The sequence below is a fragment of the Bufo gargarizans genome, chromosome 2 (assembly GCF_014858855.1).
Source record: "Bufo gargarizans isolate SCDJY-AF-19 chromosome 2, ASM1485885v1, whole genome shotgun sequence".
NCBI classification, from domain to species: domain Eukaryota; kingdom Metazoa; phylum Chordata; class Amphibia; order Anura; family Bufonidae; genus Bufo; species Bufo gargarizans.
The window spans coordinates 91,939,247-92,011,335 of record NC_058081.1 but is presented as its reverse complement, the minus strand read 5'-3'; the positions used below and the strand labels follow the sequence as shown (position 1 = coordinate 92,011,335).

The following is a 72,089-nucleotide window of genomic DNA, read 5'->3' as shown; positions in this document are numbered from 1 at the left end:
GCCGTCTCGTCTATCTCGTTTAGTAGAAGATTTTCTGTGGACTCTGGTATATTAGGTGGTTTATAATAAACTCCTATTAGTAATTTATAGTTGTTTTTAGCTCCATGTATCTCTACCCACAGTGACTCCACATGTTCATGTCCCTCACTTATATCTTCACGGACTGTGGGCTTTAGACAGGACTTTACATAAAGGCAGACCCCTCCCCCTCTCCGGCACTGACAATCCATTCTAAACAGACTGTAACCTTGTACATTAACTGCCCAGTCACAGCTATCATCCAGCCATGTCTCAGTTATTCCCACTATGTCATAGTTCTCCTCACACATCACTAAGTCCAGCTCCCCAGTTTTATTAGTCAGGCTTCTGGCATTAGTATACATACAATTAAGAGATTTATGTATATTTTTTACCCTACACCTTTCCTTCTGAACTGTTCTAGTCCCGCCTTCCATTCCTCCCCCAGTCTCACTACCTTGCCCCCGGTCTCTATCTGCACTATCTTCCCCTCTTATAATGTAATTTCCCTTCCCCCCAGTCCCTAGTTTAAACACTCCTCCAACCTTCTAGCCAACCTTCTTACGTCATAAAAAGTGCAATAGCAAGCGATCAAAAAGTCATATGCACCCCAAAATAGTGCCAATCAAACCGTCATCTCATCCCACAAAAAATGAGACCCTACCTAAGATAATAAAACTGAAAAAACTATGGCTCTCAGACTATGGAGACACTAAAAGATGATTTTTTTTTGTTTCAAAAATGAAATCATTGTGTAAAACTTACATAAATAAAAAAAATTGTATACATATTAGGTATCGCTGCGTCCGTGACAACCTGCTCTATAAAAATACCACATGATCTAACCTGTCAGATGAATGTTGTAAATAACAACAAAAAAAACGGTGCCAAAAAAGCTATTTCTTGTTACCTTGCCTCACAAAAAGTGTAATATAGAGCAACCAAAAATCATATATACCCTAAACTAGTACCAACAAAACTGCCACCTTATCCTGCAGTTTCTAAAATGGGGTCACTTTTTTGGAGCTTCTACTCTAGGGGTGCATCAGGGGGGCTTCAAATGGGACATCGTGTCCAAAAAAACTGTCTAGCAAAACCTGCCTTCCAAAAACCGTATGGCATTAATTTCCTTCTGTGCCCTGCCGTGTGCCCGTACAGCAGTTTACGACCACATATGGGGTGTTTCTGTAAACTACAGAATCGGGGCCATAAATAATGAGTTTTGTTTGGCTGTTAACCCTTGCTTTGTAACTGGTAAAAAAAATATTAAAATGGAAAATCTGCCAAAAAAGAGAAATTTTGAAATTGTATATCTATTTTCCATTAAATCTTGTGCAACACCTAAAGGGTTAACACAATTTGTAAAATCAGTTTTGAATACCTTGAGGGGTGTAGTTTCTTAGATGGGGTCACTTTTATGGAGTTTGTACTCTAGGGGTGCATCAGGGGGGCTTCAAATGGGACATGGTGTCAAAAAAACCAGTCCAGCAAAATCTGCCTTCCAAAAACCATACGGCGCACCTTTCTCTCTACGCCCTACTGTGTGCCCGTACAGTAGTTTATGGCCATATATGGGGTGTTTTTGCAAACTACAGAATCGGGGCAATAAATATAGCATTTTGTTTGGCTGTTAACCCTTGCTTTGTTACTGGAAAAAATGGATTAAAATGGAAAATTAGCCATTAACTCTTGTGGAACACCTAAAGGGTTAACGACGTTTGTAAAATCAGTTTTGAATACCTTGAGGGGTGTAGTTTCTAAAATGGGGTCATTTTTGGGTGGTTTCTATTATGTTAGCCTCAAAAAGTGATCTCAGACCTGAACTGGTCCCTAAAAAGTGGGTTTTTGAAAATTTCAGAAAAATTTCAAGATTTTCTTCTAAACTTCTAAGCCTTGTAACATCCCCCAAAATAAAATATCATTCCCAAATTGATCCAAACATGAGGTAGACTTATGGGGAATGTAAAGTAATAACTATTTTTGTAGGTATTACTATGTATTATAGAAGTAGAGAAATTGAAACTTGGAAATTGCAATTTTTTACAAATTTTGGGTAAATTTGGTATTTTTTTATAAATAAAAATGATTTTTTTTTACTTCATTATGTGAAGTACAATATGTGACGAAAAAACTATCTCAGAATGGCCTGGATAAGTCAAAGCGTTTTAAAGTTATCAGCACTTAAAGTGACACTGGTCAGATTTGCAAAAAATCCTTGAGGTGAAATAGGGCTGAGTCCTTAAGGGGTTAAAGGGCATCTATCAGCAGATTTGTCCCTATGACACTGGCTGACCTGTTACATGTGCACTCGGCAGCTGAAGACATCTGTGTTGGTCCCATCAGTGGCATAGCTATAGGGGTCGCAGCGGTCGCAATTGCGACCGGGCCCCTAAGTCAGGAGGCCCCTAAGTCAGCCTCAAGCCAGGAGAACGCGGCCCGCAGGCGCAGCTGATAACTGTCTGAAATCAGATTCACAGGACAGGGGGCGGAGCAGAGGCTGAGAGCCGAGCCCTGCGTGACGCGCACTGTGCAGGGCAGGGCCAGGCGAAGTAAGGAGGGGGAGCGGCTTCAGCCTTCAGTTGCGGTCGGAAGAGGAAGCTGCTGTGTGCAGCGTGCGGTGCTGCGAACTTGCGAGACAAGTGAGTGACTCACTGACTGTAAAGTCAGTGAGTGACTGTCCCTGAGTGAGTCCGGGCCCCCCTGACCCGCCTGGTGGGAGCGCCAGTGGTGAATTGTGATAACTTAAGCAAGCCCAGACCAGTCAATACCCCCTTTAGGAAATCTCAGTCACTCTCGTCATCAGATGTGACTGCAGCAGGCCAGCAGCGATCGATCAGCCAGGTCTGCCAGGATTAATGTGCACAGCCTGCGAGGCCCCCCTTAGGCAAGTGACAAACTCAGCTCTGCTAGATCTACAATGAGCAACTACAGCAAATGTAATGCCAAACTGCAGTTCCTTGTGATGCCTTGGATAGCTTCCACTGGACCCACACAGCCTGTGGGTCCAGTGGAAGCTATCCAAGGCATCACATAGAGGAACTGCAGTTTGGCATTACATTTGTTGTACTTGCTCATTGTAGATGTAGCAGAGCTGATTTTGTCACTTGCCTAAGAATGAGGGGGGGGGGCAGTTTGTCAATTGCCTAAGGGGGGGCCTCCCACTGTGCACATTAATCCTGGCTGATCGATCGCTGCTGCTCTCACATCTGATGAGAGATTTCCTAAGGGGGTATTGACTGGCATTAGGGACGGGCTGGTGGATGAGGGCAGCCACCCGGTCCTGCCTATGGATCACCCAGTTTGCACTTAGCTATGCCCAGGCCCCATGCCAGGGGGTCCCTGATGTATTAACTGACCAATAACATGGAGATCCCAGTGCCAGCTGCCTTGCTGGTGGACGATAGGCATGGGGCTCTTATCTGAGGTCTGATTGGGGGTCATTCATATTGGGGTCTGAGCTGAGGTGTGATCTGAGGTCTGATTAACATTGGGGGTCTGATTGGTGGTCTGACCTGAGGTGTAATGAAAAATATTTTTTTTCCGGAGCAGCTTGTAGAAAAAAGGCCTCACAGTCTCCCACACTCCTTCTGCCCGGCCAAGCCACCCAGCACCCCTGAGGCCATGCCAGCCAGCACCCCTGAGACCAAGCCTGTCAGCACCCCTGAGTCTTCAGAACTGTAAGTAAATTATATATAAGGGAAGCATATAATATGAAAGAGACGAATTATGTCTGAACAGACATATAGCGCAAATTCCAGTTTTTGTTTATGTTGCACTGAATTTTCAGCAAAATATATAAAAAAATTTTTTTTAGCGGGGGTCAGGGTGGCAGTGGATCTTGGGTGAGTTCCCACACTATTTTTCCCAGGACTTGACCCCTGGAGTGGTCCCGCAGTCTGGGCGGCAGTTCTGACTAGTCCTACTTTAATACACAGACATTTCGATTCATACATTTCCTACACTGGCACAAATGCGTTGCCAGTGACCAACTGTCTATGCTCAGTCCTACGCGTAACCGCCGCAAGTGCATGAGGAGCTACGGATGTGGCGGCGAGGTCCGAGAGGTAATGTGGGGGTGGGAGATCCGGAAGGGGGGGCCCATAATTTTTTTTTGCTATGGGGCCCAGTCATTTCTAGCTACGCCCCTGGGTCCCATGTTCATATGTGCCCGCATCGCTGAGAAGAATGAACTTTTGATATATGCAAATGAGCCTGTAGGAGCAACGGGGGCGTTTCCCTTACACCTAGAGGCTCTGCTCTCTCTGCAGCTGCCACTCCCTCTGCACTTTTATTGACAGGGCTAGGCAAGTGTACATGTGATCACAAGAGGATGTGGCAGTTGTAGAGAGAGCTTATCCTCTAGGAGTAAGGCCTCTTTCACACGAGCGTGGCGGATTGGCTCCAGATGCGTTCAGGGTGCGTTCAGTGAAACTTGCACCATTTTGCAAGCAAGTTTAGTCAGTTTTGTCTCCAATTGTGTTCAGTTGATCAGTTTTTTCCGCACGGGTGCAATGCATTTTGATGTGCTTTTCAAGCATGTGATAAAAAACTGAATGTTTACAAACAACATCTCTTAGCAACCATCAGTGAAAAACGCATCGCACCCGCACTTGCTTGCCGATGCAATGCGTTTTTCACTGAAGCCCCATTCACTTCTATGGAGCCAGGGCTGCATTAAAAAAGCTGAATATAGAACATGCTGCTTTTTTCACGCAACGCAGAACTGATGCGTGAAAAAAAATGCTCATGTACACGGACCCATTGAAATGAATGGGTCAGGATTCAGTGCGGGTGCTATGCGTTCACATCATGCATTGCACCCGTGCGGAAAACTCGCTCGTGTAAAAGGGGCCTGAAGGCAATGCCCTCGTTGCTCCTAGAGACTCAAAACGCCATACATGTATGGCACGGGGTGGTCTTTAAATATGGTGCCCGCTCACTCATGCAGCAGGCGCCATAGCCGGTGGGTCTCTGCTGTTTCAAACAGCAGAGGCCTGCAGCTAATCTGCACGACTTTAGATGCAAGATAGGACAACATATGAGATCAGCAATCCATGCATTACTAGTAGTGGACAATGTAGCCTCCTAGAGGGGCTACAATAAAAAAAAAAAAAAAATTATATATATATATATATATATATATATATAAAAAATTAAAAAATTTACATCACCCCTTTTCTTAGAATAAAAAATAAATATATAAATAATAAGGCATCATGGGCATCACCGTATCCGAAAATGCTCGTACTATTAAAATATTTTTCCAATATGGCGAATGGCATAACGGAAAAAAGTATCAAAATGGCCAATATGCAAATTTTTCAACGCTTCTCTAACCCCAATTTTTTTTTATAGAATGTGATCAAAAAGTCACACACACTCCAAAATGGTGACAATAAAAACTAGATTGTCCCGCCAAAAAAATGAGCCCCCACACAGCTCAGTAGACATAACTATAAAAAAGTTATGAGGGTCAGAATATGGTAATGAAAAAAAAAAAATTTCTACCAAAGTTTTCATTATTTTTTTTTCCAGTATTTAAACATATAAACCTATACATATGTGGTATCGTTGTAATCATACAGACCCAGAGAATGAAGAGCACAGGTCAATTTTGCCACAAAGGGAATGCCGTAGGGACAAAACCCATACAACTGTGGAGTAAATGCATTTTTGTTTCCAATTCCACCCCATATGTAATTTGTTCCTGTTTCCCACTACATTGTATGCCATATTAAATGGTGGCATTAGAAAGTAGAACTTGTCCCGCAAAAAACAAGCCCTCATAAGGATATGTGAACGGAAAAATAAAAAAGTTATGACTCCAGGAAGACAGGAAAGAAAAATTAAATTGCAAAAACGTAAAAACCTGTGGTATCCTAAGGGTTAAAACTTTATTTTTCTCAGCAATGCGGGCACATATGAACACGGGACCAACACAGATGCCTTCAGCTGCCAAGTGCACATGCAACTGGTCAGCCACTTGTTTCCTAACTACAAATGCGACAGATGCCCTTTAAAGGGGTTTTCTAGTACTTAGATATTGATAGCTTATCCTGAAGATAGGTCATCAATATCAGACTATGGGGGTCCAACACCCGGCACCCCTCCAATCAGCTGTTTAGGCTCACAGACATTCTTGTGAAGTTCTGCTTGGTACCATATTATTAACTATATGTTCCTGCATGGTTTTCCATATCCATTAGGTATGATATTAACTTTGTAGTATTTTTCTTCTTCAAATCAGTCCTTTATGTCCGTAATTTAGAGAAGAAAATCTGTACAGTATGGAGGTTTCTACACGGCTCTCTGAACACAGATGTGACTTTTTAGTATCCATTGAATTCTATGGAGGAAACCTGCTCCTATAAGGCAACCAATACACAGATTGAGCAGTTTCTAACTTGACTGTGATATCACGTCATACTCATACAAACTTAGAGACACATAGAGATAACCATACAGAATAGATAACATGTATGGAGCCATATTACAGGGCTGTGTATAAAGCCCAAAGAAGTGAAATAAAATAGAGAAACTGCCAAACTACACAGTCTAAATTTTTAGAACCACTTCCTACTTTCAATGTTTGTGAGCTCTTCGTCCGCTGCTGTGGTGAAAGTGTATCGTGAGTGGACAAATGGCACCATTGTGAATAAGTGATGTGGAAACTGAGGAGCACCACGTGCCATCAATGTGAGAGGTGAACGTCGGCTACGAAGGTGCACGAGAGCAGACTGACACCTAGAGTGAAGCAGCTCACCACCAATATGAACCAGGGGGCGGACAGATGTGTGTCTAAAAGAACAGTTCAGCAAAACCTCCTGCGTATGGGACTCCGAAGTAGAAGGGTGGTCATTGCACCTCTTCTCTTCAATTTTCATGGCAGTATCGGAATTGGACCTCCACTGATTGGCAAAGGGTTACCTTCTCCGATGAGTGTTGTTTTCTGCTTCATCAAACAGGTGGATGTTGACGTGCCAGGCGAGAAACATCAGAGAATAAACACCCTGCAACCATTGCTGGAAGAACACAAGCTGGTGGTGGCAGTGTTAGGTCTGAGGAACGTTTTTCATGGCTTTCTCTGGGCCCAGTCATCCAGATGGAAGTTATGGTGCCATAATTAAACGACTCCAGACACAATATAGTGAATTATCTAATTTCTTTCATATTTGGCATAGTATAGGCCGCGGTGTTCGTTATTTACTAAAATAACCAATAACCAATTAATCATAACTTACTGTATAATCAATCCAACATGTCCACTCAAACATTTGAGTGACTTACCCCATAATGAACATTTCGACAGAATGAATGTTGGGCGGGGGGGGGGGGGAGATGATTATCTGGGCTGTCAAATTACTTTTACCTTGTACATATTTGGCTTTGAGCCAAATGTTGTTAACTAGGCAAAATAAAACTAACTCTCAAAGTAATGTAATAACCGGTTCGGATTTTGTAGCCAAACAATTTAATGCGAATACAACCCCTTTATTGTCAGATGAGAGAAGTATTCTTTTGTTTTTGAAATTATTTTTCCAAATATTTAAAGAAACCAGAACAGGGAATAAATATGAGAACATGGGGATGTTTTTCCTTGAGTAGCTCTGTATAAGCGCTTTGAAAACACTACCCATTGGTATCATGAAATTTAGTGAGCCCAGTAATGATTGAAGATCTTTTAGAGTTGTCTTTCTTTTCTTTAAAAGATTGGAAATAGCAATTACTGACTTGTTGATCTTTTCGGGGGAATACAAAATTGCATATTCTTAGTGTCTTAATCAATGCCTAAAAAAGTTAGACAAGTTGTAGGAAAAACTGTATTTTCCTCTGTGAGTGGAATGTTAAATTCTCTAGATAAAGTTATAAATTTATTTAATAAGACAAGACAATCTTCAGTTTTGCTCCTTCCAATGAATAGAAAGTCATCCAGTTAATGAATGGCTCTGCCTGTACACGGAGGTTGTTCTAAAACCAACTGTAAAAATGTAGAAAACACTTTGAAATAGAAGCAAGACAGAGTGAAGCCCATGGGTAATGCTTTGTCAAATAATTGGAATTGGAATCCTAAAGAGTTAAAGCCCTTTGGATGAATAGGTAATAATCTGAAAGCAGACTTTATGTCTGTTTTTGCAAGGAGGGCATTAGGACCAATTTCGTTAAAAATTTTCAGAGCAGAGTCAAATGATGCATAAGACGCCGAAGCAGCATTTTTGTCAATCTCATCGTTTAATGACTTTTTTTTCGGATAGGTAAGAGTGTGGATTAATGGGAAAGAGTAATTTTCTTTCTTTGGTGCTATACCAATTGGGGATAGACGGAAGTTAATAAAAGGAGGGGCCGAAAAAGGGCCAGCTAATCTGCCTAGTAATTTTTTTTATAGATTTTTTTCTTTTACAATGTTTGGATTTAACTTGACAGATTTCAAATTTTCAACCCATTGACAACAAATTCCTTTGTATTCTGGCACAAATTTTTTTTTTCAGAATCCAGAATAGAGGAGTTCAGCTATCCGTCTGTCTGGATAGCAGCTTAGCCATGGGATTAATTTTGTTAAACTTACTGGAGTCATGATTTTTTCCATGAGAATCTTATGTATTGGCATTTCCCATAATACCCATCTTCTTGTAACATTTAAAAACTGGGTTGGAACCATTGCAGAATGTGCATTCGTGTCGATATTTGCAATTGTTTGCCCATCTGCATTGGTTCTCATTAAAGGCGAAACAGATGCTTCTTTTTGAAAATTGTGTGTTACCGAATTGACGAAATTTAGGGGTTCTTTGTGGAAGCATTAAGTTTAGCCAAAGTCCCACCTCTTTAGTACCCCACTGAATGTGCAGGTAAGGCCTCATGCACACGACCGTTTTTGTGGTCCGCATCCGAGACCCATTCCCTTTAATGGGGCCGCAAGAGATGCGGACAGCACTCCGTCTGCTATCCGCATCAGTTGCACCATTCCGTGGTCTTCCGTTTTACGGACAAGTATAGGCAGTTATATCATTATATCAATGGCTGTCCGTGCCGTTACGCAAATTGCAGACCGCAAAACACACAACGGTCATGTGCATGAGGCCTAAACAGCCAATTTTTGTCTGAACATCTCATCATAAGTGGACCATGCGTTGCTGCCAAAATTGTGATAAGCCTCTAGAATAGAATCCATATGATAGAAAAGGTTGCTACAAAGTTCAAGGTGTTTTTCCCCCAGAACCGCTGAATATATAGCAAAAGCCTGAATCCAGTTAAAAATGTATCTATATTTTGAGTTTTTTGGCTCATCATTGGCTTTTGACTCTTTTTTATGTTTTTTTTAACTATCTTTAGCAGAAGGAAGCAAATAATACACTGCATATGTCAATAAATTCTCTTTTCTATATTTTTTCTTTTATGGATATAGGAAGAGGAGAAATATGACAGATCATAACTTCTTTCAAGCAACAATCGGATATACCGACAGCATTTTGGGGTACTTGCTTTATGGTTGAGCCATCTGACCCAACTGCAACCGGGGCATGAAGTTTAGAAATTGACAGATTTTTTGATTTATCCGATTCATTAGATTTGATATTTAAATCCCATATGTTGGACAAAGGGACATCTAGTTTATCTTTTGCAGCTATAAAATTAATGAATTCATTAAATAAATTCATTTTTTCTGTGGAAAATTTGGGAGTGGTATGAGGCAAAGGAGAGGTGCACAATTTAGTACTGTCACCATATTTGTTTAAAATTATCTCACCCTCATGTTGAAGTCCTTTGGAAGTGGTAGGATGAGGGGTAAATTTGGATGGTTTAAAAAGGAGATCCTTCTGGAAAGAGGGTCTGTGTAGATCTGCATATTTGCGGATTTTAGGTTTTTTGGAAGGTGGAGGAGGAGTATAAACGATCCTGTCCCGGCGATTCCGTCTCCTTCTGTCTGAAACGCTTGAATCGTCACCGGGCTCGCGCTTTGTACTGCGCAGCAGGCAAAATGAGAAGGTCCAGGAGCGTCTTCAGAAGGGTAAGTGGCCTGAGATAAACATTTTATCAGCCATTCTTCGCCTCCTTTTAGTAAGTCCTCCATGTGGATGAATGACGTAGGAGTGCTCAGATGATTATCTGCGCCGTGAATGCGCAGTAACCATTTGTTTGCTTCTTTTATAGGTCTCCCCCGCCTTGTCCGTTAGGCTGCCATCCAATGCTAGTGAAGATGAGGATGACAGCTTCAATTCTGCTGTTGGACTTCGTGGATGACACCTATCACCAGGTAAGATAACTTTATTGAATACATATCCAATACAATGAACGGAACCATGACACCATGCGTTCCCTTCATTGTATTACTCAATGAGTTAGGGCCCTTTCACTCTCAACCTTTTTTGGGGTATGATTCCATCCTTGCAGATCACATACAGTACATGTTGATTGTCACCCATACAGTACATGTTGATTGTCTTCCCTGCGGTGGATGGGATCTTGCAGCAAGACAATGCAACATGTCACACCTTTAGAAATGTCCGACATTGGTTAAAAGTGCATGACCAAGATTTCCAGTTACTACCTTGGCCCCCTAATTCCTCAGACTGGAACCCAATTGAACATCTGTTGGATCACTTCGCTCTATGGATACCCCCCATGCCCCCTCCAGCAGCTGTGGGATGTCCTGCAGTCAGCATGGCTCCAGATACCTGTGACAACCTAACAGGACCTTACTGAGTCACTCTCAGCCCGTCTAGCTGCTGTCCGTGCTGCATACAGCGGCTACTCTGGATATTAGCTGGTGGTCATAATAATCTGACTTGAATGTGTTTCTTTCACTGTTTTTTTTATCAAGGAATAGCGCGTTTTGCTATTGCTTTAGCAGTGATGGCTAACCTCCGGCACTCCAGCTGTGGTGAAACTATAACTCCCAGCTTGCTCCATTCATTTCTATGGAGTTCTTAGAACAGCCAGGCAAGTGTAACTCTTGGGAGCCGTAGTTTTACCACTGCTGGAGTGCCGGAGGTTAGCCATCACAGATAGTGAAAATCAATAGAAGAACACTGCCAGACATGCGGAGTGGGTGCATGTTGCCAAAAAAATAGCTAGCCCACTTTATGCCTACCATTCTTATAACGTGTTATCGTCAGATTTGGCTCTACCTATTCACTCAGGAGATACATGCATTGTTTTAGTTAAGGCACTGAAGTAGTCTGGAGAGGATATGTGGGCAGCGCTCCCCTCTAATGAAACATTTACAGATTAATAATCATTATCCTCTGCAGCCGGCCGCCAGTAATTATCTAGTAAAAATCCACTGCATACTACATGCCTCATAGAGATCAAATTATTATATTTAATGAGCACTTCATTAGCGGCTGAAAATAGAAAGGCGATATTTGCATCTTATGGAAAGTTTTTATTTTGTACTGTAGGGTCATTAAAGGGGCTGTCCCAACATCAAATGTTATTTTAAATGATTTAGCATGAAAGACAAATTACTTTTGTCATTTTATTTGTTACAAAAATGTTCCAGTTGCAAGATGTTCTTTTTACATCATTGGAATGGCGCCCCCTGGTGACCAAACTGTACAGAAATGTACACAATCCCCTACTGAATGAGCAGGTTAGAACTACATGCCTCCTAATTTCTGAAAAGCCTAAGGAGGGACAATACATGCACCCGTCCGTTGGCTGTTCTGCGGTCTGCAAATTGTGGATCCGCAAAACACGGATACCGGCAGTGTCCATTTTTCCGAACGGAACAGCTGGCCCCTAATAGAACAGTCCTATCCTTGTCCATAATGCAGACAATAATAGCACAAGTTCTATTCTTTTGCTGCACGGCCATGTGGACATATGGACACTGAATGCACACAGAGTATTTCCCTTTTTTGTAGTGAATGGTTCAGCATGCAAAACAGAATGGACATGGAAAAAAAACAAGTTTATGTGCATGAGTCCTGGACCACACTTCTAACTCTGCCCACTGCCTATCTACACACGCCCTATCCTTCCCTGTCCCATTTGTGCCTCCACACAGTACTTATTCCCACTTACTGCCCCCGTTACAGTAGTGCTCAGCTATTTTCGGAAGTCCCTTAGTAATGAATGAAGAGCACACCGCTCTAAATCACTTCTATGGAATTAGCAGAAATAGCCGAGGCAGCCCTGGAGGGCAGCTGCGCATGCGCAGTGCATTAGTGTTCACTTTGAGAGCTCCGTTCTAGAGATTGGTGCAGGTCATGCACCTACCTGACATTGGTGGCATATCCTCGAGCAGCAACCTCCAGCTGTTCTGAAACTACAACTCCCAGAATCCTGCTTTCACTTCTATGGGAGTTACAACAATAGCCGAGTAAGTGTGCATGCTGGGAGTTGTAGTTTCACAGCAGCTGGAGTGCCGAAGATTGCTGATCCCTGTCCTAGAGAAATCCCACCAATCTTGGAGGTGAGACAAACCCTTCAAGTTCGATATGAAATAAAGAAAGACATACGCATATTTCATCTTTCTATAAAGCCTTTAGCAACTTTATCAAGTTAAAGATACAGAAAGCCAATAAAATAGCAAATATAAATAAAACACAGCTATAACTATGTACATGAAACTGACGCATGTCGTTTGCCACACAGACTGTGATACAGTGCATCAAGAGCAGACCCAAACCCGTGGGGCGGGCAGAACCTATGAGATGTCACACGCATGTTACATGTGGAACCTAAGAGGACGAAGAAAACAGTCACCCATACAAATTTGTACAATAACTACAAAATATAGTCAGCTCTATACGCAGCAATATTAAACTCCCTGTGCATTAGAGATGTTGCACAGACAGGCGACCTGCCTGTCCATACACGGAACGAAGTATATAAAACCTTGGTCAGACAGGTCCTACATGGTGATTCTTTGGGAGAGGCAAATTATTAAGAGCAGCATTCAAAGGTGTTCTACACCAGTAACATATCTCTAGCATCCTACGTAGGCTTAACATAAATTAATATTACAATAATAACAGCAATTATTATAATAATATAACAAACTACTTGTATTCTACAACAAACTAGACAAGCACCGGCTCCACTAGGAGACTACTACCCCCATTGCTGTATTATTGCTGAACGTAACCGCTAAATCCCCAAATCGTTACTTCTATAGTCACACACGGTCCTCAAGTCTGGATGAAGTGTTCAAGTTTAGCAGGATATAATGACTACTCCTATACATCCACGTACACATTCAATACAGTATACGACTGGTCTGAAAATACAAACCGGTTTTAATAGACTCAATTTATAGGGCAAAATACTTCCTAAAAAGTAGATTAAGGCATTTTTCCCCCATGCAGTGTCATTTCACCCATATATGTCGTCTAAAGGCAATGACTACACAATTTCTACCTCAAGATATAACAGGGAAACCTAAAACAAGTCTGTGTAGCACGTAGAGGCAGTTTACCACACAGTAACCTCACGTGACCACATCTGCACATGTAGCTACATGGAATTAAAAGGTGGTCACCCAAACAGGAAGTCAAGCGGTTGCTAGGCAACCTATAGTGTGCAGAAAAAGGGGTTCTGGAAGAGGAGATGTCAATAGACTGTGTAAGCTATCGGAATAAGTCTCCGGTCACATGCTATCATTTTATACCGGTGGTTAATCTTATTTTTGCTGTCATCTAATCTACAATCATGTCCTATGACGTCATGTATTGTTTAGGAATAAGATACCGTACTTCTATTACTAACAAAACTCAACCACTACCAAATGTCTGCAACTCAAAAGGCAACAAAATCTACTTGTGATGTTGAAATAATGGAAATTCTCATCCATAATCACAACCTGGCCTGTAGATTAGGTCTCTGCTCACATCTCTGTTTGGTGCATGCGCCAGTTAAACACGACAGATGTGTCCATAGGCCCCCCGTTCACCCAAAGTATGTGTCGACATACCTTTTTATTTTTACCATACTTGAAAGCATGGTCTACTAGGCTTTCCAACAGACGGCAACTAACTCATAGGGAGCCACTTCCACGAGGTGGCGCCAGCGAGATGGTTCTCTTTCCTTAGGAAGTTCCTCTGTGCATGCTACACTAGCCAAATGGCCGACCTACGTCACTGTATGCAGTATGGATGTAAACAGACCCGGAGGTGAGTGGTAGCTTGGTAGAAGAGATTTGGCTAGATAGTCATGACTTGAGGAAAGATTCGTGCACACATCTAGATGATGTTGAGAAGTGAGGTGGACTCAAGCTTGGGTCCACGTGTATAATCTTTGTAATCATTCATTTTCTATAAATTTATCCTATAAAAATAAATTGACATATGTACATTTCCCTGGTATGGATGTGGTCAAATAGATGTCATTTCCTGGTCACCAGAAGGATTGGAAATAATCGACGGTGAGAATGTAACGAGTCGGTAATGAGTCTTTACACAGGAATGTGCTCAAAAAAATCCCTTGGCTCCTCTCCCTTAACGCTGTCCTGCTTCCCGGATCCTGCATGCCACAGCGGTGATGAGGGCTGCTCCCTTCCCACTGCCATCTTCAGACTGGAGAAAGGTCACCTGACACTTTGGAGAAAGCTCTTTCACGGTTTCGTGCATGATGGAAGAGAAACTACAAGAAAAAAATAAATCAATTATAATTTTAAAAATGTTTTTTATATTTGATATACAGTTATGTCTGCATATTGTCTGTTATCCTGTATCCATCCATCAGGATATATATTACTCTCAATACATGAAGTCCAACTGGGACAAGACTGCATGGAACACAATGGACTTCCTTATCTATGCGCCATACATTATTAACATTAGGCATTATATTTGGCAACTATACGGCGTTGTAATTTATCGGTCTAGTTTTCATCTTCTAACTGTAGACTGAGATATTCGCTCTCCTTCAAAAAAGGGAAGAAGAACCCAAACAATTTTGCACAATTGTCATATCAACAGGCCAGAAGATAGGATGTGGAAACAAATATACACCAAATTAATAACACCAGTTATGGTTTACCATATTAATTGCCCAGAGTCTCCCCATAACTTACTGTGGGTGAAGTTTATAAAGGGTCCCATCCACGCCGACAGTGACTTTTAGGGAATCCAACCCTCGGTTTTCTCTGATCTTGTCAACCACTGCAGCCACTCCGGCTCCACAAAGCTGAGCAGCTCTCCGTGCCACCACAGTGCACACTTCCTTCACAATGATACTGTCATCGCATGTGCTGTCCAAGCCAAGATGCTGGAGGATAGACCGAACCTGAAGCAATGCCAAGCGATCACTGCCGAGAGAGGATATGAAATATTATTAGGTAAGGACTTTGCCTCATGAGATGCACTTCACATGAGCTTATAATCAAACAGGAGAGACGTACACTTACCTCTCGATCTGAGACAAGAATTTGGTTTCAAAAATGCCTCTGGTCTTCAGCCTCTCGGATATCTTTCCACGGAACAGGAGCCCCCGTTTAGTAAAATCTATCAATATATTCCTGACAATCTCCCCCAGATACATGCCACTAATCATCTTCTCAAACCTGCAAGCAGAAAGATTTCAGTTATTACCAAGATTAGGTATTAGTCCCCATTTAAGCCCATTATCTATTAGCAGACTGGAGGAGTAATAAATTATATATACAGCCCTGTATAATGCTTCTTCCTTGTGGTGGTGCCGGGGGTCTCAACTGCAGGACTCCATGTCATCAGTTTAATTTTAAGCAGCTTTATAGTAGGAGGACTCATTTGTATACCCTCTTCCCAGAATTCCAGAGCAGCGTTGCCTGGCCTATAAGACTCCTCACACCGTTTACGTGCTCCCTATAAGGAGATGCGGTATCCCCCCAAATAACCTTAATCACGGTAAACCAAAACTACCTCTATATCATAGAGTATGCTCATGTATATTCTGTTATTGTATATTCTGAGCCTCATACCTATCGCCACTAAGAAACGCCTTCCCTGATGTCAGCGAGTGGAAGACGTTCCAGCCCCCAGGAGCAATAAAGTCGCTTCAGATGCCGTGGTCGCAATTGACCACAGCATGTGAAAGGTTAAATGCCTGCTATGTGACTATGATTGGTGTTATCGCTGATCACAGACATTCGCTCCAGGTGCCTGCTGTGTGGCCCCGGGCATCATCTTTTTAAAGACCCAGAGAAGGGATAACAGAATTTATATTACACAAATTTGCTTGATTGTAGGAAGTTCAATATGTTTGGGAATGGACATGATTTTGCAAGATTTGGGGTATTTGCTGTAGAAGGTAACGTACCTCTGCTTGCCAGGATTCAGCGACAGTTCATCCACTGCTCTATCAAACTCTGTTCGGAAATCTTCCAGACAGTCATTATCACCAAACGCTCCCCACTCCATGTTAATGCACATTCTGCCTTCTTCTCCTTCTACCAGCTCCACGTTTCTCATCTCCTCCATGTAACATGCGTTGCTGCCAGTACCTGAGGTTCACAAATGAACAGGGTTAACCTTGATTCTGAGCAATGACCTGTGGGTGACCATTTGTGTCTCTATCTTTGCTTCCAAACCAATTATTCCATACATAAAAATGCTCAACAAGAGTGCTGGTCCTTGGCACCCATGTACAACACCTAAATATGCTCAAGGAAGATAAATTCTTCAATGCAAAACGTTCCAGTCGCCAGCTTCAAACCAGATAGATGCAGGGAAGACGCAACCAATGTCCTTCCTGCACTTCAGCACCATCAAAACAGGAGAATTCTGACTTAACAAGTATAATATGTGATACAATGATGCTACGTAGGATTTCCTGGTCAGATGTTCCTCTTCAATGTTGTACTTGTATACGTGAGACTTATTTATAAATGGTGGAGATTCCCTGGAGCAATAAATGGGTGAAATACCTAGGATAGCATGCCTAGACATCTGCACAGCTTCCCCATCACACAATATCAGATAGCTGAGGTTTGCCATTCTGACTTTAGGGCTGCGTTTTGATAATCACTGGAAGGTCTTCTTTCTTACCGACAATCAGTCCCATTTCACAAAGAGGATCTTCATAGCCACAAGTCATCATGGTTCCCACGGTATCGTTCACAACAGCTACCACATCCAGGTCAAACTCCTACGGGGAGCAAAACGTATCAGTAAATGCTAAAACCTAAGCAACATTTTACATTCCGAAGAGAAGTGTACCATTTAACTTTAGGCCTATGCAGGGTACTTGAGGGAGTTTTCTAGAAATCCCCATTGATGGCCTGTACTAGGACAGGCCATAAAGCCTTATTTACACACATCAGTGTTCGGTCAGTGATTTCCATCAGTGATTCTGAGCCAAAACCAAGTGCGGCTCTAAACACAGAACAGGTGCAGATCCTTCCCTTATACCTTATGTCTGTGCAGGGCCGGTTCTAGGTGAAATGGGGCCCTGGGGCGGAAAACAATAAGGCCTCTTTCACACGGGCGTCATGTTTTTTGCCCGGATAAGAGCCGGGTGCGTTGCGGGAAAATGCGCAATTTTTCCGCGCGAGTGCAAAACATTGTCATGCGTTTTGCACTCGCGTGAGAAAAATCGCGCATGTTTGGTACCCAAACCCGAACTTCTTCACAGAAGTTCGGGCTTGGGATTGATGTTCTGAAGATTGTATTATTTTCCCTTATAACATGGTTATAAGGGAAAATAATAGCATTCTGACTACAGAATGCATAGTATAATAGTGCTGGAAGGGTTAAAAAAATAAAAAAGTTAACTCACCTTATCCTCTTGTTCGCGTAGTTCGTTCCCGGTCTGTTCTTTGCTAGCTGTGGGCTTGGGCTAAAGGACCTGTGGTGATGTCAGATCACATGCTCCAATCACATGGTCCATCACCATGGTGATGGAGCATGTGATCTGACGTCATCAAAGGTCCTTTAGCCCAAGCCCACAGCTAGCAAAGAACAGACCGGGAACGAACTACGCGAACAAGAGGATAAGGTGAGTTAACTTTTTTATTTTTTTTAACCCTTCCAGCACTATTATACTATGCATTCTGTAGTCAGAATGCTATTATTTTCCCTTATAACCATGTTATAAGGGAAAATAATACAGTGAATAGACTGTCACCTAGAACCCATGTGTGAAAATCGCACCGCATCCGCACTTGCTTGCGGATGCTTGCGATTTTCACGCATCCCCATTCACTTCTATGGGGCCTGCGTTGCGTGGATTATCGCACCGCAACGCACAAAGAGGAGCATGCTGCGATTTTCACGCAACGCATAAGTGATGCGTGAAAATCACCGCTCATGTGCACAGCCCCATAGAAATGAATGGGTCAGGATTCAGTGCGGGTGCAATGCGTTCAACTCACGCATCGCACCCGCGCGGAATACTCGCTCGTGTGAAAGGGGCCTAAGGGGACCCCCCCCCTCCCCCCACATGACACTTGCTGACTGCCCCCCCATGCACATTTCTCCAGTCCAACTGACTCCAAACAGAACCAGGGCTTGCTTAATTGCTGCTTGCTCCTTGCCTCAAGTTCAATCCAGGGCGAGGGGGGCTGAGCCTGTGGCAACGTACGTCAGCCAGACGCTAGACGTGCCTGCCTGTGCCGTGCATGCCGCTGCTCCAGTCTCGAATCTCTTAAAGAGACAAGCAGCGGCAGCGCAGCGCAGGCACAGTCAGGTGAGTCAGCGGGGCCCCTCCACTTGACTCCAGACTTGACAATAGAATTATTCAATTAGTAGTTGCGGCCGGGCCCTGTGTCTGTGGAGGCTCCAATCCTGGTTTTGGCTCACAATCACTGATGGAAATCACTGACCGCACACTGACGTGTGAATGAAGCTTAAATATGTGATGATGGGGCTGAGCTCAGGCTGAAAGCTGCATTTACCAATGTGCAGTTGTATCTGGAATAGCCCTGCGGAGGCTGAAGTCCCTTCACTCTGGTCACAGGAGTCACACACCCACTGATCACATATTGATAGACTGTCCTAAAGCTGGATTTACACTGTTTGACTGGACAGGTAATAATCTTGAAGGACCTGTTCCTTCCCCATAACGTCTGCTCATCAGTGGAGGTAAGGGCTGAATTTACATGCATGTCCACTGTATGGGGACAATGCTATTGCTCTTCTCCATACAGATTCATTGCTTCTGGCCAGCAGATCCCTGTTTACACAGAAAGATCTGTTGCCCAAAAATGATGATTTAGGTTTTCATGTTTGACTCGTTCCTCGGGTGATCTGAGGCACATTTACCTGGACCGATTATGGTAAACAAACCTTTGTATTAACATTGATTCCAGATAGTCTGCCCGACAATCAGGCTGTGTAAATCCACCTTAAGGATAAGCGTTATTAGCATTTCCATTGTACTTTTCAAGGCTGGGTTTATAAACTGCAGCTGTCACGTGCGGGCGTAGTGGCCACACAATGTTGAAGAGAATACCTAAATTTTACTCACAAATTGTAGGTCTACTGGGCATCATGAATGGTGATTTTCAGCCACAGCGTAATTCTGTACTTAGGCCTCATGCACACGACCGTATGTATTTTGCGGTCTGGAAATTGTGGATCTGCAATACCCAGATACCCTCCGTGTTGGATCCACATTTTTTATGGACTCACTGACTTCAATTGGTCCATGGTACGGCCAAGTATAGGATATATTCTATCTTTTTGCGGAACTGACATATTGATGCCGAAAGCACAAGAATCATCCGTGCGCTTTCCACATCTGTATGTCCGTTCCACAAAGAGATGGAATATGTCAGCAAAATGCAGATTACGCAAAAAATAAAATAAAAATGCAAACGGCACACAGACCACATGAGTATTTTTTGGATCCGCGGTTTGAGTAACAAAATGGACACGGCTGTGTGCATGGGGCCTTACTGAATTGCAAGTGGAAGCAATTTAGGTAGGGCACAGCAACGAAGAAGCCAAATTCCCTGCAGCTGCTCTCATAGAGCGGGCTGAACAATATGCATACTATCCAGTGATGGGAATACAGAGGAGGTTCTGAGACGTCTCATACTGTAGGATCTAGTTCTCTGTGATAAACACTTCCTTACAAACGGTTTGTCAAAAAAGGAGTAATGCAAGTAATACATGTGGTAAAGTAAAAATACTGTACAATCGTGCACCTCCTCTGCGCATCATGCAGAATACCCACCTCCCGCCTGTGGATAGCTTCCTTCAAGAGATTCACAACATCCTCTCCTTCACAACCAGATGCTTTGAAACCTTTGGTCCACTTCAGGAGAATACCCTATAGGAAAATATATATACACTCTTGTAATATGGCCAACTGCATGAGTCTGGAGGTGGTAAGCTGCAGGATAAGCCATGAGCAAAAATTAACCTAAAGAAGCTTTATACGTGGTCACCAAGGTGGCCACCTAGGAGGCACCTCCAGAGCATCCATGTATTTTCAGCTATACTCCCTCTAGCGTGCTGTGTTTAGATGAACTCAACTTAACTATCGGAACTTAAATCTGTCATTGCTTTAGAAGCTGACTAATCCGCATTGAATACTCCACGATGCCAATAAAAATTATAGGATTAGGGATCGAGCGATTATCGGAAGTACCGATATTATCGGCCGATATTCAGGATTTTGTACATTATCGGTATCGAACCTTGCCAATATACCGATAATGCGTATAAAGCGAGTACTAGTGAGCGTTTCCATTATGGAACTAGTATGCACTAGTATGCATCGGGAGCGGGGAAGAAGCCACAGCAAGCGCTTCCGATAATCACCCTCCATGGTCTTCTTTGATGGGGCCCGCGCTGCACTGTCCTGACCCCGTACAGCGTCAGGACGTATTGAGCGCACTATGACCTGACGCTGCACGCTGTCAGGTGACAGTGCAGCGCAGGCCGGAGAACACAGGGGAGTGAGATGCGGGACCCGGAGATGAAGAGGAGCCGCGGCGCAGGAGAGATGAGGAGTTTGATAGGGGTTAAAAAAGGGCTGATCTGAGGTCTGATAGGGGTTAATAAAGGGATGATCTGAGGTCTGATAGGGGTTAATAAAGGGCTGATCTGAGGTCTGATAGGGGTTAATAAAGTCAGTGAGGAGGGGGGAAGGGAGGATGGTGTGGAAATTGGCATTTGGCACTAGTATATTATAAAATGTAAATTATAAATTGACTACCAACTAAGGGCTTTATTAATTTATACTTTACACTTATATACTAGTGCCAAATGCATATTTTCACCACCTCAGTGACTACCAACTAATATGATATATATTATGAGATAAAAATATCGGTATAAATTATCGGCTATAGCCCTGAAAGTTCACAGATTATCGGTATCGGCTCTATAAAATCAATATCGGTTGATCCCTAATTAGGATCAGGACAACAAATTGCTATTAAAATATGTAAAAAAAAATGTAAATAAATTAATTAAAATGACCTTGTATTACCGATATAATGATGTAGCAGAACTGAATTTGTCGGGAGCTCACTGATTTGTGACTTGGGATAATGATAATGCAGTAGGTTTATCTGCAGTCCATTATAAAACCACAGAAAAAGCACCAATTACAAACTCAGCAGAGCTGCTTCTCACAATCTTATGGATTACAAAAACCACCCAGAATGTTGGCCATTGCCCCCAATTACCTCATCCAGACTGTTCTGATGGCACGGGAAAGAGAAGGTGAACCCGAGGGGCAGAGATACTCCCTTCATACCCATGTATTCCAGGAAATCAGCAATGCAGTGGACAATGTGGTCAAATAGCTGCAACGAATAACACACAAAGCATAGTAGAAAACAGTCAAAAAAAGAAGAACGAGAATTTCCTGGGTTACAGGCACAACAAAGCAGAGTTATAAATGCTGAATTCACGTTTTCATAGATTTTATTTCCTTCAGTCCGTTTTCATCAGTCTCACCTCCTCTCCGGTGCCTTGCATGATATCCTGGGGGATGGTGTAGATCTTATTGTGCATTTCCACCCCACGTCTCATACCATTCCGCACACGCACCAGAAGAACGCGGAAATTTGTGCCCCCGAGATCCAATGCCAGGAAGTCGCCTCTCTCTGTAAAATTACATTGTGATCCTGTTAAACTGTATACTTGACCTAAACTATTCTGCCTCATGCAAAAAATTCTGTTTTCTAGGATACAAGGATTAATATTTGATTGATGGAGTCCATGTCCCCTTCTATGAATAACCCATTGCAGTTTGGCCCAATTTAAATGGGACTGAGCAGCAGTACCAGACACAGCCACACAGACCACGGTGTCAGGTACCGATCTGAGCACTGCGGCCCCCTGTTTAAACTGTAGTTATATTCCTGATTTAAATGCATTCAATGTTATATCCTCAAAAGCCCCTTAAAGGGGTTGTCTCACTTCAGTACGTGGCATTTATCATGTAGAGAAAGTTAATACAAGGCACTACTTACTAATGTATTTTTATTATCCATATTGCTTCCTTTACTGGCTGGATTCATTTTTCCATCACACTATACACTGCTCGTTTCCATGGTTACAGACCACCCTGCAATCCATCAGTGGTGGTCGTGCTTGCACCCTATAGGAAAAAGCACCAGCCTATGTGCGCTCCTATGGTCCCAGCCACCAGAGAGGCTGATGCTTTTTCCTATAGTGTGCAAGCACGACCACCACTGATGGATTGCAGGGTGGTCGTCTCCATGGAAACGAGCAGTGTATAATGTGATGGAAAAATGAATCCAGCCAGCAAAGGAAGCAATATGGACAATCACAATATATTAGTAAGTGGCTTGTATTAACTTTCTCTACATGATAAATGAAACTTACTAAAGTGAGACAATCCCTTTAAATCTGTTCATCTCTACTCAACGAGAGTCCACATAAAGACCATAGTTTCAGTGTCTACAGCCTTGCACAAGAAATTTTGATTGTCTGAATAATTACATAGCTTATAATTACTACATGAGCTTGGAGGTCTCCTCTCACCTGTGCCATCAGGGGTGGACCTTACATATGTCGGCAGCATCTTGACTGTGGCTTCATCATGGCTTGATTTCTGCAGGCCTCGACCCATCTCAACTCCCATGATCCTCTTAATCTCTAGAAGCTGCTTGGTGCTAAGGTGTAGGTCTTCAAGTGTCTTCTCTCGTTCATGACGTTGGTCAGCCAACCTGTAGGCTACAGCTGTCACCATGGCAGCTCCTTTACCACTGCCATCCTCTGATCGGATGAAGCGGATGTCACAATCGGGCACAAGTCTCCGGACAGTCTTCTGGAGGAGCCGTGCAAAGCTAAGGAGGGCGAAAAAGGGAGATGACTATATATTTGGCAGCGATCTTGGGGCACCTACTGTGGTCACTATGTAGGGTTACCTATGCAGAGGGGGTTCGTTCTCACAGGAAATGCACATTAGTTCTTTACAGCTCATTGACTTACTGTGGGTGGTTCTTGTAGACAGACCCGTCTACTCCAACCGTTGACCTCAGTCGTTCCACCCCTTTGTTCTCTCTGATACGTCTCAGAACACCGGCAAGCGTGGCAGCACACAGGCTGGCAGACCGACTGGAGACTATCTGACAGATGCGGTGTGTGGCCACACAATCCTCATGTGAGGGCTCCAAGCCCAGCTTGCTCAGGATCTGATGTGCTGTTTTGATCCCTTCTTTATCTCTGCAGAAGAATGAGCAAAGTTATTGTCCGTATCATTAAATTACTGACACTAGGGTCACTCATCATAAAGAGCATGGCATTAAACCCTTCACACTGCAGAGCATATTCATCATGCTATAGTAGGAGGAAAAAGTTCTAATCAAGACATTGGGGGGGGGGGGGGATTTATTAAGGTCTCCCCCCCATTTTCTGGTGTAGAAAAGTTGAAAATTTTGGTGCAAGTGGCTTTTTGCACAAAATTATGGTCTGTTTATGCTACTTTTCTTGAATTAAAAAAAGTGAGTGGGGCATGGGCAGAGGGGGAGAGTGCCTATATGGCCTGACAAATTTAAAGGGGTTGTCTCACGTGGCCATTTCCACTTACAGAAACACCATAGCTTGTTCTGCTATGCTGTTTGGGAACCTTTCACATGATTTGACCTGAATGTGGAGATCTCTGGATCCATGTGAGGTACAGGGCTGGTTCTAAGTTTGTTGGAAAGAGATTGTCATGTTCTATATATATTTTACATTAATCTTGGGATAACCCCTTTAATAATTTTGAAACGTCTTACGTCAGGGGACTTTATACCAAGACCAGCGTATCAAATGTTGGTCTTAAAGGCTCGTTTTGTGCACAAATGTGCAACTTCACCTCTTTTACACAGCGCTCTGCACCTTCCTAGAAGTTAGGTGGGAGAGAGCAGGGCCTATGTGGCTCAACAGGTTTAAGATAACTTATACCAGAAAACTAGTATTTTCCACACTTGAGGTCTACATGTAGATTTTAGCTTTTGATGCATGGACCTTCTGCACTGCACCCAAATTACAACTGGCAGTTGCAGGTGGCAGTAGAGCCCAGTGCCACATAAGAGAATTGCAGCACTATATAAGGGCAGTGTGGAGGCAAACGGTGCCATACTGAGCTATAAAGTAGTCATTCATATCTTTGTATGAAGAGCATATCTATCTGGTCATCATATACAGCAGTGTATGAAATGATAGAACAGGTAAGGCTGAGTTCACAGTCGCGTTTGGTGCGGATCCGTCATGGATCTGAACAGACGGATCAGTTTAGATAATACAACCGTCTACATCCGTTCAGAACAGATCAGTTTGCATTATCTTTAACATAGCCAAGACGGATCCGTCTTGAACACCTTTGAAAGTCAATGGAGGACGGATCCGTTTTCTATTGTGCCAGATTGTGTCTTAGAAAACGGATCCGTCCCCATTGACTTACATTGTGTGCCAGGATAGATCCGTTTGGCTCAGTTTCGTCAGACAGACACCAAAATGCTGCAAGCAGCCTCCAGAGCGGAATGGAGACTGATCGGAGGCATTAGGGCAAAACTGATCCGTTTAGACCCCTTGTGAGAGCCCTGAACGGATCTCACAAACGGAAAGCCAAAACGCCAGTGTGAAAGTAGCCTAAGGCTGAGTTCACATCAACATTCGGCCTTTCCGTTCTCCTGCTCCGTTATAGGAGCAGGAGAACGGAAAGGACGGATTCGGCACATAACTGAGCCGAACGGATACTAGGGGTCCCATAGGCTATAAATGGGGTCTGTTAGGTTTCCACTCAAAGGAACATTTGTTTTTGCAGAATCCGTCCTTTCCGTTTTCCTGCTCCTATAATGGAGCAGGAGGACGGAAAGACTGAACGCTGATGTGAACTCTAAAATGTTAAAACCAGGGTCCAAGAAAAAAGTTACACCTCCAGCTGTCAAAATATTTAATAACCTAGCCCTGATCATATTAATACTGCCCCTATGGGTAAGTATATAGATCTGAACAGGTAGGAGAAATCTTGACTACTTCAGCAATTTCTTGGTAAATGACAATAAGCAGTTCGCCATTTTAAGGAACTTACTTTTCAATCTCTGAGACATAGCGGGTTTCAAAATGTCCGGTGGTCAAAAGATCAGCTGTGATCCTCCCTTCAAATAGCAGATCCTCCTTAGCCATCTTGACTAGGATGAGCCGGACTAGCTCCCCCATGTACATCCCGCTGATCATCTTTTCAAACCTGAAAGGCACAGTCACCGTTTAGATGGCTATCAATTCAATAACCTCTAATTATTGTAATGCATCTGAGAAAATATAGCTATATTCCAATATGACATTATTTGCAAAGGCCAGTATGGGTTTAGACATGTCAGTACATAATATTACCAGCAGGTGGCAATGTTGCAGCATTAAAACTCTGCTTCATTAGAGCGCAGCCATTGCACTTATGATACACAGGATGTTTAAACAGCAAAAATCCTAGTTGTGCCAAGTTGGGCTACGTTTTAGACAGATTCTAGGCGTAGGCACATCAAAAAATTTCAAAAAATAAAAGTGCAATAAAAATATCTCTGTTTCATGAGTCACTGACACAGATCTGTTGTGGGACGGACCATAAGCTGAACCAGACCTACAAATACAAGAGGTAAGTAACATGGCTGGGGAGAGAGCTGGATTCTTATCTCACAATCTGATACCAACGGAGAACAATGAAGAATGGGGCGCTGGAAAGAGAGAGGGACACAATGTGCAGGACTGGCTAATCCAGGGAGCCTTGTGAGACCATCCTGTTTACCAGTCCTTTGGCTGCATCTCAATAAATGACTCAACTTGCTAACATTCTTTGTGTTTGCTGTCAATGAATAGAAACATCCTGTGGTTGAAAACCTTTAAAGACCCAGCCAGGGGCGTAGATAAAGGCTCATGGGCCCACATGGAAGATTTCAGCTTGAGCCCCCTTCCCTCAGTGCTTTGTGGTCAGGGGCAGGAAAGCACATCGCCTTCATATTGCCTGAGGCACAAATTGAAACGGCACCCCCTCCAACGCGGCCATGCCAAATTCTTGACCTAATCCCTTCCCTCCAGCCAGAGGTGTATCTTGACCAGCATGCACTTTCTATAATACTGGTCTCTCCTTATTTTGCACATAGTTCTTTGGGGCCCCTCAGGCTCCTGGGCCCGGTAGCAACTGCTACCTCTGCACCTCCTATAGCTACACCCATGGACCCATGGACCCAGCACTTCTCACAGCTGAGAGTTTGCTACAGGTAAGCCTGCACAGTGAGTGACACCGAGGGGCATACCTTCAATGGAGGCAGACCATGTGACGTCTACCAGGCCCAGAACTCCTTCTCTTTCCAATGTGAAAACAGTATTTTCATTCAGCCGCTACTGCAGGGAGCTCAGTGTAAATTCATTACAGCTTCCATTTCTCACAGTTGTAACTGCATACATTCCTATGCACTGAGCTCCCCCTAGTGGTGGATGTAGACAACCAGCTTTGTAATAGAAGCAGGAGATTCACTGGTGTATTTATGGCACTGGTCTGGTGTGAATACGGTGGTCAGAATGAGCGCCTGTCCCACTTGACTGATTAACATGGGTGAGGTGGAGGGTGACTTTTTTATTACTATTTTTTTAATTAAAATTTTGTCTGCTCAAAAAAAATCTAACATAAATTCATCAGAAATCTGGGGCATTGAGCTTTGCATTCTGCATTGCTTGGGAATGGCTGATGCACACATACTGGGAAACTGGGAAAGTTTCGCTACGAGGCCCTATGAACCTTAGTGAAACAAAGGTGAAAAAATTAAAATCAACTAATGACAACTAGTAACTTATGACTGTGCGTTTAATAATGGGATGGAGAAAGGCAATGATGAGAGCCGGACACAAGGGAGGATTAGATGGAGACTTCGGTAAAACCTCTGCCGTCTGCTCTTATCACTTACATTTGTTTTCCTGGGTTTAAAGATCCCATGTCAATTTCTCGGTCAAACTCCGTTCTGATGTCATCTAATGAGCCATCATCCCCAAAAGCTCCCCACTCCATATTCACGCACATGCGCCCCTCGTCCCCTTCCACAAGGTCTATGTGACGCATGTCTTCCATGTAGCAGGCATTGGTCCCAGTACCTGTAAAGAACCGGAAATACTAATGAGATCGCCCACGGCAGAGGACGTACAGCTAAACGTCTAATCCCCACAGCGTACAATGTGATGAGCCACTCACCAACGATGAGCCCAATCTCACAGTTGTGGTCGTCATACCCACAGGTCATCATGGTGCCCACTGTGTCATTGACTACTGCAACAATGTCAATATCAAAATCCTAGAATGAGAAGAGGGAAATACGGAGATGTTAGACCATATATATATAAACATTCAGGTTGATAATAAGGACATACCCTCGTGCAGATATGGACAGAGTAGTCTGGGATTAAGGCTAGGGCTACACAGCGGCATGTGTCGCTCGACTTCTTGTCACGCAACAGTTTTTATAACGATAGTCAGTGGTGTCAAACTGCGACTGCAACACGACAGTCGCAAAAAATCCATGCAAGTTGGATTTTTGTGTCTGTGGCATCGCAGCATGTCGCAGTGCGACACCATTGACCATCATTACAAAAAATGTTGCGTGACACGTCACAGTGTAGTTGTTCCCTTTTTATCGCGCGGCACATGTCACCATGTAGCCCTAGCCTAAGGGGACATTACATCCACAGTGGACGGAGCAATATGCCATCACTTCCCATCATCTTTTCTGGGAACTCTGCATGGTGCTGTTCCTCCGCTATTCCTCCTAGAGGTTTAGGAATACATTGACTGCTGGGCTGGGGAGGTGTCCTTGTGCAGTCTGACATTATCCAGGCAGCGCGGTGTCAGTGTAAGGGCTCATGCACACGACAGTATGGCTTTTTCAGTGTTTTGCGGTCCGTTTTTTACGGCTCCGTTGTTCTGTGTTTTGTTTCCGTTGTGTTTCCGTTTTCTTTCCGTTCCGTTTTTCCGTATGCCATATACAGTATTACATAGAAAAAATTGGGCTGGGCATACCATTTTCAATAGATGCTTTAGCAAAAACGGAACGGATATGGAAGACATACGGATGCATTTCCGTATGTGATCCGTTTTTTTTGTGGACCCATTGACTTGAATGGAGCCAAGCACCGTGATTTGCGGACAAGAATAGGGCATGTTCTATCTTTTCACGGTACGGAAATACTGAAACGGAAGGTACACAGAGACACTTCAGTTTTTTTTTTGCTGAACCATTGAAATGAATGGGGAAAACAAAAACAAAAAAAGAGAGTATACAGGACCTCTTTATATATTAATCGGCCTGCATGAGGTGGTGGCAGCTTAGCATGGGGCAAACGGACTACCTGACAACCTCGCATGAACAGCCCAGAGTTTTATTCTCAGCAGCAAACCTATCTGAAATGACTGGCTCTGGACTGTAGAGAAAGGGAAGGGCAGCCTGGCAGCAGCCCCCTCATGCCATTTACCCCCTCACCCGGAACTATTAATCAGATTTTTTTACCGATTACTTCGGTGGAGAACCTCCAGGAAAAAAAAGATGTTTTACACAGAAAATATACAGTCATTAAAGGGATTTTCCAAGATCTTTTCACTGATGACCTATCCTCGACTATCTATTCAGTGGGGTTCTGACACCCGGGACCCCTGCCGATCAGCTGTTTGAAAAGGCACCAGCTTACCAAGCACAGTGCCGTACATCTATAGCGGCTGTGTTTAATATCGCAGCTCAGACCCATTCACTTCAATGTCGATGAGCTGCGCCTAGGCCACGTGACCGAAGAACGTGACGTCACATGATCTAGGGAAAGCTGTGAGAAGCCCACGCAGCTACTGCAAGCGCCGGTGCCTTCTCAAACTGCTGATCGGTGGGGGTCCTGGGTGGGAGGCCATTAGTAAAAAAAAAAACTCTGAAAACCCCTTTAAAACACAGGATTAGTAAATGGTCTAGCTTACCCCACGCTTCTTAATTGCTTTTCTCAGCAGAGTAACCACGTCTCTTCCTTCCACACCAGAGGCCTTGAATCCTTTAGTCCAGTTCACCAAGATGCTCTGGGGAAGGAGATTCATTACAGTTTGTATGGGTATATAATATATATATATATATTCTGGTGGAGGAGGTCAGCTGCTCAAGACCCCAATTATTTAGTGCTACAGCCATCATAGCTGAAGCTCATTACACAACTTATTTCGAGTGTAGGTTTTGTTCTGACCAAGCCTACGCAAGAGCCTGTACTGTACCTAGCTTATATAGCAAGTCCCATATGGTAATGGGACAACGCTTGGGACAAGTGCACCCAGCAATAGGAACGGTTCAATTCAAATTCAAAGCCAGAGGTCGGTTTATCTGTCATCACCCTCTTCTGATGACACAAGCTGATTACACGATTGCGCAGCAAATGCAGGCTGCCTGCATATCATACAGCCTGCCCTTTCATGTCCTTGACACAAGAGGACGTGTTATAGAAATGCCATTTTCCTGTCTGGGTGCAGAGAAGACTGGGATCCCCAGGCCACAGACATCCGAGTAAGAAAAATAAATGATATACACCCGCCAATCAGCTGTTTGAAGAGGAAGTGGTGCTCGTACGAGCGCTACTTCCTCTTCAAGATTACATTGCGCGTCGTCTCACTTGCAGCGCCGATGCAGTGTAATTACAAGTACGTGTTCCAGACACTTAAATGGTACGAGCACTTGTGATTACACTGCGCTGCCGCTGCAAGGGAGACGACGCGCAGAGTAAGGCCTCTTTCACACGGGCGTCTTATTTTTGGCCCGGATAAGAGGCAGGTGCGTTGCGGGAAAATGCGCGATTTTTCCACGCGAGTGCAAAACATTGTAATGCGTTATGCACTCACGTGAGAAAAATCGCGCATGTTTGGTACCCAAACTTCTTCACCGAAGTTCGGGCTTGGGATTGATGTTCTGAAGATTGTATTATTTTCCCTTATAACATGGCTATAAGGGAAAATAATAGCATTCTGAATACAGAATGCATAGTATAATAGTGCTGGAGGGGTTAAAAAAAAAAAAGTTATCTCACCTTCTCCTCTTGATCGCGTAGTTCCCAGTCTCTTTACTTCTTTAATGATGAGCTGTGGGCTAAATGACCTGTGGTGACGTCAGATCACATGGTCCAATCACATGGTCCATCACCGTGGTGATGGAGCATGTGATCTGACGTCACCACAGGTCCTTTAGCCCACAGCTCATCATTCAAGAAGTAAAGAGGCCGGGAACTACGCGATCAAGAGAAGAAGGGGAGTTAACTTTTTTTTTTTTTTTAACCCCTCCAGCACTATTTTACTATGGATTCTGTATTCAGAATCCTATTATTTTCCCTTATAACCATGTTATAAGGGAAAATAATACAGTGAATAGACTGTCACCTAGCAACCATGCGTGAAAATTGCACCGCATCCGCACTTGCTTGCCATTTTCACGCACCCCATTCACTTCCATGGAACCTGCGTCGCGTGAAAATCGCACAATATAGAGCATGCTGCGATTTTTACTCAACGCACAAGTGATGCGTGAAAATCAACGCTCATGTGCACAGCCCCATAGAAATGAATGGGTCAGGATTCAGTGCGGGTGCAATAAGTTCACCGCACGCATCGCACCCGCACGGAAAACTCGCCCGTGTGAAAGGGGCCTAAGGGTCTATTCACACGTCCGCGACTGTTTTGCGGTCCGCAAATTGAAAACACGGACACCGGTCATGTGTGTTTCACATTTTGCGGACCGCACATGGCTGGCACTATGATAGAAATGCCAATTCTTGTCCGAGGCTGCGGACAAGAATTGAACATGCTTTATTTTTTTGAGGGGCCGCGGAACAGAAGTGCAGATGCGGACAGCACACGGTGTGCTGTCTGCATCTTTTGCAGCCCCATTGAAATGAATTATTTCATAGGGAATGTGAGTAGTTACTATGACTGATATGTCAGGAGAGATGACAGATCCTCTGTACTCATGTAGGGTGCAGATTTGTAAAAAAAAAGGTTATATATTAGCCCATGGTGAAGAGATGTCCGTCACGCTGGATTGTCTTCTACTCACCTCGTCCAGTTTACTCTGGTGGCAGGGGAAGGAGAAAGTGAAGCCTAAGGGCAACGTCTTGTCTTTGATGTGCAGCTCGTCCATAAAGTTGGCCAGACATTCAACAATGTGGTCAAACAACTGGGGTGGAAGAAGGATAATGACATAATAAGAAGCACAAAATCATGGAGTAAAAGTGAGTTCTCAGCTAAACACATATTGAGGTCCAGAGCTGCGGTGGGAAACCCCATTAACCTGCGCTTCTCTCATTAGTTCTTGGAGTGGAGAAGTATAAAGCTTCCGGCTATAGCTTCAGGAGACGCTCCTGGTTTAGGCTGAAAAAAGGCAGCAACATACAGAGTTCTCGTACGTGAGACCTCTGAGGCCACCGATTGGCTGCAGTGGTCATGTGACCAAGAAGGGGTCCCTGCCATTTCCAGACCTACGGTGCTGAAACGGAGGGCATATTAAAAGGTGAGTTAAGGTTATTCTAAGTCACCGTTCCCTACGCCAGTGCATTAATTATACCAGACAACCGATGTAAGGCCCCTTTCACACGGGAGTTGCGGATTGGGGCCGGATGCGTTCAGGGTGCGTTCAGGGAAAATGGTGTGATTTTGAAACTAAAACAAGTCAGTTTTCACTGCGATTGCGTTCCATGTTTGCGTTTTTTCTGCGCGGGTGCAAAACATTGTAATGCGTTTTGCCCGCGCGTGAGAAAAATCTGCATGGTTGGTACCCAGACCCGACCTAAGAATGCTTAGTACAATAGCGCTGGAGGGGTTAAAAAAATAATAATATAACCCACCTTAATCCACTTGATCGCGCAGCTCGGCTTCTTTTCTGTCTTCTTCTTTGCTGTGCACAGGAACAGGACCTGTGGTGACGTCACTGCGCTCATCACATGGTCCATCATATGATCTTTGACCATGGTGATAGATCATGTGACGGACCATGTAATGAGTGCAGTGACGTCATCAAAGGTCCTTTTCCTGTGCACAGCAAAGAAGAAGACAGAAGAGGTGCCGGCTGCGCGATTAAGTGGATTAAGGTGAGTTATATATTTATTTATTTTTTATTAACCCCTCCAGCCCTATTGTACTATGCATTCTGTAATAAGAATGCTATTATTTTCCCTTATAACCATGTTATAAGGGAAAATAATAATGATCGGGTCTCCCTCCCGATCACCTCCTAGCAACCGTGCATGAAAATCTCACCGCATCTGCACTTGCTTGCAGATGCTTGCGATTTTCACACAGCCCCATTCACTTCTATGGGGCCTGCGTTGCGTGGAAAACGCACAATATAGAACATGCTGCGATTTTCACGCAACGCACAAGTGATGCGTGAAAATCACCGCTTGTGTGCACAGCCCCATAGAAATGAATGGGTCCGGATTCAGTGTGGGTGCAATACGTTCAACTCACGCATTGCACCAGCGCGGAATACTCGCCCGTGTGAAAGGGGCCTAAACAATGAATCCACACCAAACATTTAGTGGCGTGGATTCAACAAGGTGCCACATTGCTGCCACACGACTGACTGTCTAAGCGTGCGTACCTATTCAATGCCTCTGACTGTAAGTGGCTTTGGAGCCTGGCTCAGCAGGACAGTGGCGAGCTCAGTCATACCCAGCCAGGCATTTTTTATTTCACAGTTTTCTTTGCCAAGCCCCTGACAAAACATGTCAAAGTGACTGGCAGCATTAAAGATGGCAGGAGCTGGGCAGAGTGGAGCCGGGATACTGCAAGCTATTGTAGTCGAGCGGTTGTGATTTTATTCTTGGAATCACTCGCTGGCAGAAAAATTACACTTGTGTATAAAGGGGAGCAGCGTGCAGCGTACGGGGGCAGCAGGGGATGCTGAGGAGGTCAAATTCTAAAAGTTATTCTGTGCAACTTCCAGCTGTCCACGGCATGCTATAAGAACGGGGGTGGAGGGCAAAGCAAATCTAGACGTGTCTTATAAGGGCGGGTTTACATCAGAGCTATGCATTCAGTTATTGCTTTCCGTTATAACAGAAAATAACAGAATTCGTAAGACGGAATTCAAAATGGAGGCATTCAGTTTTGATCTGTCATAATAGAGGTCTACGGACAAGCATAACGGATCCGTCTGGTTACCGTTATGCAGGACGATAAAGAAAGTCCTGTCGACAGGCCCTTCCATCAGAAACTGGCTTTAACTACATTTAGTCACAATTGGCGTCTCTACGCTGCCCTCACCACTTTCCGAAAAAGGGGCATGGGCAGGGCCGTCGGCCTCAGCAGATTTATCATCCTTTATACCAGTTTTCTGCCGTAAATGATGAATGAAATCTTACGCAGAGCTGACACAGATTACATAATAGGTGCACGGACTGAAGGAGGTTGCACTTGATTTTCGGTCAGCAGAGTTCAGTCTATGCTCTTACCTGAGCTCCACTGCCCCTCATCAGATCTTCCGGGATGGCATAAATCTGGTTCTCCATCTCCACCTTTTTCATTCCATTATCAGAAACTTTCACCCTAAGGACTCGAAAATTGGTTCCTCCCAAGTCCAGAGCCAGGAAATCTCCATTTTCTACACAAAAGATGAAAAAAAAAATATATATAAGTTTTTGCATGAACCAAAAAGTTTATTAGTAACCTTTACATTGACTTTATTAGATATCAATGATCAGGAAATACACAAGAGCTTGTTGACCTTGAGGACTTTTGCCGAATTAGCTGACCACACATTTCAGATATCTGTCAGCCAACTGCCATCTCTCCCGACCCCTCCACAAACGTCCACTCAGCGGAGCGTGCACAAGTCCTGAATCGAGAGTGGGGATTAAGCCATTGCCTCAAAGGACCAAAAGGATTAGACATGTTGATATCCAACTGTCTGAACCTTCTCTCTTCTCATATCTGCGGCTGACGTGAGTCAGGAGGTCCCCACCATTCACACAATATGGTTGGCTGATCTGCCAAAGATTGGCGGGTTTGGTCCACATTAATGGCCAGCTTTAGTCATAGAAGACCTTTCAAGGGGTTTAGTATAAAGATGCATTTGCATCAAACACAACCTGTTATGACCTGGATAAGAACAGTAATATGACAGCTGGAGGAATGAACTGCAATTTGGCATAGACCTTGGCCTCGGCAGATGTAGGGATCCATGGATCACCCTCATTGGATTGGCCGGAATCAGACAAAGGTGGGGCACAGACGAGGACGGTGTGAAATAACCAAATAAGCAATACTCACCTGTTGAATTACCTGCCGCTCCAGCGCTGCTGTTTCTGTCCTCACCGCCGATCTTTGCTTACACAACCCATGACCACTCCAGCCAACGTGTATGTGTGAGGCCAGAGATTGGATGCAAGGATCACATGTTGATAATATGAAGGCAACGCTGCAGCCCAATAAGAAAAAACTGGCAAGGGGGCAGGAACGGCAGGCATTTCAACAGGTATTTTTTGTTTTTTTACACCATTTCCTGTCTGTGGTCAACTTTTTCCTGAACTTGGACAGCCCCTTTAATAAGAGAGCTCCACAGATGTCCAAAACGGTCTAGCCTAGAATCTGTTCTAAAACAGTTAGGCCTCTTGCACACAAACGTATTTTCTTTCCATGTCCGTTCCGTTTTTTTGCGGACCGTATAAGGAACCATTCATTTCAATGGATTCTGTATGTCCGTATGTCCGGTCTGCAAAAAAATAGAACATGTCCTATTATTGTCCACATTATGGACAAGGATAGGACTGTTCTATTAGGGGCCAGCTGTTCCATTCCGCAAAATACGGAATGCACACGGACGTCATCCATATTTTTTGTAGATCTGTTTTTTGCGGACCGCAAAATACATGCGGTCAGGTGCAAGAGGCCTTAATGTCTGATTTTTAGCCCAAAAAAAAAAAAAGAGAGTCTGTGACTGTCCGCTTCAACTTTTCCACATCAGATCCTCGGTCATGGCGCCAATTCAGCATCCTCTATCTTCATTGGGTGGACATCACCTCTTTTTTCTTGTCTCTTGCAATTTTTGCCTTCTATTACAGGAATAGACTAGACTGCATACACCAACTGTATATACAGACACCCTGCCCAATCCTCCCTGTCCAGATGCATGGACCATCTAGCATAGAACGTGTTCTGGAATAGAGCCTCAGTGGAAATGTACTGATCAATTCCCAAATGCAATAAAAACATGCAGCCCGGCGTGTGCGCCAACCGGCTGGTATAAATGTGGGCAATGCTCTGGAGTGAACTCTCTCCGCACTCTATTCCAGGCAGTGAATCTGCTGCGCTGGCTGCGATGTGAAGGATTACACCGTCCAGAACCATTGTGCTCATACAATGAAACGGCAATACCAGCCAAAGAGTGTCGGCGGATTTAACCCCTTTAAGGCCAGCCTGCTGTTGTTGAACGCACCGAATGGATCTATTTCAAAGAATTGAAAAAAAAACAACTATATATACACAAAAACAGCACTTCTCTATTCATCGGCAGTGATGTGGTGAAATCTGCCTCCGTCAGATGATAGCAACCAGCTGCTTTCCAGGAATCTCTCCAGGTTTCAGCCACGGTTCTTCCTCAGGGTTACATTTTAGCTCTTTATACTATACGGCATATGGCCATCTATTATATGGCATTGCGTAATGCAAACTGACTGGATATTATTCAGAAGATTTGTTAGGAGCTTGCCATTACAAAAATTACAAGTCAAAGAGGGACAGCATGTCATGGCTATAGAAGCCAGTGAGACCACCCCCAGATGCCAACCTGAGGATCAGAGATAAGAACTTTTTTTTCCCCAAAAAACATATGTAGATGGTAGATGTAGAAATAAGAACTTTTAAAAGACAGCAACCAAAAGTACTGTAGTTTGGGGTCAAGTTTTTTTTCCATTCTGTTTTTTGCGTTCCGTATACAGACCGTATACGGAACCATTCATTTCAATGGATCTGCAAAAAAAAAAACGGAAGGTACTCCGTATGCATTCTATTTTCATTAAAAGATAGAACATTGCCTATTATTGTCCGCATAACAGACAAGGATAGTACTGTTCTATTAGGGGCCAGATGTTCCGTTCCGCAAAAAATGGAATGCACACGGATGTCATCCGTTTTTTTTGTGGATGCGTTTTTTTGCGGACCGCAAAATACAGCAAATTACATACGGTCGTGTGCAAGAGGCCTAAAGAAGGGACTCTGGTGCATTGTTCTGGTTAGTAGCAGGTAATGTTAATACCACTGCTTGTTAGGTGCAGCTAGAATTACTGGCCGATCAAGTATAGTTCACCGTTGGCTTCCCTACTAAAACTTACTATAAAAGCTCACTTGCATAATCCAGCCCTTAGGCCTTCACCTCAGAGGGTGTGAGTACTTATGCAATCCTAGTATCTATTCTTAACATGAGGTAATCCTAATCCGAATGACGAAGATCAGTGGCCAGGAGTCAACTCTTAAAAAAAATAAGAAAAGTCATCCATGAAAATGTGTCTTGTGTATAGTCTTCTAAGGCTCTGTTCACATCTGCCCTGGTTCTTGTGTATAGTCTTCTAAGGCTCTGTTCACATCTGCACTGGTTCTTGTGTATAGTCTTCTAAGGCTCTGTTCACATCTGCGCTGGTTCTTGTGTATCGTCTTCTAAGGCTCTGTTCACATCTGCGCTGGTTCTTGTGTATAGTATTCTAAGGCTCTGTTCACATCTGCGCTGGTTCTTGTGTATAGTCTTCTAAGGCTCTGTTCACATCTGCGCTGGTTCTTGTGTATCGTCTTCTAAGGCTCTGTTCACATCTGCGCTGGTTCTTGTGTATAGTATTCTAAGGCTCTGTTCACATCTGCGCTGGATCTTGTGTATAGTCTTCTAAGGCTCTGTTCACATCTGCGCTGATTCTTGTGTAAAGTCTTCTAAGGCTCTGTTCACATCTGCGCTGGTTCTTGTGTATAGTCTTCTAAGGCTCTGTTCACATCTGCGCTGGTCCTTGTGTATCGTCTTCTAAGGCTCTGTTCACATCTGCACTGGTTCTTGTGTATAGTCTTCTAAGGCTCTGTTCACATCTGTGCTAGTTCTTGTGTATCGTCTTCTAAGGCTCTGTTCACATCTGTGCTAAGTCTTGTGTATCGTCTTCTAAGGCTCTGTTCACATCTGCGCTGGTTGTTGTGTATAGTCTTCTAAGACTCTGTTCACATCTGTGCTAGTTCTTGTGTATCGTCTTCTAAGGCTCTGCTCACATCTGCGCTGGTTGTTGTGTATAGTCTTCTAAGGCTCTGTTCACATCTGTGCTAGTTCTTGTGTATCGTCTTCTAAGGCTCTGCTCACATCTGCGCTGGTTCTTGTGTATAGTCTTCTAAGGCTCTGTTCACATCTGTGCTAGTTCTTGTGTATCGTCTTCTAAGGCTCTGTTCACATCTGTGCTGGTTCTTGCGTATCGTCTTCTAAGGCTCTGTTCACATCTGCGCTGGATCTTGTGTATAGTCTTCTAAGGCTCTGTTCACATCTGCGCTGGATCTTGTGTATAGTCTTCTAAGGCTCTGTTCACATCTGCGCTGGATCTTGTGTATAGTCTTCTAAGGCTCTGTTCACATCTGTGCTGGTTCTTTTAAGGCTCTGTTCACATCTGCGCTGGTTCTCATGTATAGTCTTCTAAGGCTCTGTTCACATCTGTGCTAGTTCTTGTGTATCGTCTTCTAAGGCTCTGTTCACATCTGCGCTGGTTCTTGTGTATAGTCTTCTAAGGCTCTGTTCACATCTGTGCTAGTTCTTGTGTATCGTCTTCTAAGGCTCTGTTCACATCTGTGCTGGTTCTTGCGTATCGTCTTCTAAGGCTCTGTTCACATCTGCGCTGGATCTTGTGTATAGTCTTCTAAGGCTCTGTTCACATCTGCGCTGGATCTTGTGTATAGTCTTCTAAGGCTCTGTTCACATCTGCGCTGGATCTTGTGTATAGTCTTCTAAGGCTCTGTTCACATCTGCGTTGGTACTTAGTAAAGTCTTCTAAGGCTCTGTTCACATCTGTGCTGGTTCTTTTAAGGCTCTGTTCACATCTGCGCTGGTTCTCATGTATAGTCTTCTAAGGCTCTGTTCACATCTGTGCTAGTTCTTGTGTATCGTCTTCTAAGGCTCTGTTCACATCTGCGCTGGTTCTTGTGTATAGTCTTCTAAGGCTCTGTTCACATCTGTGCTAGTTCTTGCGTATCGTCTTCTAAGGCTCTGTTCACATCTGCGCTGGATCTTGTGTATAGTCTTCTAAGGCTCTGTTCACATCTGCGCTGGATCTTGTGTATAGTCTTCTAAGGCTCTGTTCACATCTGTGCTGGATCTTGTGTATAGTCTTCTAAGGCTCTGTTCACATCTGCGCTGGATCTTGTGTATAGTCTTCTAAGGCTCTGTTCACATCTGCGCTGGTTCTTGTGTATAGTCTTCTAAGGCTCTGTTCACATCTGCGTTGGTACTTAGTAAAGTCTTCTAAGGCTCTGTTCACATCTGTGCTGGTTCTTTTAAGGCTCTGTTCACATCTGCGCTGGTTCTCATGTATAGTCTTCTAAGGCTCTGTTCACATCTGCGCTGGTTCTTCTAAGGCTCTGTTCACATCTGTGCTGGTTCTTCTAAAGCTCTGCTCACATCTTCACATCTGCGCTGGTTCTCATGTATAGTCTAAGTCTCTGTTCACATCTGTGCTGGTTCTTCTAAGGCTCTGTTCACATCTGCGCTGGTTCTTCTAAGGCTCTGTTCACATCTGCGCTGGTTCTTCTAAGGCTCTGTTCACATCTGTGCTGGTTCTTCTAAGGCTCTGTTCACATCTTCACATCTGCGCTGGTTCTCATGTATAGTCTAAGTCTCTGTTCACATCTGTGCTGGTTCTTCTAAGGCTCTGTTCACATCTGCGCTGGTTCTCATGTATAGACTCCTAAGGCTCTGTTCACATCTGCGCTTCTCAATACGCCATTACAGGAGCAGAACAACGAAAATGACAGCAGTGCCAGATCCAGGACATGGCGGACACTGGCGGACCCACTGACTATAATGGCGTCCTATAGGTTTCCATCAAGAAGTCTTGGAATCTGCAAGATGGACTGCCAACGCATATGTGAGCAGAGCCTTATATTGTGTTCAGCGGGGTCAACGTTGTCCTATTTTGTCCTACAGTTCTAACAGATGCCGGGTGACAACCACTAATGATATTCCAGGTTTTGTAACCTGAGCTGGAAAAAGTGACAGGTGACATCTGCTCGCCGGCTACAGCCCGGACCTCCACTTTTTGCCTCCCTTAAATTTTCATTACATGAGGCCCAACGACTCATAAGTAGGTCGAAGGTAAAATTTAGATCAGATCCATATGTGGTGCTGAAATCCAGCTGCTGGCCACATGTGCTCATTACAATATTTTGCCATAGGCAGATATACTGTAGTCAGGAACTGTAAGTAAGGCCGCTCAATAGCCGCTGATATCTAGTAAACCTACACACACACACACTTGGGTACGGACACACAGGGCGGATTCTCCACTGCATATTTTGCAGCAATTTGTTGCAAAGCAAACTCCCTTCGCATTGCAAATGGTGAAATCCATGGTGGAAATCCGCAGCATAAGATGACTTCCTGCAGATTTGTCCTGCGGTGTGTGGATGAGATTTCTTTGCTGCTGCTGTAAAACGCTGCAGATTTTCTGCACAGATTTTGCTTTTAATTAGTGTGAGTTTATAGTCAGGCCTGCTCCCCCTCACTCACTGAAGCCATTTGGCACCAGGAGTGAGATAGTCTGTGGACTCTCACTGCAGTCTTTGGTGGCCATGTGGTGCCGGGGGTGTTGTGGAGTGGGCCTGCATGCATGTTGGTACCTGCACTCATTTGATACAGTGGAGGACATTTTGGCACCCAAAATGACAGTTATTGAAGCAGACCCAGCATGAATGTGGAACCTACACTCCCTGAAGTGTATGGTAGCCGTCATGGCACTTAACAGGTAGAATTTAGTGTTAGGAACCCATCTAACAGAGATCGCCTTGACGTGCGGCAGACGGGCTCAGATTATTTTGCACAAAACGATTTGCCAAGTATCTCTCACTTATAGTGTAGCACTTGTAATTATTATGCAATGTTGTACTTTACATTGCAGTGAGTTGTCGCATTGCATGTTTCGTCTTTTAATGTTGTTCTCTGCCATAGCAATGTGCTCCTGCAGTTTGGTATGTGCTGACTGACCCCCTTTTTTGTCTTTCTTTACAGATTCTGCTGTGGAAAATCCATAGCATTTACACCCCAGGTGGCCATACCCTAAGGGCCTGTTCACATGGAGGATTTTTGGCACACATTTTGGTACAGATTTCATACCAAAAATCTCTGCCAAAACCGCATACAGAACTTTCCCATTGTTTTCAAAGGGGAAATCTGCATGTTACACCGTTTTAAAAACCGCACAGTGGAAAAAAGACGTGTTCTTTCCATTTTCAACACGGATTCCTCATCCTGAATTTCCATGGGCAGGAATGAAAATCCTTGCCGACACCACACCAAAAAGCATGTAAAAAAAAAAGCAGGAAAAAATTGCATGCAAAAAAAACCATGATACGGATTCCACTTTTTATTATTTGTGTAAATATGTTTTGTTGAGCCGAAAACTTTGGCACAGACACTGCGCTGAAATTCCGCCGACGACCGTGTTTCTTTCTGCCTCCCATTCTTTTCGATGGGAGGCAGCGTTGAAGATAGGCAGTTTAAAGCCGCGACTGTGTCAAGATCTTCCGACGTGTCTGTGCCAAAATTCCTCCAGAAGAGAATGCTGTGTGAATGACCCCTAGAGGTGGTTTAACGCAAACAGCATTTTATGGACAACGCAGCTGTAGCTTTTGATGCAGTTTTCCAAGCCAAAACCAAAAGTGGATCCAGCAGGAAGCAGAAGTATAAGTCCTTCCATTAGATTTACCATTCCCATTGAACCTATTTCTGTCTTTGACTCAAAAACCTGCAGTTGTGTTTTTCCCCAAAAATGCTATGTGTGAAACCACCCTAAGGCCACATGCACACGAGGCATATTATATGCATGTGCAAAATCGGCAGCATGATACAATACCAGCTCAGCAGGTGAGAAAAAAGAGCCGCTTCTGAGGTAAAAATGAGGTGTCAACCCATCCAGACAATGACTACGTCAGAGCTGGGGTGGAAAAACTCACAGGAGCAAATAAGTCAATTCTGTCATTGTGGTGTGACGTGTGGAGACTTTAGCTTGTGATACCTTAAAGCCACGTGCACACAGTATAGAATTTCATAAGGATTTCTCTAAGGAAATCCATGACAAACACTGTCAAAAAAGCGCAGCAAAGTAGGTATAAAATACATTGCTGTGCGCACATGGCTTTAAGGTATCACATCTCCACGCCGTCACACAGCAATGACAGGATTTACATATTTTCTCCTGTGATTTTTTTTTTCCACCCAGCTCTGACGTCTGGATGGGTTGACGCTTCCTCTTTACCTCAGAAGTGGCTCCTCCTTCGAAAGATCATATATCACACCAGCCTGAAATGTTTTAACAATGGACGTCCAACCTGTGTCAACACTGGAGAACCTAACAACCCCGGCCTCCGCCTTTATGTGCACAGCTGTAGGGAGAAAACATGGCTGCTCCTGTTACACAAATACTTTTCTGTAGCACCGAGCTGCCAGTTACACAACAGCATTACCTCAGTACCATCCTCCGAAGTGCAACATTCGGTGAGACATTCCTCCTGCGGGTGCACTGCCCTTGTAAGTGTGTCCTAATGGCAAATATCAGGACAAGGAGCTTACATAAAGGCCGTGACCTAATGCTGTGCCCTGGTGAATAATACATGCCATGGCACGGTGCCCCTTCCAGTCAACTGCAGGACGGAAGGTCTGCCAAGTCGCTGCACAGCCCTGGACACCATCGAAGGAGGCAAGCCAACCTTGTCAGCCCACCATCCTCTGCCTGGGTTCACATATGCCCACTAAATTTTTATCTTTCTAGTGAGAATGGTGACATGTCTGCGATGCCACATGTTATGGGTATGTTCACATAGCGTTTTATTGCTGCAGATTCGTTGCGTTTTCAGCGCTGAAATACACAACAAACAACATAAATGCCTATTGTAAAATAGGCAGCATGCACACAGCGACCAACACCACGGCGAAAATCAGAGGGCCAGCCTTAGAAATCTGCTGCAGAGTCCACAGCAAACCCATAGAAGTGTATTTTGTTGGTGCAAATATGGCCCCTGCTGTATGACTGGACGAGCAGGACAGATGAAGCTGGAACGATGCTTGTATATCAAGATATGCTATGTATACCTTCTCTATATAATACTGATAACACCTAAATGTAGCACTTATCCAGCTTGTAGATCTTCGACTGCTTGAAACGCGTCGCTCACTCTTTTTACAGGGCTCTCTCCACAGCAGACGATAATATTACTACACTGAATTGCCGTAACGAGCACTCAGCTGTCCTTTACAAGGGCAATAAAATGATACTGCAGTGAAAGCAAGATATTCTATCAACGTGGCAGCCACGCGCTAGCCCGGCGTGGTGGGGTTTTGCTGACTACAATCTTTGCAGTGTATTAGCACAAAGACATGCTCTTCAGAGGGAGCGTTCGGGCCCAAAGACATTCTTGTGCTTGCATAACTGAGGCAGCTGCCAAAATGCCAAGCTCTGGCATGTCTAGCACCCTCGTCTCCTGCTTAAAACATCTGAAATGTCACCCTAAATTACACAAAGTACACACGTGGGTCTGAAAAGGAAGTGAGCAGACATCTATATGGTACGTATAGGAACGGACCTGCTAGCGGGGTGGTTCTCGCTCTGGCTGACCCACGGAAATTCCATTCAGATGTGGGACTAGGCCACAGTTTTGGCGTTGCTATCATCGGGGTATTTTTTTTCGGTATGCTAGGCTTTTTGAAATTGCAGCAATCTCTATTATTTGTGTTTAAAAGCAGATCTCTCAACTTAAAAGGGTTCTGTGGGCTTTCACTAAAATCCCTCTGTCTTCTAACCTTCAGCAATACATACTCCTCCATTGCAGCACTAATTCCGCTCACGTGACTGGCTGCGGACTAAGACTGGCTGTGGACTCTTCCGCTGAGCTCCAGACCTGGTGTGGTCCTGCATCTTCCTGGACCACTCAGGAGGACATCTGGTCAGGGCCTCAACGAAAGAGTTCGCCACCATTCAAAGCAGTCTTATAAACGAAGCGGAGATGGCAGGATTGGAGGGTTAGATTTTAGGAAAAACCTAGAGAATCCCTTTAATAACCTCTCCTAAGTCAGGGCAGTCTACATAGCAGCAGGCCTGGATTACTAGTAGCCAAAAAAAATTACAAAAAGAGTCGTATTAACACAGCGTAGACTAATAGGGTGAGATTTATCAAAACTGGTAACCATAGCAGCCAATCAGATAACACCTTTCGTTTTCCAAGGGGGCACTGAGAAATGAAAGGTAGAATATTATTGGTTGCTCGGGGCAACTAAGCCAGTTGTCCTTTACACCTGTTTTGATAAATGTCCTCCATTAACTTTAATGTGAAGAAGGGCTACATAAATTATACTTGGTATATGGTTCCAGGAACATTTTGAAACTACACGTGAGACGACATGTGCAGCGATGGCAAAGTGATACACTGGCCATACAGATAAGCAAAAACAAGCGTTGAGTCTACGTCTATCTCAACATTCACAGCAACATGGCCATGGATACATACGTACATGTGACTTTTTGAGGTTTCATGTTTCAACACTTTAGAAAAGTGGGAGGAAATCTGGGCATGGTTAGCGATGATAATTAAGTGCCGCCAACTGCAACTTTTAAGAGTGGCATTGCTAGACAAAAGTGTTGTATACTTTGTGCCAAATTTATCAAACGTGTGGCATTTGATAAATTTGGCGCACACTACAGCAACGCAGACTCAAGAAAAAATAACTTTAAAGATTCCCCTCCTAATAAATCACATTTACGAAACTGTCTAAAAGAAAAACTGCCTTTGTTGCCTATAGCAACCTCAGTGCAGCTTTTACACTATAAACAAAAATCACAGAAAAGAGAAAAAACTAAGATAAAAACATCCTGCACGATATGATAAATAAATATGCGGATGTCCCTGGCTACATTTATGAAAAAAAATCACAGAAAAAAAAAAAAGGATAATAATGCACTAACACAATAGATGCAAGCATTATATATGGACTAAGCCCTCATTCTGAGACTATAAAGCAATATATAACATGAAATCTGCCCTGTAAATGGTTGCTATGGGCAACAAAGACAATTCTTCTAGAAAGTGTTATAAATCTTCCCTGGCCTAATTTATCAAAACTATCAAACAGTAAAACAGGCTTTGTTGTCCATAGCAACAAATCAGAGCTCCGCTTTCATTTTTCCAGAGCAGTTTAGGAAATGGACGCTGGACTCTGATTGGTTGCTATAGGCAACAAAGACAATCTTATATTAGACAGTCTTGATAAATGAGGTCCTGACTAGATACTTGTCCTACTAGTATTACATCCCAGTAAAGTCTTGCAATGTCGCCCCTACCTGTTCCATCTGGTGTAGACCGTACAAATGTGGGCAGCATCTTCACACATGCGGTGGGGTTGGTTTCTGAACCCAGTCCTTTCTCCATCTCCTTGTTAAATCGGTTTGATACATCCAGGAGTGTCTCATCAGAGAGGCGCATGTGATAGAGGTACTTGTCCACCTGTAAAACAACAGCGATGACAGTTACTTGAGAGTCTCACCTGCTGACAAGAAGAACCTGGAGGTTTGGGCCATCCTGAGCTGGGCCAGGACATGACTGGCACATAGGAGATGGCCCGTGGTAAAAATACCCTCAGATTAACTCTAGCAACACAAAGACTTAAGCCCGGTGTGTTGCTATTTGTGATAGTTTATCGCCCTTGAAAATGAATTACTAATTTGCAAGAGGAAACCAGAGAACACGTTGACATCAGGAAGGCATTAGGAACCGAGCGATGAGACCAGCAAGGCCTTTAATTACCCGCCATAATGTCACACTGCTCCCTGTAATACCTGCTCTTAGCTTCCGACTTCTCCAGGATGTTGTAGAGACAAAACTCATGGATCCTTCTAATCCCTAAATAATGAAGATGTAACTTAGCACAAGACAACGTCAAGACGGAGAAAAGACTACTAAATGACATCAGCAACGCTAGTTTCCTTGTTAGATCTTGAGATCAGTCAAGCTGGTCCTACACGATGTGATGGATCAGATCGACTAGAGAAATTATCCATGTGTGGACGACCAGTAAACACTTCAGATGATCCTTATGAAATAAGATCTCCATTGGACTGGAAAATGCCTCTTATGATATGGGTCTCCACATAGGGCCACCTGAGGATGCTTAAAGGGTTTGTGCAAGAATAGTTTTTTTCTGGCAACTGCTCCTATTCTGCTGGACATGCAAAGATAAGATGACTTAACTGCTTCCTGGCGCCAGCTCCCGTTCCGTATCCAGAAGGCCTGCAATGCTCCGCTGGGCACCAGAGATGTCAACATTCGGTTCGACATCGCCACAGCCAATGATTGGCTGCGGCAATGTCCGGCTCCCTTTGCGTCATGACAAATGCTCACATGCTCCAAGGGGAGACAGACACCGTCACAGCCTGTGATTGGCTGTGGCAATGTCAAACCTGATGTTGACATCACTTGAGTCCAGCAGAGCATCGCAGGCCTGCAGGAGAAAAAGGTGGGATCCAGCATTGGGAAGCAGGTAAGTCACCTTCCCTTTGCAGGTCCAATAGAATTGGGAAAGGAACCTCCCCCATGCATTCTTGCACAACCCAGCAACTATGGCCTAGACTCAAGTCATGCTCCAGTAGATGTCTTTTTTGTGATTCTAGGGTCATGGCCACTTGTGAGTGGCTGTGAACCCTTTTAAGTCCATTAGGTTTTGCGGCTGCCTTACTAGACAGCTATCTTTTGGTCGGCTGACACTTGTCACGGCCGAAGTCCACCGCAGCCTAATCCAACACCATGTGAATTCCATGACACATCCATTCTCTTAGGCCTGGAAAAATGGAGAATTTACTGTTGTTGCCTACATTTTTGGGTTGTTTTCTATTGGTACCTATCAATGTCGTCATTGTATGATGGCTACTAAAACTATCTCCTGGAAACTTCAAATGGCTCCTTAAATGGGTGGCTTGAGTCAAACATTTTGAGAAAGTCTATTTTAAGAAAAAAGAAAAAGCCACGATTCTTGACTGAGAGGTCCAGGATAGATGTATTTGCAGAAACCTAGGCCTGACAATCAAGAAGGAGAGGAAGGGGCTGGCAGAGGAAGCAGGAGGTCCAAGGGTGCACAGAGTGGCTTAGGCCTGCCCTCGATGCACTTAGCCTCTCATTTAGATATGGACTAAAAGTACTTTTTCTCCAGGATGAAGCAACAGATTGCTACGTGAAAGCTAGCCCTACGAGGCATTATATCTGGTTTGACAGACTCCTTTTAAATCCTGTAAAGCAGTGTGGATTTGCCATCCTATGTGGACATACCCTTAATGTAAATTTTAGCTCTCACTAAGACCATGAGAAGTTAAGTCACACGTCTTTGCTTAATAGCGATAATGAGAGGAGTCTTATAAATGGAGACAGCCTTCTTCCTAGGAGTGCAATGGGCAATTAATAGTTGTGTAAGCGGCTGCCACACCTTCCAGAAACCGGTCCGCTCTCCAAACAAATGATGTCTGAGCGCTGCCTCCACTGCTTGCTCTATCACATGCTGAATTTCATCATATAGCAATGCATGAAGAAATGAGTCAGCTTCCTCCAGCGAGGGTGTCTGGTTTCAGCCCTATGTGCGTGAGGAAAAGGATGGGGGAGGAACTTCTCCAAATTGCAGGGGGGGTTCTCGGAATAAGGGAGCTGTAGGTGACCAGATTCAAGAATTAACTTCTTACACTACTACTGCATCCATTATTCACTACAGCATATAGTTATACGCTGCCCGTAACTGCTCCATACTTCTGACTTCTAAAGTTTTATATATGTGCCCTACTAATTTAATGGAGAACCAATATTACCACGCTCATGAGCGCCCCCTACGTCACTTACAATCCTGAACCACAGACACATTTCGCACGTAGCCCTCAGTGATGTCTCATCTCTGGAATCTCTAATGATTCAGCTTTACGCACCAGGAGGGTTTCCTTTTCAATTCTCAGGGACGACAGCACCACTAGCACAATGTATTAGTAATGTCTTCTATAGGTGACAATGAGGACATCACTGGGACAGCTGCAAGGGTGCGCTGCACATAGACACTGACCCTAGAGGCAGACTAAGGTCACCTCTGCCACACAGGATGACAGCAGCACTGTAATGCCGCACAGCAGATGGCAGCAGCTTGGCATGGAGCGCTGCATATCGCTTTACTCCTTCCCGTGAGAATGCAGCATAGGTTTTATTAATATTTTGCACAATGATGGCATTAGGGTAGGTTCACATTTGCCTTTGGCCTCATGCACACAACAGTTTATTTTTCTCAGCCTCCGTTCCGTTTTTTTTGCGGAATGGGTCAGCAAAAAAATGCTGATAGTTTATCCGTTTGTGTTCCACGTCTGTTGTCCGTGTTTCCCTTTAGCAAAAAAAATAGTGCATGTCCTACTTTTTTCACATTTGCGGACAAGGGTAGGCATTTATTACAAGGGATCTGTGGAAACCGCATCCGTTTTTTTTTTTTTTGACGGATGCACAATTTGCGGATGCAAAAAATAACTGTCGTGTGCATGAGGCCTTTAATGGATTTAGCAGGCTCTCACCGCAGAGAGCAGCCTGCCAGAGTTTACCGGGTCCAGCCTTGCCAGATACTGCCAAACCCCATTGACTATAACAGGATAGGGCGGGGATCTGGCCAAAATGGCTTTGGTCCGGCTAAGAACCGAGACTTATGTCGGAAAGCAGCCATAGTCAATGGCAAGGCCATATCCAGGTCTATTAAACAGGAATGTCAACCTACCCCTGGCCAGCTAGTTTATCCAATGTAGCGGGGGTGCAGTGCAAAACCATGTGAATGGTGTGAACAATGGTAATTACACTGCGCCACCACTACAATCTAGATGTGCAGATAAATACTGAAGAGGACGCAGCGGTCACACCAGTGCAATGACCCCGCCGAGCCCTGAGGACAGGTCATCAATATCATGAAACCCCTATAAGGGCTTGTTCACACGACCGTATGGCTTTTTCAGTGTTTTGCGGCACGTTTTTAACGGATCTGTTTTTTCCGTTTTTTGTTTCAGTAGTGTTTCCGGTTCCATTCCGTTTTTCCATATGGCATATACAGTATACAGCATACAATAATTGAGTAGAAAAAATTGGTCTGGGCATAACATTTTCAATAGATGGTTCCGCAAAAACATGTTCTATCTTTGAACGGAACGGAAATACGGAAACGGAATGCATACGGAGTACATTCAGTTTTTTTGCGGAACCATTGAAATGAATGGTATATGGAACTCAAAAAACGGCCCGTATACGGAATGCAAAAATTTTTGTGTGAATGAGCCCTAAATGCAAGACACAGAGGAGGCTTTTGTAGTGCTTTTTTTTTCCCCTTCCAGGTGTATTTTTTGGGTCAAGGTCATTTTTTTTTCAGTTCGCAGCATGCTTTGGGTCTGGCGTTTTTTCCCTCATTGTTTGGCGTTATTCTCCTATAGACTTTCATTTTTTTCAAACAAAACCCGAAAAACCCATGTGCAATGTATTGGAATTTTTTAATAGTGTTAAGGCCTCTTTCACACTACAGGTTTTTTTTTCCGTTTTGAGGGCCGTTTTTTGCAGTCCGTATACGGTCCTTATACGGAACCATTCATTTTAATGGGTCGGCAAAAAAAAAACCAGAATGTACTTTGTATGTATTCCGTTTCCGTGTTTCCGTATCTCCGTTCCGTGCGAAGATAGAACATGTCCTATATTTGGCTGCAAATCACGTTCCGTGGCTCCATTAAAGTCAATGCTCCGCAAGAAAAACGGAATGCATACAGAAATGCATCCGTATGTCTTCTGTATCCGTTCCGTTTTTTGCGGAACCATCTTTTAAAAAAGTTATGCCCAGCCCAATTTGTTCTATGTAATTACTGTATACTGTATATGCCATACGGAAAAACGGAAACACAAAAAAACGGAACAAGGGATCCATGAAAAACGGACCGCAAAACACTGAAATAGCCATACGGTAGTGTGAAAGAGGCCTAAAGCAGTTTTTTTTTTTTTTTTACCAATGCTGTCGTTACAAAGGGTGTATACTGTACATTCCTCTAAAAAACCGCTATGCGTAGGAAAACCACCAGGAGCTAAAATAAACTATATGGGCAAAAGTGTCTATAAAAAGAAAACACACAACAAAAACACTGATCAAGTCAGGCATCGTTGAAGCTTTCTTTGGCCCAAAAAGACACCATAACAAACCTGTGCCTGGCAGTACCCTAGCGTGATATTCTGCATTCCTGTCTACATATTTGTATATTATCCGCAGGGCGTTCAACAAATATTGAGCAGAAATGAAATACGCAAAACTTCCCAGAACATGCTTCATGTAATGCACTGTGACGTTGACTTGAGTTTTCCATGTCATTGAGAATGTCATCTCCTGTCAAGTTCACTCAGTACGTGGCACTGCTGTGTGCACAGAGACTCTAGCCCTAGAGCCTACGTACACTGCCATGTGCACCAGTCTTTGCATGCACAGGGCTATTCTTCCCTAGAAGCTACTGGTGGAGAATACCCCTGGACATAGAGGTCACCTAGTCCTATGGCCCCTAGGCTGCCTTCACATGCCGGAAAGTTTTCTGCAACCTAAAATCAGTTCCATTCACCTGAATTTAGCTTGTAGAAATCCACGTGCTTCCGGCCAAAACAACCCAATTCACGTGAATGGAAGTGAATTTTCAGCCGTGGAAATTTTATACAACAAAATCTGTCGCGTGTGAAGGCAGCCTTAGGCCTCATGCACGTGACCGTATGTATTTTGCGGTCCGTAAAAAAAAACGGAACAGCTGGCCTCTAATAGAACAGTCCTATCCTTTTCCGTAATGCGGACAATAACAGGAAATGTTCTATTTTTTTGCTGAACGGAAATACGGAAACGGAATAACTTCCGTTTTTTTTTTGCGGACCCATTGAAATGAATGGTTCTGTATACGGTCCGCAAAAAAAAAAAAAAAAAACAATACGGAAAGAAAATACGTTTGTGTGCACTTAATATGTACGAAGGGTGAGGCAAAGAATTGCATAGGATCTTTTCTTACCCGACCAGAACAAGAGGCACACGCTATGTGGTAGAGATTGTTTCGGTGTAAGGCCTTTACACCGAAACAATCTCTACCACACGGCGGGTGCCTCTTGTTCTGGTCGGGTAAGAAAAGATCTTATGCAATTCTTTGCCTCACCCTTCGTACATATTAAGTAGGTCACCCCTAAGTAATAAGAAATACACTACATGATGACCCTAAGGCCTCATGCAGACGACTGTATCCGTTTTTTGGTCCGTGAGCAGTCCACATTTTTGCAACACGAACCGTATCCGCAATTCGTGGACCGCAAGATACATAAGGTTGTGTGCATTAAGCCGAAATATACTGTATGACCATGTAGGAGACAGAGGACGATTGGCCACGTAGCTGCGGAAGACACGGAGAGATCCTGAAGGTCATATATAGATGCCTGCTCTTAATGGTGTTCTGATAAATAGGATAAAAAAAGCGATATGTCGCTAAAGATTCTGACCATACACGAGATACGCCTGCAGGCGGCACTGAACCTTAACATCTCAAACGTCAGAAAGGGGAAGGCGGCTGACTGTATATCTGACGCAACCTCATGCTACAGCAAACGCGACCTTATTTTTATCCAATGGTATAGTAGACTGTGAGCTGAGAGGTTAAAGTCCCATCTATATGGCCGTATAGCAGTCCGCTAGTACAGTGATCGGGCCTGTATGTAGGGGCGGGTGGCAGGCGCTGTCCGGTCAAGGGGTTTGAAGGAAGCCGGTATAGCTATGGAGTGGTGCTCATTCATGAAGAGCGTCCTCCTCCTCCTCACAGCTTCTCCATCCGTCACATGAAGGACGGGCTGCCCTGGAGAAGACAGCATGGCCATGGTGACACTGGGATTTTCCCTGCTCACAACCTTGCATTGCCCTGTTTCCTCAATGTGAAATGGAAAATAGGAAGTTTGTTTAGTTGCCTTAGAAACTGACAAGAGGTTAACCCCGCGCTTGTTCTCAGCATTAACTCTTTCCTCTTGACACTAATAAATGTCAGCCAGGAAGACATTGTCACAGAGGTCAGCAGACATCTCCCCTAGGATGAGGATCTAATAAGAGAATTTGCTGTTGGGCTGTAAAAGAACACGGAGGCGAGTCAAAGAGTCACACGTGACAGGCAGTGCGGTTTATGATGGCAACATGCCTGCTATCTCTGGCGCTCCCATAGGAATGAATTGTGTGGCGGCGCGCTTTTCCAAACAGCCACTCCATCCATTTCAAGGGGGTTCCATGTGGTGCAGGCTCCTGTTCTCATGACTGGTGGGGGTCCTACCGCTGGGATAACTTTGTATAACCGGAATACCTCTGTAATCATCCCCCTTTGCATGAATGAACATTGATTTTCAGGTGCAGAGACTTCCGCTGCATGTGAATCTGCCTGTAGGGAATGGCCACAAATAGCTGATTGTTTTCAGCGTAATTTGCCGCAATTCCACTCTGACTGTGGATGAGGTTTCATAGAATCTCATCCACTTTGCTGGTACTGCAAATCCACAGCATATGTCCCATGTCCATGTACCCTAAAAGGGAATTGTCCTAACTGCATCATGGTCTGACTCTCACCAGAATCCCTCGACTCCGTTGACTCTGGTTGACTTTTGAGTCAGGACAATTGGCACGTGAATAGGTTAATGGGGTTGTCCACTTTGGAACTTTCCTTTCTTGCTGTAAAGGACTCCTAAAAATAAACTGACCACACAGCGTCCCACTGCTTGGACTTGCAGTAGTCAGCTGAGGGAAAGTGTCAGCAGGTCTTCACTTGTCTTGCAGGTCCACCATCGGGGAAATGGAGCATCAGATGAAGACCATTGCAATTAATGGTTTGTCCATGTCATGCAGGAATATGCTTGGTCCTCCAGAGACAATTTCTGACTGGTTAATGGGGGTCATTAAAGGGAGTCTTTCACCTAATCTGAGCGTTTTAGACCGCTCAGATCAGGTTATAGACTCTTTAACCCTCATTACGATCATACCTTTGTCTTATGTGTCCCTCGCCCAGATAATGCAAATAATACTTTTTAAACTTATGCAAATTACCTTCTGAAGGTGCCCAGGGGCGGCGTTACTGGGCGATGTGCCCAGAAAAACACACCTCCAGCCGGCGGACGTTACGAGCGGCACCAGAGGACGGCGGGCTGGGAACTGGCCCGCACCTGCGCACTGCTCTGCCCATTATGGGCAGAGGAACATCCTTTCATATTGCGCATGCGCCGGCCGGCTGTCTTTAGTTGGCCGGCGCATGCGCAATATGAAAAGCTGTTCATCTGCCCATAATGGGCAGAGCAGTGCGCAGGTGCGGGCCAGTTCCCAGCCCGCCGTCCTCTGGTGCCGCTCGTGACGTCCGCCGGCTGGAGGTGTGTTTTTCTGGGCACATCGCCCAGTAACGCCGCCCCTGGGCACCTTCAGAAGGTAATTTGCATAAGTTTAAAAAGTATTATTTTCATTATCTGGGCGAGGGACACATAAGACAAAGGTATGATCGTAATGAGGGTTAAAGAGTCTATAACCTGATCTGAGCGGTCTAAAACGCTCAGATTAGGTGAAAGACTCCCTTTAATGATGGACGCCATGTTGGCTGATACATATCAAAGGAATCTGCCTTTGAGAGAGCAGTGTGACTTGCTTGACTTGGGACACTATTGAGGGTCATGGTTCCTTCTACAATTCCATTTTTCTTGTACATCTAAGCCAATTTCTCACACGAGGGGCATACAGATGACAACCGAACTCACAAGCCAGGAAATAAGAAGCATAGACATCGACAGAAAGAAATCTAGACATTAACAAACTTCCAGCCCTGTGTGACCTCTGTGTGAATTTTTCTCATGATCCAGTGGGGAAACCCTACTTTATTCCTATTATCTTGTCTTGATCTTCAGTTTTCCCAAATCATTTTCTGGAGATAATTGGTTTTACTTCAGTTTTATAGTTCACAGGTTCTGTTGATTGTGGAGAGTCATCTATTGCTGAGGTTCTTCTCAGAGAATTCCTCAAGTCATCTAGCTCTCTGATCAGGATAATTTATCCTTATCGGCAGAATGATGACCTTTCAAGAAACAACCAGCCCTCAAGGGCACCAATGGATGGAATCCAGATGGAGCCATCGATTAAAAATGGGAGATCTATTCCACTGGGTGGAATATGGATGCCAACATAGTTCGATTTAAAGAGCCCCACATCTCTGTAGCTTTATGTATAGTTTAGTTGTTGGTGCCTCTTTAAGACATTCATGAGGAATAGCTTAGAAGAGGATGTGGCCACTGCTTGGCTTGTTATACCGTACCGTACTGTACCCCCTTACATTACACATTCTAGTATCACTGTATCCCCTTACATTATACACTCTAGTATCTCTGCACTCCCTTACATTATACATTCTAGTATGACTGTACCCCCTTACACTATACACTCTAGTATCACTGTACCCCCTTACATTACAAATTCTAGTATCACTGTACCCCCTTACACTGTACACTCTAGTATCTCTGTACCCCCTTACATTATACAGTCTAGTATCACTGTAGCCCCTTACATTATACAGTCTAGTATCTCTGTACTCCCTTACACTGTACACTCTAGAATCACTGTACCCCCTTACACTGTACACTCTAGTATCTCTGTACCCCCTTACATTATACACTCTAGTATCTCTGTACCCCTTTACATTATAAACTCTAGTATCTCTGTACCCCCTTACATTATACAGTCTGGTATCACTGTACCCCCTTACATTATACACTCTAGTATCTCTGTACCCCCTTACATTATACACTCTAGTATCACTGTACCCCCTGACATTATACAGTCTGGTATCACTGTACCCCCTTACATTATACACTCTAGTATTACTGTACCCCCTTACACTATACACTCTAGTATCACTGTACCCCCTTACACTATACACTCTAGTATCACTGTACCCCCTTACATTATACACTCTAGTATCACTGTACCCCCTGACATTATACACTCTAGTATCTCTGTACCCCCTTACACTATACACTCTAGTATCACTGTACCCCCTTACATTATACACTCTAGTATCACTGTACCCCCTTACATTATACACTCTAGTATCACTGTACCCCGTTACATTATACACTCTAGTATCACTGTACCCCGTTACATTAGTTACATTATATACTCTAGTATCACTGCACCCCCTTACATTATACAGTCTAGTATCACTGTACCCCCTTACATTATACAGTCTAGTATCACTGTACCCCTAGTATCTCTGTACCCCGTTACATTATAAACTCTAGTATCTCTGTACCCCCTTACATTATACACTCTAGTATCACTGTACCCCCTTACACTGTACACTCTAGTATCAGTGTATCTCCTTACAGTATACAATCTAGTATCACTGTACTCCCTTACATTATACAGTTTAGTATCACTGTACCCCCTTGCATTATACACTCTAGTATCACTGTACCCCCTTACATTATACACTGTAGTATCACTGTACCCCCTAACATTATACAGTCTAGTATCACTGTACCCCCTTGCATTATACACTCTAGTATCACTGTAACCCTTACATTATACACTCTAGTATCAGTGTACCCCCTTACATTATACACTCTAGTATCAGTGTACCCTCTAGTATCTCTGTACCTCCTTACAGTATACACTCTAGTATCTCTGTACCTCCTTACAGTATACACTCTAGTATCACTGTACCCCCCTTACATTATACAATTTAGTATCTCTGTAGTCCCTTACACTGTACCCTCTAGTATCACTGTAACCCCTTACATTATACACTCTAGTATTTCTGTACCTCCTTACACTGTACCCTCTAGTATCTCTGTACCCCCTTACACAATATACTCTAGTATTACTGTACACTCTAGTATCTCTGTACCCTCTTATACTGTACCCTCTAGTATCACTGTAACCCCTTACAGTATACACTCTAGTATTTCTGTACCTCCTTACATTGTACCCTCTAGTATCTCTGTACCCCCTTACACGATATACTCTAGTATTACTGTACACTCTAGTATCAGTGTACACTCTAGTATCTCTGTACTCCATTACACGATATACTCTAGTATTACTGTACACTCTAGTATCAGTGTACACTCTAGTATCTCTGTACCCCATTACACGATATACTCTAGTATTACTGTACACTCTAGTATCAGTGTACACTCTAGTATCTCTGTACCCTCTTATACTGTACCCTCTAGTATCACTGTAGCCCCTTACATTATACACTCTAGTACCTCTGTACCCTCTAGTATCTCTGTACCCGCTGTACAGGGTGCACCCTCTATTCCCTTTCTGACACAGGCTGAGCACACATAGCTCCATTTCTAGCTCTCTAGCCCCTGTATCCCCCTCCTTTACACCGCACTCTAAAACAGTCATTATACGATTTTCAGGAATCAGCAGATCAGATAAATCAGATGATAAGATCGTCCGATCGATCATGACACAATGCAAGAGTCGGGCAGATGTCTGGGTGCAGTTCTGCTCCTCACCTTCTGCACTTGGTCATGGTTGAGCTCCGTGAAGAAGTAGGCGAGTAGATGTGAAGCGATCATGTCTGTGTATGGCCGCCCTCCCCCGGTGTGTAGAGCAGGTCGTGTACCGCTTCGTCTGTCCGCTGCCTTCCAGTAGTGCCGGCTTTTTCTTTGCTGTCTCTCTTTACAATGTGCTTCATTCACTGATGCCTTGCGGCCAAGCCCCCTGCTGACGTCACTCCCATCATTAACCCGCGCACTGCCGCCGGCGCGTCCAGAGCATCCTCCAGTCGGCGTCAGTCACGTGCGCCCAGCGCCAGAAGTGACTAATAGAGGGCAGTGATAAGCTCCGCCGTACAGGACCGGCACCGTGCATCACCGGGACCACCACAGCCATACCCATAGCAGGCTGCAGCATCCCTAGCCGGGAGCACAGGGGTTAACAGCGGCAGGAGCCGGCACGGCAGGCTATTGGCTGGGGATGGGGTGTGTGGAGGTGCGGCACTGCAATTGGTTTGGACGCCGGCTGTGGGTGGGGCTGCATGTGGTGGGTCTTGGTGGTTAGGATGAGAGATGACAATGACTGGCCCCGCCCCCCGAATCATGTCATGTACCGGAACGTGTAGCATCCTGCCAGCATCACCCGCAGGAGGGCGGGGCCTAGGCCAATACATTACAAGTGGCTGCTCTGCCTAAGCTAGGAATGATACAATGTATATCCTGTTCATGTATGTTCACACCTGACATACAGTACCAGCACAACTGGGTGAGATTTTAAAGGGGTTGTCCAGGATTAGAAACATTTTCTCCAGAAAAGCTTCATCTGTCTATAGGTTGGGCCCCATATAGCAGATCACCTCTGTTGAAGTGAATGGGGTGCAACTGCAATACTACACATGGCCTGTGGACAGGGGTGGCGCTGCGTAGACTCCTTCTATAATCTCCTATGTTACCCTCTGAGAAGAACTGTGTAACTGGCACTATATAACTATGCGTGTCACCTGTTAACTATTTGGGCTCAAGGGTTCACGTCAAGGATGCTTCTTTCCACCCTGTCCATTCACACGTCCGCAAAATGGGTCCGCATCCGTTCTGCAATTTTGCGGAACAGGTGCGGACCCATTCATTTTCAATGGGGCCGGAATGTGCTGCCCGCACTTCCGGATCCGCACTTCCGTTCCGCCAAAAAATAGGACATGTCCTATTCTTGTCCGCAATTGCGCACTAGAAAAGGCATTTTCTATGAGAGTGCCGGCGATGTGCGATCCGAAAAACACATACGGACGTGTGAATGGACCCTAAAAAGTTGTTGTAGACCTCTGTGGTACTCTGCTACTGAGCCTTACAAATTGCTGTGTAGCCCAAACCTGCACAACACTGTGCAATCAGAATGTAAGATACCATTTGTTTCCCCACAGACCAGTGCTTCTGTCTTCTGCGCTCCACCCTACTCTGATAACAGATTATAAAGACAATATCTGACTGTCACAGGACAGGTCTGGCAGGGTACTAGTTACACTGAAGGTACTAGTTACACTGAAGGCACCAGTTACACTGAAGGTACTAGTTACACTGAAGGTACTAGTTACACTGAAGGCACTAGTTACACTGAAGGCACCAGTTACACTGAAGGCACTAGTTACACTGAAGGTACTAGTTACACTGAAGGTACTAGTTACACTGAAGGCACCAGTTACACTGAAGGTACTAGTTACACTGAAGGTACTAGTTACACTGAAGGCACCAGTTACACTGAAGGCACTAGTTACACTGAAGGCACTAGTTACACTGAAGGCACCAGTTACACTGAAGGTACTAGTTACACTGAAGGCACTAGTTACACTGAAGGTAGTAGTTACACTGAAGGTACTAGTTACACTGAAGGCACTAGTTACACTGAAGGCACCAGTTACACTGAAGGCACCAGTTACACTGAAGGTACTAGTTACACTGAAGGCACTAGTTACACTGAAGGTAGTAGTTACACTGAAGGCACTAGTTACACTGAAGGCACCAGTTACATTGAAGGTACTAGTTACACTGAAGGCACCAGTTACACTGAAGGCACTAGTTACACTGAAGGTACTAGTTACACTGAAGGCACTAGTTACACTGAAGGTACTAGTTACACTGAAGGTACTAGTTACACTGAAGGTACTAGTTACACTGAAGGCACCAGTTACACTGAAGGCACTAGTTACACTGAAGGCACCAGTTACACTGAAGGCACCAGTTACACTGAAGGTACTAGTTACACTGAAGGCACTAGTTACACTGAAGGTACTAGTTACACTGAAGGTACTAGTTACACTGAAGGCACTAGTTACACTGAAGGTACTAGTTACACTGAAGGCACTAGTTACACTGAAGGTACTAGTTACACTGAAGGCACTAGTTACACTGAAGGTACCAGTTACACTGAAGTCACTAGTTACACTGAAGGCACCAGTTACACTGAAGGTACTAGTTACACTGAAGGCACTAGTTACACTGAAGGTAGTAGTTACACTGAAGGTACTAGTTACACTGAAGGCACTAGTTACACTGAAGGCACTAGTTACACTGAAGGCACTAGTTACACTGAAGGTACTAGTTACACTGAAGGCACTAGTTACACTGAAGGCACTAGTTACACTGAAGGTACTAGTTACACTGAAGGTACTAGTTACACTGAAGGCACTAGTTACACTGAAGGCACCAGTTACACTGAAGGTACTAGTTACACTGAAGGCACTAGTTACACTGAAGGCACCAGTTACACTGAAGGCACTAGTTACACTGAAGGCACCAGTTACACTGAAGGCACCAGTTACACTGAAGGCACTAGTTACACTGAAGGCACTAGTTACACTGAAGGTACTAGTTACACTGAAGGTACTAGTTACACTGAAGGCACTAGTTACACTGAAGTCACTAGTTACACTGAAGGTACTAGTTACAATGAAGGCACTAGTTACACTGAAGGCACCAGTTACACTGAAGGTACTAGTTACACTGAAGGAACTAGTTACACTGAAGGCACCAGTTACACTGAAGGTACTAGTTACACTGAAGGTACTAGTTACACTGAAGGTAGTAGTTACACTGAAGTCACTAGTTACACTGAAGTCACTAGTTACACTGAAGGTACTAGTTACAATGAAGGCACTAGTTACACTGAAGGCACCAGTTACACTGAAGGTACTAGTTACACTGAAGGCACTAGTTACACTGAAGGCACCAGTTACACTGAAGGCACTAGTTACACTGAAGGTACTAGTTACACTGAAGGCACTAGTTACACTGAAGGCACTAGTTACACTGAAGGCACCAGTTACACTGAAGGTACTAGTTACACTGAAGGCACTAGTTACACTGAAGGCACTAGTTACACTGAAGGCACCAGTTACACTGAAGGCACTAGTTACACTGAAGGTACTAGTTACACTGAAGGCACCAGTTACACTGAAGGTACTAGTTACACTGAAGGCACTAGTTACACTGAAGGCACCAGTTACACTGAAGGCACTAGTTACACTGAAGGTACTAGTTACACTGAAGGCACTAGTTACACTGAAGGCACCAGTTACACTGAAGGTACTAGTTACACTGAAGGCACTAGTTACACTGAAGGCACCAGTTACACTGAAGGTACTAGTTACACTGAAGGCACTAGTTACACTTAAGGCACTAGTTACACTTAAGGCACTAGTTACACTGAAGGCACCAGTTACACTGAAGGTACTAGTTACACTGAAGGCACTAGTTACACTTAAGGCACTAGTTACACTTAAGGCACTAGTTACACTGAAGGCACTAGTTACACTAGCCAGGTTTCACATCACAAACTCAAAAGATAAATGGCTTTCATATCAGACTTTCTTCACTGGTCACAGTCACATGAGTTTCAGACACTGTATTTGATAGCTAGATGACACCAACAGAGATATATTTCTCCTGCTAATAACAGTTTAGCCTGTGGCTTAACTGGTATGGTCTCGGTCTTGCAGGTTTTGGGTTCAAGACCTAGCACCCATTGGGAGAAAAAAATTATATATTTTTTTAAATACACTATCTACATCACAAATTCAAATGATCTTTGACTTTTATATGTGAATTGCTTCACTGGCCTAGGTCATAGTCAGAGTGAGTTTTAGATATACTGCATCTGTGACTATGACCCTGACCAGTGAAGAAAGTCAGATATTAAGGTCAAACGGCATTTGAATTAGTGATTTAGCCAGCTATCTCAGTCAGATATCAAAGTCAGGGGGTCAGAATCAAACGTGGGTATGAGAGTCAGGGATCTGAGTCAGTTATCATATTCAGGGATCTGAGTCAGTTATCAGATTTAGGGATCTGAGTCAGTTATCAGAGTCAGGGATCTGAGTCAGTTATCAGAGTCAGGGATCTGAGCCAGTTATCATAGTCAGGGATCTGAGCCAGTTATCATAGTCAGGGATCTGAGCCAGTTACCAGAGTCAGGGATCTGAGCCAGTTACCAGAGTCAGGGATCTGAGCCAGTTACCAGAGTCAGGGATCAGAGTCAGTTATCAGGGTCAGGTATATGAGTCAGTTATCAGAGTCAGGGATCTGAGCCAGTTATCAGATTCAGAGATCTGAGTCAGTTATCAGGGTCAGGTATCTGAGTCAGTTATCAGGGTCAGGGATCTGAGTCAGTTACCATAGTCAGGGATCTGAGTCAGTTATCAGAGTCAGGGATCTGAGTCAGTTATCAGACTCAGAGATCTGAGTGAGTTATCAGAGTCAGGGATCTGAGTCAGTTATCAGAGTCAGGGATCTGAGTCAGGTATCAGGGAGAGTATTTTGTCTGAAGCTGACATGATTCTTATATTTGACAATGACATCTGGTGGCATCCTAAAATGACCACTAGAGACCTGGCCAGAGTCACCATCAGGGCAGAACAGGTGGAACTCTAGTCACAGTCCAAAACAGGTACCAACACATACCTGCTTGGCTGCTTCCCCCAGCACAGTAGTCATGTCATGGGACCAACACAGGTACACTAGTATTATAGGGAGTATGGAAACATGTTGTCAGGCTCCAGTGCATCGTCTATCATTATTCTCTCATTAACTGGCGTGCACATCTGCCCCTCCCTAAAAAGACCATAGGATGTATGATTGCTGGGTCCCCAGTCCTCCTCACCACACAAATGCGATGAGGAGGAGTTTGAATGGAATGGCAGTAGAAAACCTCCATTAAAACTTCTTCAAGCCATAGTCATGCCCTGGGTACTTTGGACCCCCATTTTATCAATGAGTGGGGATCAGAGCAGTAGGGTCCCGTGGATAAGTGATACATGTTTCAGTTGAAAAAACAAGAATTATCAACCAACCATACCATATACCATAAGGCTCCCACTCGACCCCTCTGTACACATGGGGTGCAGGGACATGTTGGGGAGTGTTACTCGCAGATCACAGCGACATTCACCCCTCTGGCTCTCCCTAAAGTCGTGCAGTCACTGGAGGGAGCACTCTTTCTTCCTTTAGAGCACAACCTCTGGTGGTAGATGGGGTGACCTGAATGTTAAGTTTGGGTCTGGGTGCAGCAAGAGAGCAGGTGCAATGGTCGGCGCATGGAGTCAGTAAAGAGGCCAGTTGGTAATAAATAAGTCTTTCTTTTCTAAAGTGCAGAATAGGAGTAGTAGTACATCCAGTAATAACAAGGCACAGTTCTGAGGCATATATCAGAGTGCAATACTTCCCCAATAACAAGACATGGACAGCATGAATGATGGCGGTTTTAGTAGTCCTCTTCGCCTCTCTGCAGAACCTGAGGCATGCAATGAGGTTCTGGTTAAATGCTTCTGCAAAATCCTGGGTTGGCCAAACAGTCTCCAAGCATGGAAGGGTGCTTGGCAATGAAAAAAAAAAGGCAGTAGAAATCCAACAACTTGATCTTCATCTCGACTGACCGTACATAGGAGCCAATTTTGCCGAAATCGGATGGTTAGGCCGACATTTATCTAATGCGTATTAGCTGAGTCTGCCCATTTTGACAGGACCAGCAGAACGTCAAATGGGTTTGAGGGTCGCCTAACAGCAGATGTCGGGGTAGATATGTATTGGATTCTTGGGGAGATACACTGTTGCTAGAGGATTCTGACAACAGTTTTCTCCCTTTTCCCCAGTGAAAACACATGCACATTGCCATGGCTGAAAATACAAATTCAAACACAATGCAACAGCATTCTGGAAGAGCGAGCCCTCAGCCCAACAAGCGTGAGGCTGACAGCCATCTAATGTGCATGGTCATGCCCCATGCTAGCCATACACATCAGACGTATGTCAGCCGACCAGCTAGTGAGTATGGAGCCTCCCGACATCAGCTGTCGGGGACATAAGGATCGGGCATGTGGATTCAACGCCAGAAGATAAGCTTCCTCTGACACTGACTTTCTCTCCCTCTCTCCAGAGCCGAGGATGCATATGTATGAGACGAGCGCTCGGCCAACAACTCATGTGTATGGTGACCTTCACCCTAAGTTCACACCTGAGCGTTCAAACGCGCTGTAAAACGCTCAACACGTGAAAACCAATGCTTCCCTATGGCCCTGGTTCACACTTGAGCGTTTTACAGCGCGTTTGAACGCGCTGTAAAACGCCTGACGCATAAACAAGTTCTTGAGCTTTTTCTTGGGCGTTTGTCGCGCGTTTTGGCCCATAGACTCATTGGACAACACTGCAGTCAATCACACAAACGCGCGTCAAACACACGTTTACTATTGCAAAAAACGTGCATAAAAACGCGCAACAAATACGCGCGTAAAATGCACGTCTCAGAAACGCTCAGGTCTGAACCCAGGGTCAGACACAGCTTTTACTCGAGTACCAGGTGAATATATAATGGTCAGATAGAGGTCAGAATGATATATAGAGGTCAGAAGGACACTTGAGCCTTCAAGGACAATACTGGAGGCATCTATTTCCACACTGTAAGAAGCAGAGAAGATGCATCTAGAAGATTTATGGCAGCAGCAGATGATTCCTCTCCCCTAAGCAGCCGTCTCTAGGTAGGGCATGTACTGCTATGAAGGCTCCTAATGTGCCTGTTTAACCTGTTCATTATTACAGGAGTCACTAGAATCTGCTGACCCCCTATCAGTTCAGAGCCATTTATCTCCAGAAGCATCAAGAAGAAGTTCTTCTGCCCAAGCAGGTGTCCTTTATAACAACAGACAGAATGGAAAGTGATTGTGTGTCCTGCAGCGACTAGTGAGATGTCTGGTGTCACTCCCTAAACTTCATGGCTAGAAGAAGATGGATCCCTTTATGCCACATGTATGATGTCAAGTAAGGCTGACTCAGCATGATAGTCAACACCTTGGAGTGTGATCACACTGAGTTTTTCACATTTTCTGCATCAGAATCTGCGTGTAAAATCTGCTTCCTATTCATTTCAATGGGTATCTGCGCTGTTTAAACAATACCTTCTTTCAGCATGCTGCTAAAAATGGTCTTTCCCATTTAAATGAATGGGCAGCTGAAAAATCCACTCAGTGGACATCTAAGGGTACTTTCACACTAGGGTTTTTCTTTTCCGGTATTGAGTTCCGTCACAGGGGCTCAATACTGAAAATAAACTGATCAGCTTTATCTTAATGCATTCTGAATGGAGAGCGATCCGTTCAGGATGCATCAGTTCAGTCCCTCTTACGTTTTTTTTTGGACGGAGAAAATACCACAGCAATTTTCTCTCCGACCAAAAATCCTGAATACTTGCCGGAATGCCGGATCCGGCATTAATTTCCATTGAAATGCATTTATGCCAGATCCGGCCCCAAGTGTTTCGGCAAAACGGATCCATTCTTTCCATCTGTACATGCGCAGACCATTAAATCTGTAGGAAAAAAAATACTGGATCCGTTTTTTCCAGATGACAACCGGAAAGACAGATCCAGTATTTCAATGCACTTGTGAGACGGATCCGTTTCACAAATGCATCCTTTTTCGTCCAGATTGCCGGCGACGGAACTGCCTTTCGGCAGCGATTCTCCCGATTTCCCGATACACAGGCATGCACAGCTTGGTCCAGTATGCATGGAGAAGGGATTATATCCAGTGAAAATAAAGGATTAGGCATGTTGAAATCAAACGTAAGTAATAAGTCAAAGCCACTGGTCTTGTATTGTATCTTGAAGACATTTCGCTAGTCTTACTCAAGCCAGTGAGATGACTAGTGAAACGTCTTCAAGAAAAAATACAAGGCTAGTTGCTCTGACTTATTACTACTGATACCCCATGACCTGGATGGATGAGAACCTTTACAGACAACCATGCAGATCCTTCTTGTCCCCCGTCATCTGCTGTCCAGGGAGACTTGAACATCCAAAATCAGGGCGTTTATCTAATGTGTAAGGCCATTTCTAGTCTGGGGATCGGCTGTGGCGCAGTTGAAGGGAATTTGGTTGCCCCGCTCTGTTAAGCCTCATTCACACGTCAGTGTTTTGGACAGTGATTTCCATCAGTGATTGTGAGCCAAAACCAGGTGTGGAGGCTCCACAGACATAAGGTATAAGGGAGAGATCTGCACCTGTTCTGTGTTTAGAGCCGCACCAGGTTTTGGCTCAAAATCACTGATGGAAATCACTGACCACAACATGGATGTGTGAATGAGGATTTAAAAAATGACTGCCACCCATAAAGGGTTATCTAATTTCTTAAAGTATGGTACCGAGAAAGATGATCAAAACTAGGGTTTGTGGTTTTTTGGGACGACCATTGTACGTTGAAATCGTAACTTGAGTCCATAGCTCTAGGGAAAACCAGCAATTGGTCCCAAAGGCAATCCCAAAATGTCAATCAAAAAATAAGAAAAAATGAAGATTTAAGAAAAATAAGCAGATAATTAAGACAGATAAAGCAAGTCCTTACACAGAGCAGTGAGAAGTCACTTTGTCTGATGAGGACTGGAGCTTCTTCCTGTACAGCACACAGAAAAATAAAAAAACAGGAATGGGGATTTTTTAAATATCTAGTTTAGCTGGGGTAAATCTATACGTCTAGTAGTATACACACATATATCATATATATCCATACATATATACACATACACACATATATCATATCTATATACACAAACACATATATATATCATATATATATATATATATATATACACACACACATACACACATATATCATATATATATATACATACATATATACACATACACACATATATCATATATATCCATACATATATACACATACACACATATATCATATATATCCATACATATATACACATACACACATATATCATATATATATACACACACATACACACATATATCATATATATACATACATATATACACATACACACATATATATATATATATATATATGTGTGTATGTGTGTGTATATATATATATATATATATATATATGTATGATATATATATGTGTATATGTATGATATATGTGTGTATGTGTATATATGTATGATATATGTGTGTATATATGTATGATATATGTGTGTATGTGTGTGTATATATATGATATGTGTATGTGTATATATGTATGATATATGTGTGTATGTGTATATATGTATGTATATATATTATATAGGTGTGTATGTGTATATATGTATGATATATGTGTGTATATAAGTATGTATATATATGATATATGTGTGTATGTGTATATATGTATGTATATATATTATATAGGTGTGTATGTGTATATATGTATGATATATGTGTGTATATAAGTATGTATATATATGATATATGTGTGTATGTGTATATATGTATGTATATATATGATATATACACACATACTGTACATATATACACATATATCATACATATATACACATACACACATCATATATATATATATATATATATATATACACACACACACATATATCAGATATATATATATATATACACATATATTATATATATATATATACACACACATACTGTACATATATACACATACACGCATATATATTATATCATATATATCATGTTTGATAGTGGACATAATAAAAGTGTAAAGCGTGGTAAAATGACATGAGAGCTGTCACCCCCCTGAGTTCGGCAGGATCTGCAGGGATTAGGTGGCACTATGTCCCTGTCAGCATGCTGCAGGCCTGGCTGTGGGTTGGGCACTGCAGTGTCACAGGAATGTACAGTATAGTGACACAGGATGTAGTGATGCAATCTCTGCTGCAACTGCAACCCTGACGACATTGATTTCAATGGGAAAGGTTACGTGGGTCGCATACACATAATGCAGCTGGGCCTGATATACTGACTGAAGTGGGAGACAGAGCGTACTCACCATAATTAATCACTTCATTACCCGTCGTAAAGGAGTTTTCAGAAAATAACCATGTATTAAAGGGAACCTGTCACCTGGATTTTATGAATAGAGCTGAGGACATGGGTTGCTAGATCGCCGCTAGCACATCAGCAATACCCAGTCCCCATAGCTCTGTGTGCTTTTATTGTGTCAAAAACCTGATTTGATACATATGCAAATTAACCTGAGATGAGTCCTGTCCCTGAAATGAGTCCAGCGTGAAGGAGCCCAGCACCGCCCCGCATCCTCCGAATCTCCACCTTGCTCTCCGACGTCACAAAGCTAGAGCGCCGTAATCTCGCGATGCGCGAGCTAGCGCATGCGCCGTGTATGTATTTGTATTTGCTGGCATCAGCCTCAGGGAACAAACTGTGCATGCGCTAGCTCGCGCATCGCAAGATTACGGCGCTCTAGCTTTGTGACGTCGGGGAGCAAGGAGGAGATTCTGAGGATGCGGGGCGGTGCTGGGCTCCTTCACGCTGGACTCATCTCAGGGACAGGACTCATCTAAGGTTAATTTGCATATCTATCAAATCGTTTTTTTGACACGATAAAAGCACACAGAGCTATGGGGACTGGGTATTGCGGATGTGCTAGCGGCCATCTAGCAACCCATGTCCTCAGCTCTATACACAAAATCCCGGTGACAGGTTCCCTTTAACCTATACATAGGTGGCTGACAGAAATAGGGGGCAGATTTCTGAAAACTCCTTGTTACCCCTATGAACCAATCACAGCACAGCTTACATTCTTCAGGGGCATTATATGAAATGAAAGCAGTGCTGTGATTGGTTGCTATGGACAACAACCAGAGACAGTTTCTCTTTTTAACAGTTTCATAAATCTCCCCCAAGGCCTGTCATTTAAAAAAAAATAGCAGCTCGAAGTCTGTTGCTGAGGAGCAAGTGAGGTGCAGCCGTCCAGATTAGATATATGTAACAAACCTCAGCTAGATTCATCCTAATTTTGAATACCGTATGGCTGGGGGGAGGACTTATTAATGAAAATGTGCTAAAATTCTGGTAAAAATAAATAAAACCTAGCTTTGCACATCATTTATTATGTGCTTAGATACTCATTTTACAATACAATCGTGTTCAGCGGCTCACCTTGCCTCTTCACAAAGACCTGGTGCTCACTCCACGGATTCACCCAAATCCGGTTAAAAAAGTGCAAAGTATTATAGTAACTGGAGGGCACTCAATTATCAGAGAACATCATGGCAGGATGTCAGTAATCCCAATTTATTACCTAAAATAATGTCTAAAATGGTGACAGAGCTAAAACCGTACTCACATATATCTAAAAACATGCAACTGAAAACATGCAATTAAAAACATACACATAAAGCAAAATTGACCGCACAGTAAGGCTGCTTTCACACTAGCGTTCGCTGGTCCGCTCGTGAGCTCCGTTTGAAGGAGCTCACGAGCGGACCCGAACGCAGCCGTCCAGCCCTGATGCAGTCTGAATGGAGGCGGATCCGCTCAGACTGCATCAGTCTGGCGGCGTTCAGCCTCCGCTCCGCTCGCCTCCGCACGGACAGGCGGACAGCTGAACGCTGCTTGCAGCGTTCGGGTGTCCGCCTGGCCGTGCGGATCCGTGCGGATCCGTCCAGACTTTCAATGTAAGTCAATGGGGACGGATCCGTTTGAAGATGCCACAATGTGGCTCAATCTTCAAGCGGATCCGTCCCCCATTGACTTTACATTGAAAGTCTGGACGGATCCGTACTAGGCTATTTTCACACTTAGCTGTTCTATGCTAAAAATAATGCAGACGGATCCGTACTGAACGGAGCCTCCGTCTGCATTATTATGAGCGGATCCGTTCAGAACGGATCCGCCCGAACGCTAGTGTGAAAGTAGCCTAAAATGTCCACACAATCCGTGTAGGGCTGCAATGTCCGTATGCAACTCAGGTCAGGTGTATGACCGCATATATGCAGATTCAATTAGTGTGCAAACTCAGCAGGCAGTATAGGTCAAATGTTCAACCAATATAGTCTTGTCCAAAACTTCATACAGGCCCCATAGGGCAAAGTACATTACCCCTCCTGCGTCCCCTTGATCTTGCTCCAGCCACTTAGACTCAGGTCTATAACGCGGCGTCCCACGTGACCTGACTGCGTCCCACGTGATGCACGTAGCTGTTGTAAGGCTGGTCAGTGCGCTGGGTCTTAAGATCCGGACCGTATGGTTGTATCCGCACTGGAGATCACTCTCTGGGGGTCCGAGGGGTACGGTGACTTTTGGTACTGTCACCTCAGAGTTCCAATGGAAAGTCCTGTGCTGTCATGAACCAAATCGGACGCGTTTCGGGGATCAAGCCCCTTCCTCAGCGGTAAAGCCTTCGTCAGGCTCCGATAGGCTCTGAAACGCGTAGGTGGCAGTCTTTTGTCCTACGGAGGCTCCCGTACTTATACCGGTGACGTCACCGCAAGCGGTCTCCCGGGTAACAGACCAAGCTCCCTCGCGCCGCGCGTGTTTCCGGCCGGGGCCGCGCTGCTGCTGGCAGGTGAGCAGAAGAACGCCGCGATCTGAAAGGATAACAGCATCCCTATAGGAACAACAAGAAGAACTCAGAACACGGCAAATGGAACACTAAGGCCTCTTTCACACGGGCGTCATGTTTTTTGCCCGGATAAGAGGCGGGTGCGTTGCGGGAAAATGCGCGATTTTTCCGCGCGAGTGCAAAACATTGTCATGCGTTTTGCACTCGCGTGAGAAAAATCGCGCATGTTTGGTACCCAGACCCGAACTTCTTCACAGAAGTTCGGGCTTGGGATTGATGTTCTGAAGATTGTATTATTTTCCCTTATAACATGGTTATAAGGGAAAATAATAGCATTCTGAATACAGAATTCTTAGTATAATAGTGCTGGAAGGGTTAAAAATAATAAAAAAGTTAACTCACCTTCTCCTCTTGTTCGCGTAGATCCCGGTCTGTTCTTTAGCTGTGGGCTGAATGACCTGAGGTGATGTCAGATCACATGCTCCAATCACATGGTCCATCACCATGGTGATGGAGCATGTGATCTGACATCACCACAGGTCCTTTAGCCCACAGATAAAGAACAGACCGGGATCTACGCGAACAAGAGGAGAAGGTGAGTTAACTTTTTTATTATTTTTAACCCTTCCAGCACTTTTATACTAAGCATTCTGTATTCAGAATGCTATTATTTTCCCTTATAACCATGTTATAAGGGAAAATAATACAGTGAATAGACTGTCACCTAGAACACATGCGCGAAAATCGCACCGCATCCGCACTTGCTTGCGGATGCATGCGATTTTCACGCAACCCCATTCATTTCTATAGGGCCTGCGTTACGTGAAAAACGCACAAAGAGGAGCATGCTGCGATTTTCACGCAACGCACAAGTGATGCGTGAAAATCACCGCTCGTGTGCACAGCCCCATAGAAATGAATGGGTCAGGATTCAGTGCGGGTGCAGTGCGTTCACCGCACGCATCGCACCTGCACGGAAAACTCGCCCGTGTGAAAGGGGCCTAACTTAGAGAACATCCTGGAGGAAAGGATACGGTACCAACGATATTGGGAATATCAGCATTAACCCTTCACTCACTGTTCCATTTCAGTACCAATATTTATATATTCCAACCTATATGCCTCTTGTCACTCCCACCTATTGATCACATGTTTTTGATCCTCATAACCATTCATATTGGCATATTGATTTCTGCAGCTAATTACACACTTATTCAGGGTAGTATTTAACCATAATACTCTTCTAAAGGACTAGCCGTTTCGGACTGTGTATCCCAGCGCTTATGTCCCATATCTCCCACGGGTGATATATCCATTTTGTCATATGAATATGACTGTGTTATGACTCACCTGTGTCTTACTCCAGAAGATGCAACTCACTGCAAACCTCTGTCCAGTCCTGTAGCTACCATAGAGGCAGACCACACCACCTCTAGGAGGCCTGTGGTGAGAGGTATGGACTGCTCCCTTGATTTTGAGTAAAATAACTGAATTCTGTTACCAGCAGAGGGCACTAGGGAGAGCTCACTTCACACAGAGAATATACACCTTCTCTAGTGGGACCATATTCATTCCTGTACAGTGAGCTCCCTCTAGTGGTAGCTGCCGGCAGACAGCATTTTATTATTTTATGCAAGCCAGAAGAAAAGAGCAGCACATTTTAAATACATACTAATGTAACAAATGTGAAAGTCACTCCATACAGTTTTTTGCTGCCAGTGAATGGAAATATTATGGGTTACACGCAGCGGCTGACACGTATCACAGCACATGTCAGTGAGTCATGAGTTTGTGCCATCAGTGTTCTCTACCGATTCATTGATTTTAGTGTGTTCATTCTCCTATCCTTGTTTTTCCATTGTTCTTGGGTCAGTGGAAAAACAATGCAGACATGCACTACTTTGGTCCATGGCGCATGCCTATTGAAGTCTATGGGTCCACGTAAACTGCTAACAGAACACAGACAGCATCCATGTTCTGTCAGTTCTTTTCTTTGACCATTAGTAGGACACAGCTAAGGCTACTTTCACACTAGCGTTTTTACTGGATCCGGCAGGGTTCAGCAAAACCGCTTCCATTACTGATAATACAACCACCTGCATCCGTTATGAATTGATCTGGTTGTATTATCTTTAAGGCTCCTTTCACACCTGCGTTCAGGTGTCCGCTCGTGAGCTCCGTTTGAAGGGGCTCACAAGCGGTCCTGAACGCAGCCGTCTGGCCCTAATGCATTCTCAGTGGAGGCGGATCCACTCAGACTGCATCCGTCTGCCAGCGCTCAGCCTCCGCTCAGTGAGTGGACACCTGAACGCTGCAAGCAGCGTTCGGGTGTCCGCCTGGCCGTGCGGAGGCGAGCGGATCCGTTCCGACTTACAATGTAAGTCAATGGGGACGGATCCGCTTGAAGATGACACCATATGGCTCAATCTTCAAGCGGATCCGTCCCCCATTGACTTTCAATGTAAAGTCTGAACGGATCCGCTCAGGCTACTTTCACACTTAGAAAATTTTTCTAAGTTATAATGCAGACGGATCCGTTCTGAACGGAGCCTCCGTCTGCATTAATATGAGCGGATCCGTTCAGAACGGATCCGATCGAACGCTAGTGTGAAAGTAGCCTAACATAGCCAAGACGTTTTCTATTGTGTCAGAGAAAACGGATTGACTTGCATTGTGGGTCATGACAGATCCGTCTTGCTCCGCATCCCATGATTGAAAGGAAACCACAGCTTGCTGTTCAGTTACGTTTTGTCCCTATTGACAATGAATGAGGACAAAACGGAAGCTTTTTTTTATTATTTTTTTGGCGGTATTGAGACCCTATGACGGATCTCAATACCGGAAAATACTAATGCTAGTGTGAAAGTAGCCTAAGCAGTGCACGTGGAATACGAATGACACGTGGAAGGGCAAAAAAGGGACACAAAGACCGAAAATTGTACCCTTCACAGGCGTCTTCAGGGATGAAACATTGACTGTCTTTTAAAAACAGACAAGGACATATGAATGAGGGCTTGCCACAAATGTACCAGCCTAGACAATGCCTTGGAGATGAACAGATGAGCGGCACAAATCTC

General features: G+C 44.1%; 1 protein-coding gene across 1 annotated transcript; it reads right to left on the bottom strand.

Moving 5' to 3' along the window:
- Window positions 1-12,481: 12,481 nt before the first annotated feature.
- On the bottom strand, window positions 12,482-56,557 carry LOC122927449 (hexokinase-2). The gene is made up of 18 exons (XM_044279301.1): window positions 56,194-56,557; window positions 44,952-45,114; window positions 33,849-33,997; window positions 31,454-31,573; window positions 29,347-29,442; window positions 27,586-27,685; window positions 27,305-27,488; window positions 25,438-25,593; window positions 23,352-23,585; window positions 22,902-23,206; window positions 21,849-21,997; window positions 21,575-21,694; window positions 20,113-20,208; window positions 16,983-17,082; window positions 16,255-16,438; window positions 15,365-15,520; window positions 15,032-15,265; window positions 12,482-14,598 (listed from the first exon to the last, which is right to left on the bottom strand). Exons 1-18 carry the CDS (start codon window positions 56,254-56,256, stop codon window positions 14,454-14,456), a joined length of 2,754 nt encoding a protein of 917 aa, XP_044135236.1. The 5' UTR covers window positions 56,257-56,557; the 3' UTR covers window positions 12,482-14,453.
- Between the last annotated feature and the right edge of the window lie 15,532 nt (window positions 56,558-72,089).

Bases quoted from the DNA above. Each gene is read 5' to 3' on its own strand.
- LOC122927449 (XM_044279301.1), bottom strand. From the start codon at position 56,256: ATGATCGCTTCACATCTACTCGCCTACTTCTTCACGGAGCTCAACCAT. The intron at 31,574-33,848 runs GTAAGAGCATAG...CTTCCACCCCAG, and splicing joins TGAGGGGCAGTGGAGCTCAG to TTGTTTGACCACATTGTTGA. The intron at 21,998-22,901 runs GTGAGAGGAGAC...GTAATTTTACAG, and splicing joins GTCCACCCCTGATGGCACAG to AGAGAGGCGACTTCCTGGCA.